The 72,089-nt window shown below is 43.1% G+C and overlaps 1 protein-coding gene across 1 annotated transcript; it reads right to left on the bottom strand.

Moving 5' to 3' along the window:
• Nucleotides 1–17,288: 17,288 nt before the first annotated feature.
• Nucleotides 17,289–67,355, bottom strand: LOC141107922 (zinc finger FYVE domain-containing protein 1-like). The gene is made up of 11 exons (XM_073598986.1): nucleotides 67,135–67,355; nucleotides 57,657–58,161; nucleotides 53,796–54,013; nucleotides 50,797–50,903; nucleotides 42,428–42,536; nucleotides 42,007–42,104; nucleotides 40,737–40,854; nucleotides 36,439–36,609; nucleotides 29,073–29,250; nucleotides 23,989–24,096; nucleotides 17,289–21,129 (listed from the first exon to the last, which is right to left on the bottom strand). The coding sequence occupies exons 1-11, from the start codon at nucleotides 67,237–67,239 to the stop codon at nucleotides 20,897–20,899; spliced, it is 1,950 nt and encodes a 649-aa protein (XP_073455087.1). The 5' UTR covers nucleotides 67,240–67,355; the 3' UTR covers nucleotides 17,289–20,896.
• Between the last annotated feature and the right edge of the window lie 4,734 nt (nucleotides 67,356–72,089).

Raw genomic sequence — 72,089 nt, 5'->3', positions numbered from 1 at the left:
CTAGCAGTTACCTATCATATAGAAACAAGAAGAAACAGAAGGCACCACCATCTAAGTGTATCAACTTAATAAAACATGAGATAAAATGAAGGGTTACTATGCACTCACAAAAGGAGGTGAATAACAGGCACATCAATAGTTCCTGGGTCTCTTGCAAGACTCTATGGCTTAACAAAGGCGCATTCTGTAGCTTCGAAACATGTTACCGCCTACTTCCTATTGATGACACGACACCCCTTCTGGTTCTGGCGCAGTGTTGCGCTCCAGCGTGATTACGGGGTCTGCTATCTGCTCCGTGGATTCCATTCCTGTTCCACTAGGCTTAACACCTTCCTCAGTCATACTCCACATTTCTATACAGCCGATCAAATGCATCAGCCCTTCAGCCTTTTGGCGGCCCTCCTTTACCGAGCCTTGCGAGCGACCAAGGAACTATTGATGTGCCTGTTATTCACCTCCTTTTGTGAGTGCATTTTAACTCTTCGTTTTATTTTTATACTTTATTAAATTGATACACTTTGATGGTGGCGCCTTCTGTTTCTTCAGTCCATGGTTTGACAATGGAGCATTCTGTAGTTCCGGAACATGTTATTGCCTACTTCCTATTGATGTCACGGCATCCAACATCACTTCCGGTTTTGGCTTAAGCTCCAGTATGGTTACTGCATCTGCTCCATGGATTCCAGTCCTGTTCCACCAAGATTTACACCTTCCTCAGCCACACTCTGCATTTCTAGTCAACCGTTCATAGGCGCCAGCCCTCCAACCTTCTGGCGGCTCTCCTCCATTGAGCCTTGCAAGTGACCAAAGAACTATTGATGCCCGTTATTCACCTCCATTTGTGAGTGCATTTTAACCCTTCATTACATCTCATATTTCATCAAAATGGTGGCGCCTTCTGTTTCTTCTTGTTTACTCAGTGCACAGAGACCATCCAATACTATGCTGGAAGTACTGCAGCCTCTGAACAAGTGATCTTTCTACATCCTGGATTTCCTTTTTTGAGACCTTTGCTATTTTTCCCGGTTTGCGCCATTGAGCCTTTTTTTTACCTTTCATATGTTCAATATCTTGGGGGAAAGAAAGTGGGTTTTTTACTTTTTTTTTGGTGGGGTGGCATTACTCTGTCTCTCTCCCATTTGCTGCCCTGCATCGTCACCTGGTCACATTGCTACTAGTGGAGACTGCTCTTCACTCAGGTGTGTTTCACCATGAAGAAACTGTCCATAGTAATTACATTCAGATATCACAGAAGTGCTTGTATGTAGACAGGAACTGGTTAAAATAGACTGGAGGAGATCAGAAGCACCAAGATCCAAAAATGGTTAGAAAAAAAATGTAATACAATTAGGATTTAGATATATTTAAGACTCCAGTCTTTTTTCCTGTCTGTGACTCATTGGGGAGATTTTACGTTCACTTCCTGTCCCAGGGACACTGCAAGAGGAGATCTCTCCCAAGAAAGGGAGGGCTTTTGATAGTTTAAATCCTGGTAGGGTGTTGTTAATGGTAGTGATGAGCTTACGTTCAACTGAACCCTGACATATGCTGTCATGTCAAAGGTGCATCACTGACATAATATGGATGGCCTTATGGCATAAGCATTGCTGCCCCTTTATGTATGTGCAGCTACATGGTGAAGAATGTGATGTCCACTGTGGATTGGACCAGAAATGACAGATTATTTCCGAGTTCAGTCAAATTCAAGAGAGCTATGGTGGCTGCCACTGCTGACTCTTCTGAAAAATGCCACTACCTAGAAAGAAACTCTTAGTGCTGGCTTTTTTATATCAGGTTTTCTGTGTTTGAGAGAGAGAAAGGAGGCTGTTCCAGGATGACCTCTGTGCATCTTAAAGTAGTTCCTAAGGTTTTTTTTTTTACCTTAATGCATTCTACCGGAGGGCCGGCAGGGATGAGCGCACTGCACTCAGTGGGACATAAGCCCAAACTTGCTGATAGCAAATTGTAGGCGGCAAAGGCATTTCCCAACCTGCAGCCGGCACGTGAATGGGGCAAGCTGCGGGGCGGGAATGCCTTTGCCTATGTTTCCAGATTTGAGAGCTCAGGCAACAAGAAACCTGAGCTTATCCCTTTTCTGCACTGTTATGCAGGGGGAGGAGCACTTGTGGGAGTTGACTTGCGGTCGATAGGTAGATCGCGATGGATGAGTTGCAAACCCCTGCTCTATAGTATTCCCTTCATTCCTCTCCCGACTGTTACATAAAATGTTTTGTAGTGAGGTGAGGGGCTGAGGAACTGGGCCAGTCCAAACAGTAATTAGACAATCTCAGAAGAGGGGAGGGCTACAATGTACGAGGAGGGAGGGGCTGAACTAAGAAACTGACACTTTCTGAAATCAAGTTCAACAGCACTTTGCAAGTCAATGAACAACCTTTTACTTAAATGAAAATGCCACAAGTGAGCATTTAAAATACTTAATTTGTTGTGCTTTTACTGGAATTTTTTAAAAGTTGGTTACAGGGTCTCTTTAATGTTTGAGTTCTGACAATATTATTGTCAAAAGGTTGACCAATACCTTAAAAAAAAATGTATTTTAGGCTTTTTGTATGTATTTCACTCTTACCTAATCTGATGGTCTGTTCCTCAAATTGCTTATGTGAGAAAAAATTGGATGCTACGCCTATCACAAGTATTTGAAAGATGGGATATATCCAGCAGAAGGAGCCTGCTCATTGTATAGAGTGACAGTCTGTTTATTGCTATGCTATATATACACAAGGGAACATCTGGAGAAGACCACAATAATGTAACCCCCAGAGGTGAATTAAGAGAAATGTGTTGTCTTACTCACTCAATTATCTCACTGGCTTTACCTTCATCCATTGTGTGCATGCTGTCAAGATTAATACTGCTACATAGTATGCTGCAACATTTTCTTTATGCCAAGTGCCCTAAAATCAGACAGAGAAAACACATGAGGTAAAGTACATCATGTGCTAATAAAACTATGCAATCCTTACTCCACAGCTGGACGCCAAGGAACTACCTGTACCTAGATTAACCTCAAAATAGGAAAATTAGCAAAACATTAACCATTAAAAAATTATATTTCCATCTTAGGCGATCCCTGAAAACTTTCCTCTTCAGAGAAGCCTATCTTGCCTCCATCTAACAACTGCACTTATTTCTCCATTAGCTCATCCCCCACAGCTATTACCCTTTTGTATAACTTGACCCTCCCTCCTAGATTGTAAGCTCTAACGAGCAGGGCTCTCTGTTTCCTCCTGTATTGAACTATATTGTAATTGTACTGTTTGCCCTAATGTTGTAAAGCGCGGCGTAAACTGTCGGCGCTATTTAAATCCTGTATTATAATAATAATAATCTTAGGTAAATGTCGGTGGGCTGCATCCTCTATTAGCTCCCTGTGGAGCTCAGCTGTAAAATGTCTGCACCCGGGTTCCAGCTCCATCCACCTGCTACAGTCCTATTTCTGTTGATTTTTTTTTATAAAGTGCATGTCAACCCAAGGATAGGTTTTTGTACTTACCGTAAAATCTCTTTTCTTGGAATCCAATGAGGAACACAAGACATCTGAAACCTTCAGGGTTATATTACTGCCTGCAAGTGGATTGGACCCCAGAAAACAAAAAAACTGTAGGCCAGACCAGGGTATAACCCTCTCTCTCTACTAGTATGAATAAACTCCCTCTATATAAAATGCATATAAAAAAAAGAATCCAAAAAGAAAAAAAAAAAGGACAGTGCATATAGTGCTTTTCGTCATTAGTCGACTTCCTCAGGAGAGGTCACTGCATAGCAATGTTCAATAGACTAAAATAGCCACACTTATCCTACCCATAGTGGACATCAATTAACTAGAGTGCCAAAAGGTAAGGAGTTAGTTCTAATCATACCATCTACATAAACAACACCTGGGAGAACGTAGGAAAAGACGTAGCAGTCTTTGTAAGGTAGCACCCTTACAAATCCGGGAAACAGTTCCCTAATGCTGAAAAACTCAAGAGAAGCTCACAGACCCTGTAGAGTTAGCCTTAACAGGAAAGAGAACAGCTTGATTCTCCAGACCATGAGCATGGATGATGGTCTGTTTGAGCTACCTAGTGAGAGTGAAACAAGAAGTTGCAGTGCCCTTGTGGGTGCCAAACCACAGCCAGGCAAAAGAGATAACTTTTATTTTGATGAACCTGAGCAGGCAAAGGGAAAATCAATGTCCTGGTTAATGTGAATGGCAGAGACAACCTTGGGCAAGAAGTCCTTGGACTCAAAAAACACCTTGATGATGCTGGTAGCCAAAACGCTGGTTCAGACCCTAACTGCAGGAAGGAGAGAGGAGAAACCTTTGAGGTGAAAGCCCCTAGACTAATGCCAAACTAAGTAAACCTCCCACATCCAACGATAGGCCTTGTGAGAAGTTGGCTTCCTAGTTTTAAGCATCATATGAAATCATACTCAGAGATGCCCCTGTCCCTGAGGACCCAGGCTTCAACAGCCATGATTAAAAGTGGTATTAAACCCAAAACAAAAAATGTAATGTGTTGCAGCTTACCAATCATTAGATGGCGGTTGCATTCGTTTTCGTTTTTTAGGCTTTTTTCTCCAGTAACACATCACTAGTATTAGGAGTGCCCCCACTCTGGATGAAAGAGCACAGGGACACCTTTGGACAGCAGCATTGTCAGTCTAGGGGGAGGGAAGTGTTAGATGTACTTACAGATTTAGATACAAATTGAAGCCAAATTCCAGCTCACACTGCAGTTACACAAGCTGTTACAGCAACAGTTTTTTTCTTTTAGGATAAAGGTTTTAGATGAATAAATAAAAACTAATCATTGTAAGCACCCCTGACAGTGGTAAATGGTTAGTCTCAACAGTCTGATACATTTGCAGTAGAGCTTGTCCTGTTGAAAAACAACAGATTTACTGGTTGTATCACCAGATGAAAATAAAGGAAAGGAAGCCTAAAAAAGAAAACTAATGCAGCTAACCACATCTAACTGGTAAGCTGCAGTACAATAAGTGCTTGCTTTTTGATTTAATACCAGTCACTGACAAGCAGGATCGCAAATCAGCTTTAAGTCAGCAGATCTAGAGAGTCTGGCAAGACCCACAGTGGGTCTGCTAGAAGTCTTACCAGATTGATGTACCAAACCTACAATGGTAAATACAGAACAATGAGGATTACCAGAATGCCCTCCATCTTGATCTGGTGGAGCAGGTGAGGAACAAGCTTTGGGAGACAAAAGGCATAGAAAAGAGTGTATTGCTCGCACAGACCCATCAGCACTACCCACCTGTGAAGTTCTGAGTGAGCATTATCCTCTGTCCAGATGCAGCCAGGTGAGGAAATATACCTGACAATAGTCTATGCCAGAACTGTCCATGTCTGACAATGTTGGAAAGTGCAGTTCTGCTCAGGAACAGGATTTGCTCTTATCGCAGTGAAATCAGTCCAGAGAAATGACTGATTTGTTTCAGAAAGACAGAATATTGTTTCTGCAGTAAAACTGGGCAAAGGGAATTGCCTTAAAGGAGGCTACCGTCAACCCCAAGATTGTCATGTTAAAGCAGAGCGTTGGACAGATTCTGTATGAAAGAGTTCAAACCGAAGTCGGAAGGTTCTCCTGAGGAAGGAACACTTGCCTGAGACATGTCCAGGACTAAACCTAGGCACTCCAAGCAATGAGCTTGTTCCAAGGACAATTTCAGGATGCACCTGAACCTTTGTCTGGACAGTAACAGAAATACTGTCCGATAGAGCCCTTGCCAACTGTTTACTCAACAGGTGGTCATTTGAGTATGCCACCATGGAGATGCCAGGAGAGCGCAACAGGGTCAACACTGGAGCCAACACCTGAGGTGCCCATGACAGGCCAAAAGGCGGAGAAACTAACTGGTAGTCCAGAGACTCTACAGCAAACCTCAGGAAAAGCTGGTGCACTGGCAAGATAGGTATATGCAAGTAACCATCTTTCATGTCCACAGAAGCCAGAAAATCTCTCATGAAGTGAGGTAATGACAAATATAGTCAATTCAATTTGAAATTGGTGGACCTGAATATAGACATTTAGGGCTTTAAGGTCCATATTAGGGTGAATGCCCCTCTTTGGATTTTGGGATAGTGAACAGGTTGGAGTAAAACCCCTGGAACTGATCCACAAAAGGGGGTTAGGATAAATTTGTCCAGAAGGCAAAGGAGAGCCTGATGGAGAGCTGCCAGTCTGTGAGGAGACAAAGATAGGTTTGAAGTGAGGAGGGGGCACATAACATCTCACACCCAAGCATCTGGAATGCAAGATGTCCAAGTATCCATAAATGTCAACGTAAACTCTCCCCACTCTAGAAAGTGAGGGCACACCTTCATGCTGAGGAAGGCTTGTCTAAGGAAATTAAAAAGGTTAATCTTGAAAACAGCAGGGCTGAAGAGAAGACGACATCCATCCTTCTAGAACACAATAACTAAAGCAGGCCATGCACGGTGCAAATTTAATTTGCGCAATTCCACCCTCAACAAAGTCAGCGGGGAATTAGCAATTCAGTGATTATTGCTAGTTTCTATAGCAGCCGCTAGCGATAATCACAAGAGGACATGGCAGGCTGGTTGTACCCAAGTTGATCGATCAACTTGGTGCATTCAGCCTGCCTATTAATGGTTCGGATCTCGGCCGGTTCCTGATGAACTGGCCAAGATTAGAACTGTGTATGGCCAGCCTAAGGCTTGCTGGTAGTGGGAGGGGTTATTTCCTGGACTGGCCTACAGTTTTTTTGTTTGCCATTGTCTAATACTTCTGTAAGCAGCAACAATACCCAAAGGTTAAGACTTCCTATGTTCCTCAATAGATGAAAACAAAAAAGTGAAATATCACATTGGCATAAATATTCAGACCCTTTGTAACAACACTTGAATTTTAGCTCAGGTGCCTCCCAATTTTCATGATCATTGCTGAGATGTTTCTACACCTTGATTGGAGTCCACCTTTGGTAAATTAAATTGTTTGGACAAGATTTGGAAAGGCACACACCTCTCTATAAAAGGCGTCACAGCTGACAATGCATACTGTATCAGAGAAAAGCCATGAGGTCAAAGGAACTACCTGCACAGCTCAGAGACAGGATTATTGCAAGGCACAGATCTGGGGAGGCTACAAAAAAATTCTGCTGCACTGAAGGTTCCCAAGAGCACAGTGGCCTCCATAATTGTCAAATGTAAATTGTTTGGCACAGCCAGGAACCAAGAGCTGGTCGCCAAGCAGAACTGAACAATTGGGGAGAAGGGTCTTAGTATGACATGTGATCAAGAACCCGATGGTCACTCTGACCGGGCTCCAGAGATCCTGTGTGGAGATGGGTAAAAAGGGGTCAATTCACTAATGCCCTGTACACATGGGTGGACTTTTCGTCCGGACTGGTCCGACGGACCGAATCCGGTGGACAATCCGACCATGTGTGGGTTCCATCGGACCTGCAGCGGACTTTTTCGGTCAAAAATCTGACGGACTTTAGATTTGAAACATGTTTCAAATCTTTCCAACGGACTCGAGTCCGGTCGAAAAATCCGCTCGTCTGTATGCTAGTCCGATGGACGAAAACCCACGCTAGGGCAGCTATTGGCTATCAACTTCCTTATTTTAGTCCGGTCGTACGTCATCACGTACAAATCCGTCGGACTTTGGTGTGATCGTGTGTAGGCAAGTCCGTTCGTTTAAAAGTCTGTCGGAAGTCTGTCAAAAGTCTGTCGGACCAGTCCGGTCGAAAAGTCCGCCCGTGTGTACGCGGCATAAGAGTTAAATAACGGCTAATCTTATGTGGTAAAATACCGCATGCGGTAACAATTGTTCAATTCACTAAGAATTTGCAGTTAAATACCGCATGCGGTATTTGTTCAAATTAGCACCTCCCAAAATCCATGCCAGACCCTTTTTCCGGGCAGGTCAGGAAAGGGGGGGTGAGCTGGCCCCCCCACCCCAAAGCACCTGGTCCCCATGTTGATGGGCACAAGGACCTCTTCCCGACAACCCTGGGGGGTGTTGTGGGGGTCTGCAGGCAGGGGGCTTATCGGAATCTAGAAGCCCCCTTTAACAAGGGGACCCCCAGATCCTAGGCCCCCCCATGACGTCACGTGACATCACAAGGGGCGGATCTCTGGGTTATGTCACCGGATGGGCACGCCCCATGGCTATATAGAAGTCACGATTTTTAATAAAGGACTTGTCAAAAACCGTCTCTTGTGTTCTTTAACACTACACTTCTATTTTTTTCTTTGATGAATGGGTAGGGAAACAATATACCCCATACCCATTCACATTGGGGGGGAGGGGGCCGGGATCTGGGGGTCCCTTTGTTAAAGGGGGCTTCCAGGTTCTACAATAAGCCCCTGGACGAAGACCCCCACAACCAACGCCCAGGGTTGTCAGGAAGAGGCCCTTGTCCCCATAAACATGGAGACAAGGTGCTTTGGGGTGGGGGGAGGGCAGAGCCCCACCCTGTCCCAAAGCACCCACCCCCATGTTGAGGGCATGTGGCCTGTTATGATTCGGGGGGGCCCTTGCTCGCCCCCCCCCCTTTTCCTGACCTGCTGGGCTGCATACTTGGATAAGGGTCTGGCATGGATTTTTGGGGGGACCCCACGCTGTTTTTTTTTCATAATTTTTAATTGCCAGCTTTTTTTTTTACAATCAGCTGTCAGCGGGAATCCTGCCAACAGCTGATGAGTTATCAGTTGTTAAGGATGTGGCAGTTGGCTTCCCAGCCCGCTGCTTAGCAACCAGCTATTTGTCAAAAAACAGCCTGGGGGTCCCTCGACCGCATTCACCGCGTTTGTGAATTAGACTTAAAAGAGAAGTATGGGTTTGGGGGTTTTCCCCCTATCATATCTACCTAGGTGGATGCAGCATTGGTCCGATGCTGCATCTGTTCCCCGGAGCCTCTACACTGAGAACTGATGGCTCAGTTCTCACAGCTTCCTGAGCTTAGAGCTGCTGACTGTCAATCAGCATCTCTCCGCTCTGCTCCTCCACGCTCCCTGGAGCGTTGAGCTGTAGAGGGGCGGGGAGCTGCCATCTCAGGCTCTCAGGCTCTCAGCCTCTCGATTGTCATGATGACACAGTGCCTGGACTGATTCCTGCGACGTCAGCAGAGAGTGGACTTCAGTCCGCTCTCTGCTGAAAATGGGTCACATGAGTGCAAAATGAAATTGCACTTCTGTGATCCAGAGGAGAAGCCCAGCCAAATGAGCTTAGACTGGACTTCTCCTTTAAGAGCTTTTTTTGCGGTATTTACCATCACATTTTTTTCCCCGGCTAAATACTGCATAATCGTTATTTTTTTTGGTGAATTGGACTTAGTTTACCGCATGCGATAATTTATGTAAATGAGTAACATGATTCCCTCATCACATGTGGTAAATGTTAGTGAATTGACCCCAAAATTCCAGGACAACCATTACTGCAGCCCTTCACCTACTGTATCTTGGCTTTATGGAAGAGTGGCTAGACGGAAATAGAGCAAAGTACAGAGATATCCTCAATGAAAACCTGTTCCACAGCACGCGGGACTTCAGACTGGGCTGAAGGTTCACCTTCCAACATGACGATTCTAAGCACACAGCCAAGAAAACACAGGAGTGGCTTAGGGACAGCTCTCTGAATATCCTAGAGGGGCCTAGCCAGAGCCCTGACTTGAGCCCCATTGAACATCTCTGGAGAGACCTGAAAATGGCTGTCCACCGACAGTCCCCATCCAAACTGACTGCGCTCGAGAGGATTTTCAATGAAGAATCTCAGAAAATTCCCAAATCCAGGTGTGCAAAGCTTGTCGCCTCATACCCAAAAAAACTCCATGCTGTAATGACTGCCAAAGGCGCTTCGAGTAAAGGGTTGGAATACTTAAGTACATGTGATATTTCATTTTTTCTTTTTAATAAATTCACAGACATTTCTAAAATTCTGTTTTCGCTTTGTCATTATGGGGTACTGAGTTTAGATTAATGAGAAAAAAAAAATGTATTCAAGCAACTGTAGTGTCAGGCTGCAACATAACAAAATTGAAAAACGTGAAGGAGGTATGAATGTACTGTATTCGGTAGCTGCCGAGTTCTTAATGTTCCCTGATTTTGGACAAAGAAAATTCAAAATTCACATTTTATTGCCAAGTTAAATCTGTAGCTGAAAAGAATGTCATCAGAACAGTTCAATGCAGCTAGCTGGTATATAACACATTGTATTCTATAAAACCTTACGAAAAAGGCAACCAGTCAGATTTTCTTTACATTTTCAAACCTTTGCTAGAAAAAAAAAAATAGTAGAGTTTAGTTGGTTGCGATTATCAAAACCTCCACTTGTGCTTGATACAAAGTAGAGACTTTAATCTCAAACAAGATATTTTAAGTGTCAGCGGTAACCTACTTTGTTTTAATCAGCTTTAATTAAAGACGAGTTCCACCTAAAAGTGGAGCTTCCGCTCATCTGATTCTTCCCCCCCTCCGGTGCCACATTTGGCACCTTTCGGGGGGGGAGGGGATACCTGTCTTTGACAGGTATCCTGTCCCACTTCCGGGAGACCAGGCCGCAGCGATCTACGTCAGCAGCTCGGTCTCCCTCCTCCTCTTCTGCCGGCCAGTGAAAGAGCGCCGTGCGCTTTGCGCATGCGCAGTAGGGGCCCAGCCGTGAAGCCGAAAGGCTACACTGCCGGGTTCTCTTATTAGCAATGGCTGCGGCAGGACCTGACCAGCTGATCCGAAGATCGCCTGGGGTGCCCTCGTCGCTGGACTCCAGGACAGCTACAGTATGTGTAGCTGCTGACTTTTAACTTTTAAAAGGGGTGGGCAGACCCCCTCTTTAATTTATCCAAAATTGATACTAACAGTAAGTCTGCACTGTGTAAGGCCTGGCAGTAGCTTAAGAAGCATTTGTCAAACTTTGGGTGATCTATTGTTCCCGATACTAGTGCTAAAGTGTCAGCTCAGATCAAATAAGTACACCTAAAAAAAGATTATGTCAATCTTGTATAATTAAGCCTGTACATTACAAAAGTTAAAAAGAGGAACTGCAGTCTGCTCACATAATTTGTAATAAAAACATCTTTGCCATTCTGAAGCTTCCCTCCAACCACTTTGCATATTATTCTATATATACTGTGATTCTGTACTTGTCAAATATGCTGCAGAAATCTCCCTAGACTGAGTCTGGCTGCAACCATTTTAACTATGGGCAGCTGAAGCTGCTGCCTGTTCACTTCCTGGATTTACACAGACACACAGAGGTACACCTCCAGCTCTGCAGCTCTCACTGGCCCTCTTATGACTCATCCCCCTCCTTTCCTGGCAAACTCTCACAAGAGTGGAAGAGAGAGCTGTGCATGATGTCATAAGCCTAGGCTTTCTACCAGACAAGAAATAGGAAGTGAAAGGTATTAACTGGCAAAAAAAAATGTTTTACTGTCCAAAGTTAAAACAACAAGGGCAGAAGATTTAATAGATGGAAAGGTGAAAAATGACGGAAGTTCCGCTTTAAAGACTTAATATTTGGAATTTTGCATAAACCTAGCCATGACTTGTTTACTTTAGGTTGTAGCAAGCTGAGGATGTGTGATATGTGTATGTCTGGGATAGTACTATTGGGTATGTCTCCACAGAATAGAGCTGCAAAATATTCTGTATGAAAAGGGCAGCTCTAACACAAGACAAGATAGTCTATTATTATTATTATACAGGATTTATATAGCGCCAACATCCTATACTATATTGATGTTCTTTAGAAATGTACATTATGCCCTGCTTCAAAAGTTAAAGAACAGAAACAAAAAAAAAGCAGAGAGGAGAGTCAAAGTCCCGTGACCAGCCTCATCTCCAATTACAGAGTTTTGTCTCGATGTAAGCAGCGAAAACTATGTGACTTACTACAAGCTCCACACTGCAGCCTGCATTTTATGAATGGGTCATAAAAATAGGATTTTTTTTATAACAGCTTACCTGTAAAATCCTTTTCTTTCGATGGACATCACGGGACACAGAGCCTCAGTAATAACTGATGGGTTATATAGGTATCACTAGGTGATTGGACACTGGCACACCCTAACCAGGAAGTTCAACCCCCTATATAATCCCTCCCCGTACAGGGATACCTCAGTTTTGTAGCAAAGCAATATAAGTGTATTAGAAAAGGGACGGGACCTCTGTGTCCCGTGATGTCCATCGAAAGAAAAGGATTTTACAGGTAAGCAGTTATAAAAAATCCTATTTTCTTTCTCGAACATCATGGGACACAGAGCCTCAGTAATAACTGATGGGATGTCCCAGAGCAATTCTATCTGAGGGGAGGGGAATCATTACCAAGTAGGGTGCAATCAGACCTGAGGACCCTGTACCGCTGCCTGCAGCACACTACGCCCAAAGGCGATATCCTCATGCCTTTTCACATCCACCTGATAAAATCTGGTGAATGTATGGACTGAAGACCAGGTTGCGGCCTTGCAGATCTGAGCCATAGAGGCCTGGTGATGCACTGCCCAAGAAGCACCAATAGCCCTTGTGGAATGTGCCTTGATCTGAAATGGAGGAATCCTCGGTTTCAAACCGTAAGCTTGAATAATCAATTGTCGAATCCATTTAGAAATGGTAGGTTTTGACGCTGCCTATCCTCTATTGGGACCCTCTGGCAGCACGAATAAAACATCTGTTTTGCGAATTTGCGCAGTTGCTTCCAGATAGGCCTTGACTGCTCTTACTACATCCAAAGAATGTATTGACCTCTCTTCCGAAGAACAGGGATCTGAAAAAAAGGAAGGCAGAACAATGTTTTGGTTTAGATGAAAATCTGAAACCACCTTCGGTAAAAAACTAGGATGAGGGCGCAATACCACTCTATCCTTGTGTACAATCAAATAAGGCTCTTTACAGGAAAGAGCTGCCAATTCTGATACTCTTCTAGCAGAAGAAATGGCTACCAGAAAAATTAACTTTCTTGTTAACAAGACCAAGGGAATCTGACGTATTGGTTCAAAGGGCTGTTTCTGTAACACAGACAGAACAAAATTCAAGTCCCAGGGGTTTAGGGGCGCCTTAACCGGAGGATTAAAACGCATCACCCCCTGCATAAAGTTTCGGACCAAATGCAAAGCAAGTGGTCATTGAAACAATACTGATAAGGCCGAGACCTGGCCCTTGATAGTACTCAAGGCCAGCTTCATCTCTAATCCCAATTGTAGGAAATCAAGAATTCTACCTATCACATATTTTCTGGGATGCCAACCCCTGGCTTCACACCAGGATACATAAGCTTTCCAGACTCTATGATAAATCATTCTGGAAGCTGGCTTCCTTGCATTGATCAAGGTAGATATCACAGGACCTGAAAGCCCATGACTCTTCAGAACGTGGGTTTCAATAGCCAAACCGTCAAATTTAGCGATTGTAAGGCAGGATGGAACACTGGACCTTGAGATAACAGGTCTGGGCGTACCGGTAGGGTCCACGGGGAACCCACCGTCATCCTTACTATTTCTGCATACCAAGTCCTTCTGGGCCAAGCAGGGGCCACCAGAAGTACTGACTTCCTTTCCTGCCTGATCCTGCGAAGGAGTCGTGGCAGTAGTAGAATAGGAGGGAATGCATAAATCAGTGAGAACCGATGCCACGGAATCACCAACGCATCCGTCCCGCATGCAAGAGGATCCTTTGTCCTTGCCACAAATCTGTCTATCTTTTTGTTGAATCGGGATGCAAAGAGATCTACATCTGGAACCCCCCATCTTTGGCATATGGCCCAAAAGACGTCGGGATGCAGAGACCATTCCCCTGGGAGTAACTGCTGGCGACTTAAATAGTCCGCCTGCCAGTTCTCTATCCCTGGAATGAAAACTGCCGATATGCATGGCACCTGCCTCTCTGCCCAGACTAAGATCTGGTTCACCTCTCTTTGAGCAGCTCGGCTCCTGGTGCCTCCCTGATGATTGACATAAGCCACTGCTGTGGCATTGTCAGACTGGAGGGCTAGGGCTAGATATACCGCACGGATTTCCAGAATGTTGATGGGTAAGGTCCTCTCGGTTTTGGACCATACCCCTTGGACCGCAGACTGTTCCAGAACTGCTCCCCAACCCGACAGACTGGCACCTGTTGTTACCACCATCCAGGTAACCTGTAGAAAGACTTCCCCTTCTGCAGGTTTTCGGGTATTAGCCACCAATTGAGGCTCTGACGCACCGCATGAGACAGGTGCATCGGAAAGTCTAATGCCTGAAGCTTCTTGTTTCAGGCCGACAGGATACTGTGTTGCAGCAGTCTTGAATGAAACTGAGCATAGGGAACTGCTTCGAATGAAGACACCATCCTTCCTAGCAGCCTCATACAAAGGCAGACAGAAGGACCCTTTTTGGTCCTGACTGCCAGAATCAGCTCCCTTAAAGCAGTGATCTTTGCCTGAGGAAGAAATACTTTCTCCTAGCTTGTATCTATGATCAGACCCAAATACTCCAGTCTTCTTACTGGTTTTAGGAAAGATTTTTCTAGGTTGAGGATCCAACCTAGGTGCTCCAGATACTTGACTGTGGTCCTCAAGTTCCCGTTCAAGGAGGCTACCGACCGGTCTATCAAGAGCAGGTCGTCTAGGTATGCTATGGCAGTTGTACCCTGAGCCCTTAATCTGGCCAGAGGAGTAGCCAAGATCTTTGTGAACACTCGAGGTGCAGTGGCTATCCCATAAGGCAGAGCCACAAACTGGAAATGGCACCCTCCTACCTCGAAGCGCAGAAACTTCTGATGAGCAGGAAAAATGGGCACATGTAGATATGCATCTCTGATGTCTATCGATGCCAGAAATTCTCCTCCCTGCAGGATGGAGACTACTGTCCGAATTGATTCCATGCGGAAGGACTGAATCCTTAGGAATCGATTCAGATCCCTTAAATCCAGAATGGGTCTGACATCCCCATTTGGTTTTTGGACCGTAAAAAGGTTGGAATAGAAGCCCAATCCTTGATCCTTCGTGGGAACCACCATAATGACCTCCTGCGACAAAAGTCGCTCTAACGCTAGAAGGAGCGACTGCTTTTTCTCTGGATCTCTGGGGACACTTAATCTGAGGAAACGAGGAGAGGGAAATTATTGGAACTCCAGCTTGTACCCTAAGGTTACCGTGGAGATTACCCATTTTTCCTGGAAGTCCTCCTGCCAGAGCTTTAAGAACTGTAGCAGTCTTCCCCCCACTCGAGCGAGCGGGGGCGCCCCTTGATAAAGAGGCCTTAGTGTCTTGTCTAGTAGACTTCTTCCCCCATGACTTCTTTTGTCCCTGGGGTTGACTTGTTGCTTAACCCAGATGGAGGAGGCCGTCGCGACTACCTGGAGGCTGATGCCCCTGGCGCTGGGGAAAGAGTCCATTTGAAAGAGGGACGCTTACTCTTCTTCTTAACAGGTAAGAGAGTGCTTTTCCCACAAGAGATCCTTTTGATATAATTATCCAAACAACCTTGCACCATGAAATGGAAACCCACTCAGAATAAAGGAGCTTTTCAAGTAAATTATGAACAGGAAAAGCATGTGCTGTTTGAGGAGGTTTCAGTGACCCCAAAGAAGAAGAGGGTTCTTTAACTGATTCAGATATGGGCAACTTAAATGTGGAGCGGACCAATCCAGTAAGGATCTGTACTAAGACTTTCTCCTCTTGGGAAGCCGAAGAGGGTCCCTCTCCACCTGATTCCTCAGAAGAGGAATCATCCGTCCCATCCCGATCCTCTGAAAGGGATTCTTCTCCTTTATCCCAGAGCTCCTCTGCCTGAGGGTCTTGGGAAACAGAGGAAGGCCTAGTACGTTTTCTTCCACTGAGTGAAGATGTAATCACTGCCATTAATCTTTCCTCTAAACCATTAATGGTTGAGGAAAAAACCTCCTGTGTAATGTATACAGGGGCTGAAGTACCAGAAGCAGGTGTAGCCCCTGACCCCAACGGCTCTCCCTGGCTAGCCGTCCCTGGCCCCTCGGGGGGGAGGATGCTGCAGAAAGGGGGTCCTCAGAACCTGAAGGAGATCCCCTAGAGCCTCTGGTTCTTGGGGTATTTGAACCTCTTCTACCCATAGTGCAAAAAAAACGTGCACTTCCCGCACGAACCGACCCTCCGGGACAAGCATGGAGGGAAGGCTGGGGGTGGAGGAGGAAGGAGAGAGGCCGGTAGTGATGGGGCCTGCACGTGGCAATGGCGGTGGTGATAGTGCGGTGTACAACCGCCTCACAGACCACCTGCGGCCTCCCCCTAGTCTGGGGGGAATATCCCTGAGGAGAGCCCCCCATCCCATCCTACCTGGAGCCGGCTGGAGGAGCTTGTGCAGCGTGAAAACACTGAGACAGACATCAGCATGAGAAGGTATGTGCTCTTGGCAGCCCCCGGTGGCGACAATAGGCATAGCATGCATTTACTTTAAAGGAGAAACCTACTAGAATTAAAAAATTCTGTGGAATCTCCCTTACCTTATACAGCCGCAGGGTACTGTTATACAGACCCAATCTTCACCTCTCATGGTGGGCTCCGTTTGGAAAAACCTTCAGAGACTGGGGCCCCCTACGGATAGGGCCTGTAAAGCACCTGGCCAGAAATTAGGCTAGAAAAAACATTTTCTGAAATGCGGGGTCCAGCTCTCTAAAAAGAGGAAGCGTTACAGGTAAAACCTCGTTTCTTCGGACACGAGGCACGGGTACCATCCAATTCGGCCTAGAAAAGGACACTTTGAAATGGATCCGGTTCGCCTGGCTTGCCCCAGTATAGGATATAGGATATTCCCTTTGGAGGTCAGCAAAGGACATCTTTACACGTCCAACACCTAAGACACTGGCGTAAAAACTGAGGTATCCCTGTAAGGGGAGGGATTATGTAGGGGGTTGAACTTCCTGGTTAGGGTGTGCCAGGGTCCAATCACCTAGTGATACCTATATAACCCATCAGTTATTACTGAGGCTCTGTGTCCCGTGATGTTCGAGAAAGAAATGCAAGCTGCAATAACGTGGAGTAACTTGCTGTGCATACAGCAGCAGATAGTGGTATATGCTCTCCTCTGTAGATACCCCCATATTGTTTTTTCCAGCATATGGCAAACAAACCGGCAAAAATAATCCTTTTTATCAACAGAAAATACAAAAAACACTTTACAGTGAAAAGTGGCAGGTGCCAGATAAATCAGGTAGAAACCATGACAACTTCAATGAGGTGGGCAGCATTCTCAATATTCTCTGCCAAAAATCAACAGAGTGGAATGGTGGAGTATCCAGTACAAGGGTTAGATACATGACACTGCTAGGTTAAATAATGAGGTTTAGACAGGAGTGTAAAAAAGTTTTTATTCTAAGTACAATGCTAGAAATCGGATCATAAAGTGTATCCAAAGCCAAGTGTTTTTTTGGTTTTGAATATATTTGGGGATGATTAAAACCCCCATCAGGTTTTTACTGCTGTGTCTCTACTGGGAAGATACCCCTTCCTCTCTATTTTTCCTGGTGACCATTGTCAGCAGAACAGAAATTGATGGGAAATCTAAAATTGTAGTTGTTGACGGAACAGGAATAGAGGGGACACTTCAGATGGCAACACCTGTTTGGGCGACAACTGTCTAAAAGGGGAAAACCCCCTCAGCTTGGAGAAATTTGCTCTCAACTCTGGTTCCTGGGAAGGCAAGTGAAGGTAAATCTACCTAATAGGACACAGACAGCAAAAAAACTTAGGATTTCCGTATCCATGGTAAAATCCTTTTTTTGCGGTCCATTGCAGGATAGAGGAAGGCATTCACCTTCAGGTTATACTACCAACATACAGGAGGACTGGAGCTTTGTAGCAAACAGTAACGAGAGCATGATCATAAACACAGAAGGGTAGGACTTGTGTCCCTCAAAGAATTTTACGGCGAGTAAAGAAATCCTATTTTCTTTCTCGTTCATTCAGGAAAATGGGAAGCCTTTACTTTTGGGTTGTTAGAACGATAACAGGAGTTCTGTACCCATTGTAAATTCCGTTTCATGCAATCCATTGAGGGACACAAGTTCTACCATTCTGTGTTTATTATTGCGATCTCGTTACTGCTTGCTACAAAACTGAGGCATGCTGGTAGTAGGAGGAATTATCCTGGGTTGGCCTACCATTTTTTTCATGTTTTCCAGTCTCCAATCTTCCTGTAGGCGACAGTATAACCGGAAAGTGAAAGACTTCCTGTGTCCCTCATTGGATGAGAAATAAAAATCCTTATAGGGGTTTTAGCCATTCTATCCAAAACAAAATGAAAGTCTCAATATTAGATATACTTTATGTTACACATCAAGGTTACTATACACAGCAAAATAATTAAAAGGAATGTATCAGTATACCACCATGTACGTTATAGAAACCTATAATACAAATAATAAAATTGATATACATATTTCATTGTACCATTAACTTGTCAGTAATGAAGGTCTAGAAGGACATGCTATACTATTTTAGTCTATAAAAGAAACTTAAAAAAGAACTCTGGTCCAACCTGTTCAAAAATGTGTCCGTTTTTGAAGCAGCTATGTTTTTAATATTTAAATGATCTGATCTTTTAGGCTAGACCTCAAGAATAATTTCTTGTGTTCATCTGCCCTGCTGTTTAAGGATTGCCACGTCTTACTTATATTCAGGATTCTTCATGATGTGTATGATGACTGCTAGCGATCCCTAATAGTAAATCTTTTCATCACAGGGCTGTGGCTTTTCTGAAACTGCAACACAGGTTCGTTATCAGTAGCAGAGTTCTTTTTTAACTTCGAACATTGTTAATTGAAAAAAGTTTGAATTAGGATGTAGTTGGGTCACACAAAGACTAAATTATCTTCTCCCTAAATTCAAATTCAGAAATGAATATTTTCTACCTACTGTAAATGTGATTGTCAAAAATGTATTCCCATATTGCATCAACTTATATTGCAGGTTAAATGATCATTTCAAACCTCTATGGGCTTATTAACTAAAATATTTATTGCTTATTCATGCAAAAAGTGCTAGGTAAATTTAAGGCTGTTCAGTAAGTTTCGGCTGCTGAAAGAAATTCTCTTCATACCTTAAGAGTAAGGAGGATGAGCTCCCAGGTGCAGAGCCCACCAGGAAGTCTGCGCTATGCTAATCTCAGGCAGTGAGACATTTTCCGATCTCTGCAGCCGCACATCAGGACAATGTCTCACTGCCTGTGATTAGCATAGCGCAGACTTCCTGGCGGGCTCTGCATGTGGGGTGTGCGAACACGCCGGAGCTCATCCTTACTTAAGAGTACCTGTCTATGCCTCATAAAAGTTTGACTTTAAGACTTGCTTTAACAAACTCCTCACCATCAGCAGACTAAGTACAAGGGTCACGTGAGTCTTTTCTACATTGTAAAGTCAATGGTCCAGTTGAAGATGCATTCCTTACAGCCTCTGACTTTGCACTAATCCATTTCTATGTTCAGCTTTAGCACTGAATGACACTTTGGTTTGCTCTAGCACTAATGTATGAAGTGTCACAGATGTGCTCAAAGTACACTAAACATTTAAAGCTGTACTGAAGTGTAATTAACTGTACATTCTAAACGGCATTAAGATTACTTCCCTCATTCATCTCTGCAGTTAAGCAGCAAAGGCTTTGAAATCTCATCTCTTTTTCCCTTTTATGGAGAGCAGAACCTTGACAAACTGACAGCCTTTTAATGTAGAGACACAGAAGGTTTTTTTAAGCTGTTGGAACCTGACTGAAACCAGACCAGAGTCTTTGTGTGTAAATTTAGAGAATCCTTGAGGATGGATTACTTCACAGTAAATACAGCTAGAGAGGTCACTGATCACTCCTTGAGCAAGTTTTACTCATCTATTCATGCTCTGACCGCACTCTGTTGGAGTCCTCGCTCAGTTTCTCTAATGGAGGGTCTTCTAGGTATAGGGGGGAGCAAGTGACCTTCCCAATGTGACACTGCTCAGCCCTAAATGGACAATCGTCAGACCCAAATGCTTTCATGTGGGGGGCAGTCATACCATCCGACCTGGTAAGCACCATCACTATCCGACACCAGAACTTACCTGGGTTTGACTCCCACAGCGTGAATTGGTGGGTACACCTTGTTAGGGAGGGGTTTTATAGCAACAGTGTTTCCTTAAAGTGCATCTAAACTCCACCCCTTTAAAAAGTATAGATATATATATTATTTCTTTTTTGCAGCGTACCAGTCCTCAGGATGTGAAACTTGCCTTAGTTTTCTTTCTTCTGGCATTTTTCCATTATATTCCCCTGGTAAAGCTGAAGATAACATACTTCCTGTCCCTTTATGTCTACTCTTATTTCTCCATTGTATCTATGGAGTTAACCATGTTGTCACACAGGCTGGACTTTAAACAGGTTTGCCATTATCTCCATTATATGATGGGGCTTGTAGTTTACAAAATAGTGGTAGCATTTTATAACTTTTTAGCTTATCGGAAGTGACAAGGACACTGCCTTTCTGGCAAGATTAAGTTATAGTCTTAGTCTGAAAAAGGGAAACCATTTTAGCCATCACATCTAAGGATTTGTAAGCTGCAATATATACTTTTTTTCCTGAGGGGTGTGGGGGGGGGGTTAGGTAAACTTTAAGAAGCATATTGCTGATTCAACCAGCCAAATCTGAAATATCAGTTTTCAGTGGAGTTCATTTTAAATATATTTAGCAACACGGAGGTGGAAGCAACAGCAAATCTACAATTCCAGTCATTAGGATCATATACTGAGAATCTCTTTGCTTTAGGTCATGTGTGACTATTACAAAGTGTCATCATGCTTGCCAAGCCCAAGAGTGTGTTCCCCTATGTTAGTGCACAGCTCCAGTCATGATTTCCAAGCACCAGGCACAGTTTTTAAAATCTCTTCTGATCGACATCACCTCTTGTTCCCAGTATTCAGGACTAAGGTTAGTGTTCTCTTCACAACTCTCCCTTTTTAAGGCTGCAGGTCTGACAGACCCGCACCGGGTGATGCCAACCCCGCGAGGGGACCGGTCGCTGATATTCTGAGCAAAGCTGGCAGAAGCCCTGGCCACAAGACCTGCAGTGATGTTTGTACATTTTAGGGGTGAATGGTGTTTTACAATTGTGGCAGTTGGTGATCTCCTGGTCTGGCACCCAGTAGCTGGGACGTGCTGCTTCCTTTACAAAATCTGTAAATTAGTAAGAGATTTAATTAGAGAATGACATAAGGGCATATATATTATATTATATTATATATATATATATTTAATATATGCTATGTTTGTGCTCTATATATACAGTCTTGCATGGTAAAGTGACTCTGTGCTGGGCTATGGTCATTTAGGTATTTACATATTCTTAACAAGAAGAAAACAAGTTTTAAAGTGGTTGTAAACCGCAGACATGAAATATGAACAAAGCATATCCCTCTATAGCACATGTGCCAAACACAAGGCCCCACAGGCCGAATCTGGCCCACCGGGCCATTTCATGTGGCCCTCACACTTCTCCTGCAGCTGCGGTACCCTCTTCATTTCCGCTTCCACCTTGTCTCAACAGTTGGCAGCAAAGAGGAGTACTCCTACTACAGATCCAATGCACCTCTGTGCAGCCCCAGCACCCCATCATCTCCGCCTGGTCTGGTCCCAGCACTCAGCAGACTTCAGCAGCTGACTCCAGCCCTCTTCTGGTCCTCCTCCAGACCCTGAACTTTTGACACAAAGATAAAAAACAGGTGACAGGGGAGAGATCAGCACACAGCCTGTGATTTAAAGCCTCAGCCTGTGTGAAGGAGGAGGGTGGGTGTCCGTTCCCTCCAATCTCAGAGCTTTCCTCACTAAGCTCAGCAGTGTGTGATTTCAGCTCTCCGCCTCCTGTTTTCTGACAGCTCAGACAAGCTTTATAAATTCTGGACTTAGAGAAAGGAAGACTGCATATAACCAGGTACAATGTCCAGTTACATAGTTACATAGTTAGTAAGGTTGAATAAAGACACCAGTCCATCGAGTTCAACCTGAGTGAGTGTGGGTGCGTGTCTACAACCATCCCCATTTTTTTATTTATTTAAGGTACCCATATACCCAGTTGTGCTCATAAGTTTACATACCCTGGCAGAATTTATGATTTCTTGGGCTTTTTTCAGAGAATATGAATAACACAAAAACTTTTCTTTCACTCATGGTTAGTCTTTGGCTGAAGCCATTTATTATCAAACAACTGTGTTTACTCTTTTTAAATCATAATGGCAACAGAAACTACCCAAATGACCCTGATCAAAAGTTTACATATCCCGGTGATTTTGGCCTGATAACATGAACACAAGCTGTCACAAAGGGGTTTGAATGGCAATTAAAGGTAATCATCCTCACCTGTGATCTGTTTGCTTGTAATTAGTTTGTGTGTATAAAAGGTCAATGAGTTTCTGGACTCCTGACAGACCCTTGCATCTTTCATCCAGTGCTGCACTGACATTTCTGGATTCTGAGTCATGGGGAAAGCAAAAGAATTATCAAAGGATCTGCGGGAAAAGGTAGTTGAACTGTATAAAACAGGAAAGGGATATAAAAAGATATCCAAGGAACTGAGAATGCCAATCAGCAGTGTTCAAACTCTAATCAAGAAGTGGAAAATGAGGGTTTCTGTTAAAACCAAACCACGGTCAGGTCACCCAACTAAAATTTCAGCCACAACTGCCAGGAAAATTGTTCGGGATACAAAGAAAAACCCACAAATAACTTCAGGTAAAATACAGGACTCCCTAAAACATGTGGTGTGGCTGTTTCAAGATGCACAATAAGGAGTCACTTGAAGAAAGATGGGCTGCATGGTCGAGTCGAACGAAGAAAGCCATTACTACGCAAATGCCACAAAGTATCCCGCTTACAATACACCAAACAGCACAGAGACAAGTCTCAAACCTTCTGGTACAAAGTAATTTGGAGTGACAAGACCAAAATTGAGCTTTTTGGCCACAACCATAAACACTACATTTGGAGAGGAGTCAACAAGGCCTATGATGAAAGGTACACCATTCCTACTGTGAAACATGGAGGTGAATCACTGATGTTTTGGGGATGTGTGAGCTACAAAGGCACAGGAAATTTGGTCAAAATTGATGGCAGGATGAATGCAGTGTGTTATCAAAAAATACTGGAGGAATATTTGCATTCATCAGCCAGGAAGCTGTGCATGGGACATACTTGGACATTCCCACATGACAATGATCCAAAACACAAGGCCAAGTCGACCTGTCATTGGCTACAGCAGAATAAAGTGAAGGTTCTGGAGTGGCCATCTCAGTCTCCTGACCCCAATATCATTGAGCCACTCTGGGGAGATCTCAAACGTGCAGTTCATGCAAGACAGCCCAAGAATTTACAGGAACTGGAGGCTTTTTGCCAAGAGGAATGGGAAGCTTTACCATCTGAGAAGATAAAGAGCCTCATCCACAAATACCACAAAAGACTTCAAGCTGTCATTGATGTTAAAGGGGGCAATACACGGTATTAAGAACTGGGGTATGTAAACTTTTGATCAGGGTCATTTTGGTAGTTTCTGTTGCCATTATGATTTAAAAAAAGTAAACACAGTTGACTGATAATAAATGGCTTCAGCCAAACATTAATCATGAGTCAAAGAAAAGTTTTTGTGTTAACATTCATATTCTCTGAAAAATGGCCAAGAAATCATAAATTCTGCCAGGGTATGTAAACTTAACAACTGTATGTTGGAGGATTTATTTCATCTCTGTGTATCTCCTTACACTAGTCACTTCACTGGGTATATGTAAGGGTTTACAACAACTTTAAAACAAGCCCAAACATCCTAACAGCAGAAGCACTGTCAGGATTGTTCCTTTTTTTCGTCTCTCAACACATATGGTGAGTCCATGACTTAAAAGGTGAAGATCTCGCATTGAATCAAATCCTAAGAGGTATCTGCCAGTTTATTGTCAGTAGCACAGCCACTAAAGGCAGATTTTTATTTCAAGTGTACTGGCTCCAGAGCAAAATGATCTTTATATCATATCTCATAGGTTTAATCATTACCCAAAGGATACTTCATTGCAGAAGACATCATGTCCAATGAGGTCTGAGCAATCTCTGTGACTTTGCGAGGTAACAAACTTTTGCTATCATCCTGAGTAGTACTTTGACCTAAAAAAAAACAAAAAAAAAAAACAAAAAAAACATCAAGACATTAATGCTAGAAAACCATTGCATCAAAATCTACAAATTCTCCAAGTCATTTAAATGTTGATTTTGAAGAGTAAAAAATTAGAGAAGAAAAAAGGTAACAAACAATGTACAGGGCACACAGCACACCAGTACATAAAGAGCAATAGGTCAAGAAGACTTAATAAATGCAACAACACAATGACATCAGAAAAGGTTTACAACAGGGCTCGACAAAATCCAGGCGCCAGGTTGCAATGGCGACTGAAAGTTGCACCCTGGCGCCTGGGCTACACAGCAGCAGCTGGGGCGTGGCCCCATTGCGGTTGCGCAGACTTCGGCCTGGCTGGCCAAAATTGAAGCCACGGGTTTGCGGCCAGCTAGAATTGGATACCCGCTTTCTGCAAACCAGCGCCCTTTGGTGGACGGTGCTGTGATGAGCATGGCTCGCTCTCACTGCTCGCCCAGCTCCGACATCACCTTCCCAGTTTGACAGCTGGGGTTGAAGTTGTGGGCTTGATCAGTCGCTCGTTCCTTACCTCCGCTGTGGACGGGGAGTGCTGCCTGTCAGTGTTAGTGCCACCTCAGTGGTGCCTGTCAGCGCCATCTCAGTGCTGCCTGTCAGTGCCACCTGTCAGTGCCCATCAGTGTCACCTCAGTGCTGCCTATTTGTGCCCATCAGTACCACCTCAGTGCTGCCTATCAGTGCCCAGTAGTGCAGCCTATCAGCGCACATCAGTGATGGAGAAAATAACTTATTTGCAAAATATGCCCGATGCCCCAGACATGCAGTTCTGAGCGCTGGACAGATGATTTAAAAAATTGGCTCCTAACTTTTTCAGCTGGCTCCTAGATTCTGAGCAAATTTCTCAAGCCCTGGTTTACAAAGTAAATGTAGAAATAGTGTGTTGAACAATCCAACTGTATGAGCACCCTCAGTGGAGCCCAACCCGTAGAGACAGCTAACAGCAAACCAACTCACAAGGGTTAAGTTCAATTCTCTTCACAGAGCCCTGAGAAAATGTCCACAAAATAACAGTGAAAAAGGATAGCAAATGAAAGAAAGACAGAACAAGATAGTGTAAGGTCCTGTGCGCATCACTCCTGGGAACAGAGAACATTAGTTGGGTGGCTAGATAGGAATATATGGACCTCACGGGGGTCCTCCCGCAGGTGCCAAGGCTCCCACTCCACTTTGTGACTTTCCAGCTTATCGGAGAGGAGACTACACAAGTTCTACATCCTTAAAGTGGACCTTCAGTTATTTTTTTCAACATTTCATCTATTAAATCTTCTGTCCTTGTTGTTTTAACTTTGGATAGTGAAACTGTCAGTAAATACCTTCTACAGCCCACTTCCTGTTTCTTGTCTAGTAAAAAGCCTAGGCTTATGACATCATGTACAGCTCTCTCTCTCTCAATCTTATGAGAGTTTGTCAGGAAGGGAGGGAGGATGAGTCATAAAAGGGCCAAGAGAGGTGCAGGGTTAGAGGTGTGTGTCTGTGTAAATCCAGGAAGTGAACAGGCAGCAGCTTCAGCTGCCCACAGTTAAAATGGATGCAGCCAGACTCAGTGGAGGGAGATTTCTGCAGCATATTTGGCAAGTACAGAATCACAGTATATATAGAATATGCAAAGTGGTTGGAGGAAAGCTTAAAAAAATGGCAAAGATGTTTTTATTACAAGTTATGTGTGCAGACTGTAGTTCCTCTTTAATCTTAGCATACAACTCGATAGAGTTGACGTTTCCAGTGGAGGGCCACTAAGCATCTAGCAGCCTTGAGAATGTGGCACGCTAACTTCTTAGTAAGTTTGGGCAACCTGGGTGGGATTAAACCTAAAAGAATGATTTCGGGATAAAGGGGGAAGTCTACTTCAAACAACAATTGGAGGAGATCTTGGACTAGCCACCAATACGGTTGTAGGTTTGGGTACTGCCAATAAATTTGCAGCAAAGTGCCTCAACTTCTATGGCATCACCACCAGCGATCCAAGGTGGAGGGGATATATGGTTTGAAGGCGGGAAGGGGTCAAGTACCAAAAAAAAAAAATATATATTTTATACAGATTGATTTTTTTTTATCCGTTTGAGACCATGTAACCTGCCATGTCTCTATAGGTAGTTTTTCCCCAATTGCTTGTCCCCATCTGAGCATGTACCCATGCTTGCTCTAAGTGGCTATAGAATGCTCATTCTAGTTTATAAATATCAGAAATTAGGCCTTTTTGTGATGGGCCAGCAAGGACTATACGTTCAAAAGGGGCCAATTTAGAGAATTAGAGGGTGGGAAAGTAGAGCGCATAGTGGCCTAAAATAAACTCTATGGGGTAAATTGGTGTTTTTTTCAAAGTACCTCAAATGGTAGCAATGTTCACATTACAGGATCCACTAAATGGCCAAAGTGAAATAGATTTTTCGACAACCAAGGGGGAAATCATTTGAGAGGTGAGCCTATCCAGCATTTTAGGGTTAAAGAGAAAAGCCATCAATAGAGAGGTCTCAGACAGGAAAGGGGATTTGTGCTTCAGCTGTCTCCATAGGTTACGCAGTAATGCCATAGTATGCAGAAGAGAGGTAGAGGGCACGTCTGCATCAGCATTCCACAACAAGTTATTTGGATGAACTGGGGCCAACCACAACTTATTAATCTCAGTCCAGCGATTGTACACCGGCAGGGTAACCCATGAAGCAATGGCTTTCAATTGAGACATGTAGTAATAATGCAACAGGTTGGGAAAAGCCAGTCCCCTATCATTTTTAGCAAATTTTAAATTTTAATTTTAAAAAGTGTATCTAAAGCCAAAAACAATTAAAGTGTATCTAAGCCCCATGGCTGCTTTTTTTTTTCTTTTTCAGTCTTTTCCAAAATGTTTACTATGTCTTAGATAATAAATTAGTACAAACATGCTTTCTCAGGATCTCTGGCAGGATTAACTTGGGACGCCTGCCTTTACACGCACATGAACTTTAATGGCACCCCAGTCTTAGTCCGTAGGGTTCAATATTGAGACCCTTTGCAGCTATAACAGCTTCAACACTTCTGGGAAGGCTGTCCACAAGGTTTAGGAGTGTGTATGGAAATGTTTGACCATTCTTCCAGAAGTGCATTTGTGAGGTTAGGCACTTAACCACGTCAGCCCTGGAAGAATTTACCCCCTTCCTAACCAGAGCACTTTTTGCGATTCGGCACTGCATCGCTTTAACTGACAATTTCGCGGTCATGCGACATTCTACCCAAACCGAATTGACGTCTTTTTTTCCCCACAAATAGAGCTTTCTTTTGGTGGTATTTGATTGCCTCTGCGGTTTTTATTTTTTGCGCTATAAACAAAAAAAGAGCGTCAATTTTGAAAAAAATGCATTATTTTTTACATTTGCTGTAATAAATATCCCCCAAAAATATTCAAATAAACAATTTTTTTTCCTCAGTTTAGGCCGATTTGTATTCTACATATTTTTGGTAAAAAAAAAAAAAAAATCGCAATAAGCGTATATTGATTGGTTTGCGCAAAAGTTATAGTGTCTACAAAATAGGGGATAGATTTATAGCATTTTTATTATTTATTTTTTTTACTAGTAATGGCGGCGATCTGAGATTTTTATCGTGACTGCGACATTATGGCGGATACATCGGACAATTTTGACACATTTTTGGAACCATTGGCATTATTACAGCGATTAAAAATGCATTGATTACTGTAAAAATGTCACTGGAAGTGAAGGGGTTAACACTAGGGGGCAGTGAAGGGGTTAACTGTTTCCTGGGAGGTGATTCTAACTGAAGAGGGAGGGGACTAACTACAGGAAGTGACAGATCGTGGTTCCTAGCTAATAGGAACACACGATCTGTCACTCCTGTCAGAACAGAACAGGGAAGTGTGTGTATATACACACACTTGTCCCTGTTCTGTGTCTCCTTGTCACGATCGCTCGTGGCCGGCGGTCTTTGCGACCGTCAGCCACGAGCACCGGCACCCCCGCTGTGCAGCAGCCTGCCATCAGGACCCAGCGAGATCACGTACAGTTAACGTGATTTCGTGCAGGGGAGCCAGCCTGTCGCAGTAAAACTGCGGCGGCTGGTCCGGAAGCGGTTAAGGCGTCAGCATACCAAGACATTTTGGACAACTTTGTGGGAACAGTTTGGGGATGGCCCCTTCCTGTTCCAACATGACTGCACACCAGTGCACAAAGTACCACTGTATGGTACTGTGCCAAAAGTCTTGAAGATTACCACACTGGATAGATTTCAGCACAGTAAAGGAAGTGAGGGGAAATCTCCCACATGGGGCTCATGATGGCAATGAATACCTAAAAGAAGCACCAATCTGTCTTCTATCCAAAACTAAGATTAAAGTTTTTGCTAGAGATGAATTTTAAAAACTTAAAATCCCCATTCGATTATGTTATATGAAAGTTTTTCTTTTAAGGAAAAAAGCCATTTGGTCCTCCAGTAAGATTTTTTTTTTAGAACATCAGACTTCTTTATCTATGGTAGTATTTTATATAGAGCATTTATACTTTGTGAACATTAGTCTTTAAATCTCTACATGTCAATGGTATCAGGGCGCTCTGGTAAAATAACAAATTGCACAACTCGCATTTCAGATGCCATTCATTTTAGTGGCACTAAAAATGATAACTCACTCTGCAATGGCGGCACACCGCTTCACGTGAAGCTTGTCCCTAAAAAGAAGCTCCTGAAATTCTTTTGGGCAAAAAGCTTCACGGGATGCAGTTTGCAGCGACTGCAGTGCGATTTATCCTGCAACAATGGCGGCAGAGCCACACCACATTTTTAGGTGCCATTAAAATGAATGGCATCTAAAATTCGTGTTGTGTGATCTATCATTTTAGCAGAACGTTTTGAAATCACGGGCAGAATTGCGGCGATTCTGTCTGGAATTCAAAACGCCCAGGTGTGAAAACAGCCTAAAGGTTTTTTTTTTCATGTCACTCACTTTTCACAGGCCCTTTATTGTGACACTGCTTGCAGACCCGTACAGGGGATGGGCCCCAGCCTCGCTCAGGAACCGGCATAGTCTGATTGGAGCAATTGTGACAGAAACCTTCTCCGCATGATCGGCAATGATGCTTCCTCTCAGTAGGCGTGAATTCTTTCTTGCAACCCTGACACACCTACAAGACAACAGAACATGTCATGAATTATTGAAAGAAACATATCAGGAAAAATGAAGAAACACAGGAAAGATGCAGAAAAAAATGTAAAAGTGTAGAACGTGTGATTGAGAGAATTAGGGGTTGTTCACACAATACAAGGTGTCATAACATGTTTTATAAAGCGCATTATAGGAAGGCATGATAATTGTGTGTTGCTATGATATGCTATTCATTGTTAATGAGGTTCTAAAGGCAAAAGATATTTTTTTTTACCCGAATTCATTGTATGCATTAAAGGAGAAGTCCAGCCAAAGCTTGTTTGGCTGTACTTCTATGGATCACAGGAGTGTAATTTGTTTTGCACGCCTGTGACTAATTTTTAGCAGAGAGCGGGCAGAAGTCCGCTTCCTGCTGACATCACAGAAGTCAGCCCAGGCACCGCGTTATCGCAACAATGGGAGTCGGGATCCGCCAGGTGCCTGGACTGACACCCCGCTCAGCCTCTCAGGGAGCCGCTGAGAGTCTGAGTCGGCTGCTCCGCCCCCTTCACAGCTCAGCGCTCCAGTGAACGTAGAGGAGCAGAGAGGAGAGCTGCTGATTGACAGTCAGCGGCTCTCTACTCGGGGAGCTGTGAGAACCGAGCCATCGGTTCTCACAGCTCGGTTCTCAGTGCAGAGGCGCCGGGGGACCGATGCTGCATCCACCTATGGCATGCATTAAAAAGGGGATTCATTCCAGAGAAAAAATAATAATTCTCCCACTCTACAAGACTCTGGTCCGGCCGCACCTAGAGTATGCTGTCCAGTTCTGGGCACCAGTCCTCAGGAGGGATGTACTGGAAATAGAGTGAGTACAAAGAAGGGCAACAAAGCTAATAAAGGGTCTGGAGGATATTAGTTATGAGGAAAGGTTGGGAGCACTGAACTTATTCTCTCTGGAGAAGAGACGCTTGAGGGGGGATATGATTTCAATATACAAATACCGTACTGGTGATCCCACAATAAGGATAAAAAATTTTTGCGGAAGGGAGTTTAACAAGACTTGTGGCCACTCATTAAAATTAGAAGAAAAGAGGTTTAACCTTAAACTACGTAGAGGGTTCTTTACTTTAAGAGCGGCAAGGATGTGGAATTCCCTTCCACAGGTGGTGGTCTCATCGGGGGGATCGATAGTTTCAAGAAACTATTAGATAAGCACCTCAACGACAACAACATGCAGGGATTTACAATGTAATACTGACATATAATCACACACTTGCATGGACTTGATGCACTTGTGTCTTTTTTCAATCTCACCTACTATGTAACCTAGGTAAGTATAAATCAGAAAAAAAAAAAAAAAAAACCCATACTTCCCTTTTAAGGTAAAAAACCTTCTGTGTTCAGCTCCCCCCACCACCCCCTTAAAACTTACCTGAGCCAGACCTCAATCCTGTGCTGTGCCCTCTACTCTCTCTCCCCCCTCACTGGACATGGCAAGCAGGCCAAACAGTGAAGACTACTGAAACCATGCAGTTTTAAGTAATGTTATAATAATAATAATAATGTCAGCACAGAAAAGGGGCCCATGCAAGAAAAGTGCAATAAATACACACTTATCCTATAAATATACAATAATACATAAGCGATCTAGAGACTCACCCAGAGCAGCTGAATTTTTCTCCTGTAAGTGCACTAATCTCAGCAAAAGTGAAAATGCTGCTCAGCCAGTATATATACAGCATTGGAGGAGCACACAAGATGGGACAATTCACTTCCAGTGCATGAAATTTCTCCCAAGTGCTTCCATGCAAGCCATCAAGGGTAGATCTCATTAAAACAAGTTTCTAGTATAACCTGGTATCCAAGGTCACATATAGTAGCAGACATGGTCTAATGGTGCTGTGAAGATTATCAGTAATATATATAAAATGTGTGAATATTTTTGAAAGGTGAATACATGTAGAGCGTTTTTCCTAGTTCTGCCGCACAGCAGGTGCCTTGATTTTTTTTTTTGTTATCCCTGAACAGCATGAATTTAATGTATATTATAATCTGTTTAGAGTGTAGACCAGCCTTTCTCAACCCGTGTTCCGCAGCACACTGCGGTTCAGCCAGAGGTCCTCAGGTGTGCCGCGGGATCATGGGAGAGAAGGGCTGTCAGATGAATGATCTCATGATCCCCTGCCGAACTCTACATCAGCACTGTGAAGGAGGAAAGGTACTGTGCTAGAATGTGAGCTTTATACATGTGTCTGTATACGTGTGTGTATGTATGAATGAATGTATGTATGTGTGTGTGTACATGTATGTACGCGTGTGTGTGTACATGTATGTACGCGTGTGTGTGTGTGTGTATATGTATGTGTGTATATGTATGTGTGTACATATATGTGTGTGTGTATATATGTGTGTACGTATGTGTATATGTGTGTGTGCGTGCGCATGTGTATGTTTGTGTGTCTACAAGTGCGTGTGTACATGTGTCTGTATTTGTGTACGTGTGCGCGTACATGTGTCTGAATGTGTGTATGCGTGTCCATACGTGTGTGTGTGTGTACACGTGTCTGTTAGTGTGTGTGGTGCACGTGTCTGTATGTATGTTACTTTTAATCTGCCCCCCCCCCCATTCCTGTACCGTCAGAACTGCTTTCGTAGGGCTTGTTTGTGATAGTAGCAAGGACTGCTGCTCCTCTGAAAAGCAATTCATGCTCATATCGCTTTTCAGAGGCATCTGGCATCCGGTAAAGAGGTAATATGTTGCCTCCTCACCACCTGTTTTAAGCCCGTAAATGCAGCATCACCACACCGCAACTGTGCAGCCCCATTCACCCTGGGTATACCTCCAATTGCAGCCACAGCATGTGTACACCCCCAGCTGCTGCCTCTGCAGCTAAAGGGGCAGAAGTTGGGAGGTGGTAAAAACAGCTCAACCATGTGATTTTACTGCCCCTCCAACCTGACATGTGAACAAGTTCTTGGTTCTGTGTGGATGTGTGCTGCGTGTAGGGCAGCCCATTCATTTCCCTACCCGCAGTAATGCAGGGAAAGAAGTATTTTTTTAAAACTGCGCAACACCAAAAGCACCCCATGTCTGCCAATGTGTGGTGTAGCATTAAGAATTAATGGCACTCCTAAAGAGCAGAGCATTTATCTGTGTGTCAGAAACAAGCGTGATTTTGCGCGTGTTCGGAGACACACAGTAATGTGAACCAAGCCTTGGACAGGGGTGCCTCAAGACTGAAAATACTTTTCAAGGGCGCCCCGACTGGAAGAAGGTTGAGAAACTCAGGTGTAGACACAGTGTCCCATAAATATTACAAAAACTGTACATCTGCATAAACCAATTCACTCTACTGATATTATCATATTACTGACATTTTCAAGTTTTGTGTCATTTAGTGTTCTTTAGAAACCAGTTGTCTATTGGTTGATGGCTGTCATCTGACCACCAACAAAGTTCTTATATCCAGTTACATTCATAAATTACTTAAAAGGTATCATGCATGCAATTTGAGCCATGAGAACATAACCCTTTCATCACTGCCAGACTTCGCTATTGACCAACTGTCCTCCAAAAAGAAGACAGACAAATTATCCAAGTTTCCAAAAGAAAAACTGTCTGTTTTGCCTGTAAGAAAAAAGTAGGGGTGCACCGAATGGAAATTTTGGTGCCGAAACTGAAAACGCAGGATGCACTATAGAATTGTACTATATTCGACTTTTTAATTAATATCATCAATTTAAATAATAATGAATTGATCGTCAGCCATTATTGGCACCTTTAGCACAAAAAAAGCTCAAGAAAAATGTATCCTTTTAAATTCTATGTATGTCTTCACACTGGTCTGTTGTGAATTCCATTGCAGTGTTAAAAATCCTGCTTGCTGCATTTTTGGTCAGTTGAAAAAAAATGCACAAAAAAAAATGCACAAAAAAAAAAAAAAAAAAACACCTCCCAGTTCAAATGCATTCAAAACGCAGCAAGAACGCATCATTAACGCACCCGTGTTATGTTTTTGATGCGGTTTTTGAGTCACATGACCTATGAAAAACCCCATAGGCACAGCATTGTAAACTCAGCCCAAAAATCGCTGTAAATTCATTGCGAATCTGCGGTAAAATCACAGTGCATTCGTGTCAAAATCGATGAAAATTTGCGGTGCATTTTCGGTGCCATTATTGGCACCATGGCCAAATGGCAATAACACCACTTTTGCCCGAAATTGACTAAATATTTCAGCGCATCTCTAAAAAAAATATTTAGAAAAAAGTTTAAGGCCTCGTTCACACTTTACGTTCACAAAAACTGATGGGAAAAAAAAAACGTGCAGGTTTCACTTGCAGAGAAATGAGTTTACATCAGAATTTATGCGTGTTTCAGTGAGTTTTTATGCAAGTTGACATCAGTTTCCATGCACTTTTCTTGCACAGATAGACATCACACCCTTTGTCATCACTTTCTATTCTGCCCTGTTCACACAACAATGCTGAGGTCACATTAATTTTTTTTTCTGCGCAGAAAACTGCATACATTTTGCAGATTCCTGCGCAGAAAAAAATCTGTGATTGATAATTGTTGTTTTGTGACCAGGGCACACAGTGAACAATTGTTTGTGCCCTTGCAGATCGCGTGCAGAAAAAAACTCACGTCTCTGCACATGATGTGAACAAGGCCTAAACCTGTTACGGTCCTAATGCAAAATTCTGATTGGCTGCTGTTGACACTGTAAAGGGAACATAGTAGGGATGCACCGAAATTTCAGCCGCCGAAACATAACGGCCGAAAATGGCCTTTTCGGCAATTTGCCGAAAGAGAAAAACGGACGTTAATGGAGCCGAAAATGGGGGCGGGGCCTGGGCAGGGGGCGCCTATCACGGGGGGCTTCCTATAGCGTAGAAGATAGGAGAGCCGCCGCCGCCTGATTGATTAGAGCGCCAGGAACATTACAGCTTTCATTTCAATAGCGGTGTTCCCTGCCACGCGCCGTCATATACAGCCCCTGCCCCTTGTCCGGGAAACTTAGATAGACAGATCACCCGGCCCAGGATTGGATGGGTGATCTGGCTATCAAAGTTCCCCGCACAAAGGGGAGGGGCTATATGTGACGGCGTGCTGCAGGGAACACACAGCTATTGAAATGAAAACTGTGATGTTCCCGGTGCTCTAATCAACCAGGCGGCGGTGGCTCTCCCATCTTCCCCTGCACAGGCTGGCTGCAATGGGGGATACTGGCTGCAGTGGGGGACACTGGCTGGCTGCAGTGGGGGACACTGGCTGGCTGCAGTGGGGGACACTGGCTGGCTGCAGTGGGGGACACTGGCTGCAATGGAGGGCACTGGCTGGCTGCAATGGGGAACCCTGGCTGGCTGCAATGGGGAACCCTGGCTGACTGCAATGGGGGACACTGGCTGAAATTGGGGACACTGGCTGAAATGGGGGACACTGGCTGGATGCAATGGGGAACCCTGGTTGGCTGCAATGGGGACCCTGGCTGGCTGCAATGGGGACCCTGGCTGCCTGCAATGGGGGACACTGGCTGCCTGCAATGGGGGACACTGGCTGCCTGCAATGGGGGACACTGGCTGCCTGCAATGGGGGACACTGGCTGCCTGCAATGGGGGACAATGGCTGGCTGCAATGGGGGACAATGGCTGGCTGCAATGGGGGACAATGGCTGGCTGCAATGGGGGACACTGGCTGGCTGCACCTGACGGCACTGGTGAGGCTGCATTGATCTCTTGTATCATGTCTGCAGTCTCTGACCATCTCCTGTACCATGTCCCCAGTCTCTGACCATCTCCTATACCATGTCCCCAGTCTCTGACCATCTCCTGTACCATGTCCCCAGTCTCTGACCATCTCCTGTACCATGTCCCCAGTCTCTGACCATCTCCTGTACCATGTCTCCAACCATCTCCTTACCATGTCTCCAGTCTCTGACTATCTCCTGTACCATGTCCCCAGTCTCTGACCATTTCCTGTACCATGTCCCCAGTCTCTGACCATCTCCTGTACCATGTCCCCAGTCTCTGACCATCTCCTGTACCATGTCTCCAACCATCTCCTGTACCATGTCCCCAGTCTCTGACCATCTCCTGTACCATGCTCCTAGTCTCTGACCATCTCCTGTACCATGTCCCCAGTCTCTGACCATCTCCTGTACCATGTCCCCAGTCTCTGGCCATCTCCTGTTCCATGTCCCCAGTCTCTGACCATCTCCTGTTCCATGTCCCCAGTCTCTGACCATCTCCTGTATAAAAATATTTTTAAAAACAGTCACTTTCGGTATCGGTGCTGTTTCAGTATCGGTTTCGGTTTTCGGGATCAAGGAAGATTTATTTTCGGTATCGGTTTCGGCACCAAAAACACAATTCAATGCATCCCTAGAACATAGGTTTTGCCCATTCAGGGCAAAGCAACAGATTTGTTTTGACACCCTCGGCTTCGGGTGGAGGCACCGGCATCTTCAGTAAGGGAATCAGGAAGTGAAGCCTTGTGGGGTGGGGGGGTGGGGGCCGGATCAGCGGAAGTTCCATTTCTGGGTGGAACTCCGCTTTAATTGAACAAGCTGAGGTTAGAAGCTGATTGGCCACCATATACAGATGCACTGGATTCTGAGTGCTCCAGTTTTGGTACATCTCCCCAATATTGTCCTTCACTCCACAAATGCTCTGTTCAACTAACAGAAGTGAGGAAAGTAGCCTTGCATAAGCTCCAGTGACTCTAGTCAGGGGTTACACAGCACTGGGGACTCTTAGCTCTCTTCTAACAGCACTGGGTCGATCACCAAGCACCATCACTGCCACATAAGGCGATTCACATGCTCATTTATTCCAGGAATAACAAGGTGTTTTAACAGTTCCGGTTGCCAACTGCCAGTAAATTTACAAACAGTATGTAAAATCTGTAATTTTTGCATCTGTCCATGAATGTCCATTATGGACGTGCACCCTGTATGTCCATAACAGACATTCACGGACAGATGCAAAAACTACAGATTTTACAAACTGTTTAAAAATGTACTGACATTTGGCAACCCTGGTTCCTGGCAGAAGAACAGAGAGGCTTTATACTGCACAGGCAATGTAAAGGCTTGCTTTAATAAATATGGGCTGATGTTTTCCCAACTTAGAGCAAGAAAACTTGCTTTTTCATTTAAAAACAGCCTACATAAACAGATTGGATAAAAGGTGGACACTCCAGGAAGGAAAAAAAAAAACTTACAGTAATCTCAGCATTTGGTCGCCAATAGGTAGGAGCCACATTATCTATTAGCCAAGACGTGACCATATTGGTGGGGCCGGCGCTGTACTCATTCACAGACTGGAAGACTAAGTTCACTCCATCGAGCACACGCTGGGCTGCATTGTGTTGGTCCAGTGAGTAAGAATCACTCTGTAACAGAAAACACATTTACAGGAGTAATAGAGCGTACACATCTGACTCAGCCACAGGTCTGATGCTGGTCTACTAAATACAGACCTTTCCTCCACTCTAATGTTCTCAAACCAAAAATCCTGATTTTACCACTATTATCCAGAAAAGGTCTCACCTGTGCCCCATCTGAGATGATGTTCACTATACTATGAAGGCCTTGACTGCTTGGCCCACCAGCTTATTGCTTACAGAGATTGGACAAGACTTCAAGCTATGGGTGGGACAGAGCCTTTGCCCCAAGTTGAGGCCTCCATTGCAAAGTAAATGTCATGTCAGACAGCCATATAGGAGGCTTTTCTGGACATGAGACGTTATAGCTGACACCTAGTAGTCTTAAGCTACGGCCAGTGTCCAGTTCAGGGGTATAGCCTATAGGGAATAAACAAGTTTTATTCTCAACGTTTAACTTCCTGAAAGTGGGACATATTTCTCATCAGTTGTGTTCCTGAGCTAGAATTTATAAAGTGCTTATCACCTATATAATTCTTTATGTACACAAAGGCTTCAGAAATAACAATTGTGTCCTTATAGTGTATGTATAGCCAAAACTTATTTTTTTAGTTTTTGATAGAATAGGGAATTAGTTTTTTTTTTTTTTTGTCTGTGCCTTGCTGGGAAGATTTCCCTTCCCTTCCTGTCCTGGAGATGCAACAGAGAGCAATAGCAAAACTTCACCAAAGTGATTGGAAGATTTTTCCTCACCTCTTGCTCTCATGACAATAGTAAGATTTAGCATTTCCTTCTACTTTCTTTCTTGGTGACAATAGTCACTAGGTCAAACAGATGGTAAAACTATGCAGTGGGACACAGACAGTAATAAAAAAAAAATGTAAATGTCTGCATACACAAACCCTTTAGTTCAAGTGGAACTTAAAGTGGAAGTTTAGGCAAAAACAAACTCTAATCCTACTCTCTGCCACATTCTTAGGGCTCTTTAACACGGGGGATCCGTATGTCCGTTTTTTATCCTTCCGTTTTCGGATGAAAAACGGACATACATGTATCCCTATGGAGCGTCGGATGTCAGCTGTGACATGTCCGCTGACATCCGACGCCGCTCCGATCCGAAAAGTGTAACGGAGGAAAAACCTACTTTTCCATCCGTTTTCGGATCGGATCGGGTGACGACGGACACTACGGTCCGTCATCATCCGATCCCCCCATAGGGGAGAGCGGCGCTCTGACAGGTCCGTAGCTGCACAGCGTGCAGCGATGGACCTGTCATCTTTCTGCTCAGCGGGGATCGGCGGAGCGATCCCCGCTGAGCCAGCGGGTGTTCACGGGGCGGATCATCACTGATCCGCCCCGTGTGAAAGAGCCCTAAGACTTATCTATCTAGCCATGTAAAGCAAAAATTGCTATACTTACCTGTTCTGCAATCTGGTTGCGGATGCTATGTCCAGGAAAGAACCGACAATGACTGGGAAGTGACCTCACCCATAGAGTTACTATGGGACTTCCGTTGTTCGCTCTTCTGCACACGCCTACATAGTGAAGCCACCGCTGACAGCTCAGCATGGGACCGGACTGGAGCAGCTGCAGAACAGGTAAGTACAGCGATTTCTGCTTTACAGGGCTAGATAGATTAGTCTCAGGCCCCATACACACTATTAGATTTTCTGCAGATTTTTGTCTTCAGATTTACCAAAACCATATACTTTGAGGTCAAACCATAAGAGTTTCAATTTGTATGCAATCAGGCAGGTCACCCTTGCACTACATGGCTTTGGTAAATCTGAAGACAAAAATCTGCAGAAAATCTAATAGTGTGTATGGGGTCTCAGAATGCGGCATAGAGTAGGATTAGAGTTAGTTATTTTGTTTTTGCATAAACTTCCACTTTAACCCATCAATTTACTGGTTTCCCAAAACAATTATATTTCATGAATGATAACTGTCACCATTGTTTACTTTCTTAACCGATCTGTTAAGCCATCAAATGGCTGGTGTTATAACTGATCAAAAGAGCAGTACCAAGGCAACTACAGATCAAGCAGAGGCTAAGATGGCAGCTTCCTGGATAGGAGAGTTTAGTTCTGTCTTAAAGCCAAACTCCAGGTCTGATTAAACTTTAGACAGTTAAGTCCAAACAAACTATTTCCTTCATCAACAGGTGTGCTTGCTGTCACTGCTGTATAGGCGGTGTTGGAAGGCAACATGGTTTAATACCATATATTTCTGGAGTTTTACTGCCTGTTTGATACAGCCATTTGGGCTCCTGGAAATTGCCTCTTGGAATGCCAGTACAGAAAGTTTACCCAGCAGGGTGTTTGTGACAAGGAGTCATAAATGGTAATTCATATCCTAACAGGATGTACTCGCACAGGCCTCCTGATGTGAGGTATGGGGGTAGAGGAACACTAGATAAGACCTCCTGAGGAAGTTACACCAATATCAAAGGCCAGCTGATGACCGGGGTCAAAAACCGTGATTCATGGACCAATGGTGCCCCTAGTGGAGACAACAGCATACTTCCTGGAAGATGGACACGAGAAGAATATACTTCCTGATGATTAGGAAGGACAACCTCTTATGGATTTTCATTTGTCAGAGTCCTAGACAGGCCGGCAGTGGGTGTTTGTGTGTGTGGTGTCTGAGTGAGCTTTAAAAGTAGTGGCCAGCTAGAGTTATCTCTCTTTTCCATTGTGCTCAGCTGAGACAGCATCTCGAAGACGACCTTACGTAACGTATTATATATGTTCTTTTGATTTATATGCTCTGTAATATTCTTTTAGTGTTTTGTTAGCATTTCTACTTTGTTGCTAAATAAATGAGATCCTTGCTTATTTAAGCAGTGTGTTTATTTTATAGCTAGCATTGTTGTTGTATCATCACCATTAACTTTATCAGAGCTTTGATAGAATAGTTAACTATAGGAATATACAAGTTAATACATAGTTATATAAATAGGGGAAATCCAAAACCACCCCATATTTATTTCAGGAGGTATGCGGCATCAGCTACATACAGTATACAGTACTGTGTTCCGGCAGCAGGACGGATACATCCCATCCCACTTCTGGAACAATTGACTCAAGCTGAGCACTGCTCAGCCATTCAGAGGATGCCCTATATTTTCGATGGGCTGGGTTCACACTGTTGTGTGGACGCGGCTCACAGCAGGGCTCCGTGCGTCCCTGTTCTCCGTTTCAGGGAAGAATCAGGCCCAAATTTTTGTCTGAATTCGGACCCGTAACAGACCAGAAGATGCACAGAACCCTTCTGCAAACCGCTCCGCAGCCGTCCTGGAGCTGTGTGAACTGGCTCCATTGAGAGCTGGTCACAGTCTCCTGACATGCAAATTGGGTGCGGGGAAACCCACATCCAATTCGCACCAGTGTGAACCCAGCTATAAGGGTTTAAGAACACATCTATATGACTGTCATCATTACTATGGTCAAAGACATGATCCAACTGCCAAACTATCAGGTAAATGGGGGTGGGGATGGGTGGGCATGACATATCTCAGGGACACAATTAAATTGAGCAAAAACAAACTTCAGCCTGGCCTTTATGTTAATATCTCCAAAACAATCGCTGGGGCTTCCGCTTCAAAACATAAATCTGATAATCACTACACCAAAGCCAGACTTTCTCAGATTAAACAATGGCCATCTTGTCTACAGGAACTTTTACCAGCAATTTATTTACTTCTTTGAGTTTTTGCTACTTTCTGAAAAACAAAAGTTGCCTTTGTATACTGTAGGAAGAGAATTATATAAATCATATGGTCAGGCAAAATATCTTCTATAAAAAAGGGAATTTATGTAATACAGCTAAAAGGAAAGAAGGCATATTTAGTGCATGTATAAGATTTACAAAAAGCCTCTTAGACAGTTTTATTCGAAGGGAAGATTAACAGTGTTTCACACAATCTTATATATTAAGAATGTTATCTTTAATGGCTGTGGTGTGTAGATGGAGAAGAGAACCAGGCTAATCCAGTGTTAGGTAAGCAGCCTAGCTGCTGCTGGACGTTTAGAAAGTAATAATGGTCAATGCGTACATACAGAACTGCTTACTTACCAAATATCATCACCGTACTCTAATATATAGCCGAACTGAATAGGACAACATCCATTTACCTCTGACCAGACGTGTCTAACTTCTTGTCGTACAACAGATCCATCTGGATCTCTATTTCCATACCAGTATTGCCGGCTACGATAGATAATCCCGCAAACACGGCACTCCAAGACATACCTGCAGTCGAGATATAGAGAAGTTCCGAATCTCATTATAGATGTCAAAATTTGAAATATAAATTTTCAGTTTTAACACTGTGGGCTTTACTTAAAGTGGTAGTAAAGTCCGCTGATTTTTACCTACAGGTAAGCCTATAATAAAGCTTACTCGTAGGGAACATTAATATCTCCGAAACGTGCACAGTTTATGAGATATGCGCTCTTTTTGCAGATGGTGACGTCCCCGGCGCATTCGTTCTGAAGGATTGGCATACCCACGTGCGCGGGAATGACATCATCACATGGCCATTTAAACTGCCGGAGCCCTCGAACCCGGAAGGAAGACTGGTTAAAGATGGAAGCCCTGCCAGTGATGACAGCGCACCGCTGGAGGGCTTCGTTCTAAGGTAAGTATTTCATAATGTGCTAGTATGCAATGAATACTAGCTCATTATGCCATTGCCTTGCAGTTTGTTTGTTTTTTTAAATGCATGAAATGAACAAATGTGGTGCAAAGACCCTTAATTTCTAATCACAAATCATTTTACACCAACCTACTAAATGCAGATGATTGAAGCTGAATTCCAAGTATGGATTTTTTTTGCATAGTTACATTGGTCCAATGTAAATACACATATTTCATACCTGATCGACCCCTATGGAAGCGGAGAATGCCTGCAGTACCCACTGCTACTATTTTGATGCTTATTGTCTTCCGGGTCCTCTGCTCCTGTGCTTGAACAGCTGCCCTGCTGCACAAAAACCACAGGGGGTCACTCCCTTGGCACAGATGCAATTGTTTTCGATGAATGCAAAGTGTTCTCTGACTGGACGAGGTGGACAGGTGGGAAGTAGCCTTGCAATCCCCACCTCGTCCAATCAGGGAACGCTTTGCATTTATTGAGGGGATTGCAAGGTGTTCTCTGAAAGGCACTCATGCCAAGCGAGTGACCCTCACTCTGTGCTTACTATGCAGCAGGGCAGCCGCTTGGCACAAGATCCACAGGATCAGCCAGGTATAAAATATGTATATTTACATTGGCCCATGCTGGATCAATGCAACTACGCTGGAAAAAAAAAATAAAAACATACCTGGAATCCACCTTTAACGTGTGACATCATTTGTACAACAGTACATTAAATGAATATAAAAAAAAAAAGGGCAACATACCCAGACCAAGCAAATTTCGCTAGGCCCATCAAAGGACTGTCTGTAGACGCCACACTTTTGGGGACTACAATCAACTCTCTTCCGCCCTCATAACATCGCTATTGAAAAAGAAAAAGAAGCAATAATTATTTTAGCCTTAGATGAAATGATCCAATTAAATACTTCAAGTTTTATTGATCCATATATTATTCCAATATTTATATTTCTTTTGCTATCCAAAATAAAGATTTTGTCTTTCATTAATCTGGCTTCAAGTACATAAGACAAAATTCTGCACCATTCAGCTATGCTAAATAGCAAAGGCGCCCTTAATGAAAGCAGTTTCTATAATTTAAACAAAAGCAGAGATTTTTGTTACACGTATTTCCATTACTTCCTTTCTTCCTGACAGGTGTCAGAAAGAGCAGAAAGCGGCACTTACCTTACAGATGAAAACTTTATTGTTATATTCATGGGCAAACTTGCACAAGCCATCTGCCTGGTGAGGGACTCCATCCTTCATATGATTCATCCTGTTCTTGCAGCGTGTCCTGTAGGTTATAAATAAATTGTTTAAAAAAAAACAAAAAAAAAAAAAAAACAGACTAATGTACTGATTATTAGGGAATACTGCTGCTCCAAATTCATTCTTCATAAAGGGGTAGCTGACATTTAGTGAAATCATAAAGCTTAATGTACACGGGACGTTTTTACAACCTCTCCTGAATGATTTAACTTGACAGATATTGACCCACGTTTAAAACGTCCGTTTTGCCACACTTGCGTTTAGAAGCATTTAAAAAAAAAACCCCAAAAACATATATTTTTATATATATATATATATATATATATATATATATATATATATATCCTGTAAACGAAATGCGTCTAAACACGGCGAGTTGCTGCGTTTAGCGCTTGAAATGCCTCTAAACTCAGCGTCTGAACTCATTTTTTTGCTTTCCAAAAAAGGCCTCTAAACTCAACTGCCTAGAAACGACTATAAACGACCCTGTGTACATGTACTGATAAGAGAACATAGAGGAGAGTTCAGGAGCAGTTAAAAAAAAATGCCCAACTGCTCCTAGACATCCGTTTACCAGCCGCAGTGTACATGAGGCCTAATTGCACAAGATTTCCTTTGCTAAAGCACTGTGTAGCAACTGGCATGTTTTTTTTATTTTTCATTTAAAACGAATGTCACTATTTTTTTTCAATGCCAAGATGATTGCTTGCTGTCTACATTCACTCACTCCAGCATTACTTGCATATCATAGCTCAGGACCAGCTTCTTGATAGTGACAATGGTTAACCATGCTTGCCTAAGCCCCATACATACTACTAGCTGGGTTGAACAAAAAACTGACAGCTCAGGTCAGAGCCACTGTACTAACAATCCGATGTTAGTACAGCGATCTTCCCTGCTGTGCTCTTGTGTTCTGAAAGGGGGGGGGACGCGCCCCCCCCCCCCCCCCCCGCCAGAACAGTCCGGTCAGAGCTCTCTGCCATTGGCTGAGAGCGCTGATTAGAAGCTGGTTGGCAGACCTTTTTCGGTCATGACCCTTCAACAGAAGCCAGCCGAATGGCCAGCTTCTGTCGGACCAGTTGCCGTACACCCGGGCCGAATGTTGGCTGGTTTCTATTGAACCGGCTGATGCCGCCTGACTTTTAGCCCGTGTCTATCAGGCTTTAGGTGTATCAGCCCAGCCACAAATAGGATCCATCAGGAACAAGTGACAGGGTGGAAACAGAGGAGCAAAGCTGTGAGAAAAGGAAGTGTCTGAACAAGTTGTGGCAGGATCACCAAGTATTACTTTAATGAAAGCTGCAAGACAACTTCTTAAATGACATTACCATGTAATTTATTAGAGATTAGAGATTTATTACACACTACTTAATTTTATTGGCTGGGTTTAGACCTACTATAACTAGTGTTAAACAATTTTTCCAATGGCCATTAGTCACTGGCAGACAGGACATACTGCAAGCAAAAATGAACATACTAAGGAAAAGAGCTGTACATAAGCATCCAATGTAAGAAGAAGAAAGGATGAGGAATTTTGTGGGATGAACACTCAAAAGTTCACAAATGGAAAGTACAAATGGGAAGAGGGTGATGAGGTTTTACTGAGGTGGAGGGTTCCTATCTGGGGATTCCCATAGGAGAATGGCAAACACTCTATACTGACATACTAGGGAAGGTTATTTGGTTGAATCCTGTGATTTGGAATTGCAGAAAGGGTCATCATTATGAAGGACGATGCTTATGTAATTACAGAGGTGGTGAAGCCAACAGTGCTGTTTCCAGGGATTCCCTGCAGAACTAAAACCAAAATCATGTGCTAAAAAATGAGAGTTAGAGGTTTGCTGAGCGGCTTTCCTATGGGTTAAGTAGACTTTCTTTCATCATCTTGTTGAGAGTATAGAGTATGAATCTAGGTATAGCAATGATGTAGTGTTAATTACTGTCCTTCTCTTTCATCAAACTAGATAACCAAATGTCACTCTATGCGAATACAGTATCTCACAAAAGTGAGTACACCCCTCACATTTTTGTAAATATTTTATTCTATCTTTTCATGTGACAACACTGAAGAAATGACACTTTGCTACAATGTAAAGTGGTGAGTGTACAGCTTGTAAAATTGCTGTCCCCTCAAAATAACACGCAGCCATTGTATAAACCGCTGGCAACAAAAGTGAGTACACCCCTAAGTGAAAATGTCCAAATTGGGTCCAAAGTGTCAATATTTTGTGTGACCACCATTATTTTCCAGCACTGCCTTAACTTACTTGGGCATGGAGTTCACCAGAGCATCACAGGTTGCCACTGGAGTCCTTTTCCACTCCTCCATGACGACATCACAGAGCTGGTGGATGTTAGAGACCTTGTGCTCCTCCACCTTCCATTTGAGGATGCCCCGCAGATGCTCAATAGGGTTTAGGTCTGGAGACATGCTTGGCCAGTCCATCACCTTTACCCTCAGCTTCTTTAGGTAGTGGTCGTCTTGAAGGTGTGTTTGGGGTCGTTATGTTGGAATACTGCCCTGTGGCCCAGTCTCGGAAGGGAGGGGATCATGCTCTGCTTCAGTATGTCACAGTACATGTTGGCATTCATGGTTCCCTCAATGAACTGTAGCTTCCCAGTGCCGGCAACATTGATGCAGCCCCAGACCATGACACTCCCACCACCATGCTTGACTGTAGGCATGACACACTTGTCTTTGTATGCCTCACCTGGTTGCCGCCACACACACTTGACACCATCTGAACCAAATAAGTTTATCTTGGTCTCATCAGACCACAGGACATGGTTCCAATAATCAATGTCCTTAGTTTGCTTGTCTGCAGCAAACTGTTTGCAGGCTTTCTTGTGCATCATCTTTAGAAGAGGTTTCCTTCTGGGAAGACAGCCATGCAGACCAATTTGATGCAGTGTGCGGCGTATGGTCTGAGCACTGACAGGCTGACCCCCCACCACTTCAACCTCTGCAGCAATGCTGGTAGTACTCATACGTCTATTTCCCAAAGACAACCTCTGGATATGACGCTGAGCACGTGCACTTAACTTTTTTGGTCGACCATGGTGAGGCCTGTTCTGAGTGTAATCTGTACTGTTAAACCTCTGTATGGTCTTGGCCACCGTGCTGCAGCTCAGTTTCAGGGTCTTTGCAATCTTCTTATAGCCTAGGCAATCTTTATGTAGAGCAACAATTCTTTTTTTCAGATACTCAGAGAGTTCTTTGCCATGAGGTGCCATGTTGAACTTCCAGTGACCAGTATGAGAGAGTGAGAGCGATAACACCAAATTTAACACACCTGCTCCCCATTCACACCTGAGACCTTGTAACACTAACGAGTCACATGACACCTGGGAGGAAAAATGGCTAATTGGGCCCAATTTGGATATTTTCACTTATGGGTGTACACATTTTTGTTGCCAGCGGTTTAGACATTAATGGCTGTGAGTTGAGTTATTTTCAGGGGACAGCAAATTTACAGTTATACAAGCTGTACACTCACTGCTTTACATTGTAGCAAAGTGTCATTTCTTCAGTGTTGTCACATGAAAAGATAGAATAAAATATTTACAAAAATGTGAGGGGTGTACTCACTTTTGTGAGATACTGTATATTGTTGGGACATGATTAGTATGATCCCCAAGTGGGCTGCTTTTAATAAAGGGATCCTTACAAGATTATGCACACATTTGGGGTTGATTTACTGCAGAGTGCAAAATCTGGTGAAGCAGTGCAAGGTAACTTCAGCTTGTTTAATTAATCACAATTAACATACCCGGTTTCCCCAAAAATAAGATCTAGCGTGATTGTCGGTGATGGCTGCGATATAAGCCCTACCCCCCAAATAAACCCTAGTTAAAGTCCTTGTAGGTCTTATTTTCAGGGTAGGGCTTATTTTTGGGGAAACAGGGTAGGGCTTATTTGGGGGGTAGGGCTTATATTGCAGCCATCACCGACAATCACGCTAGGTCTTATTTTTTGGGAAACAGGGTAGCAGAGTGACTCTCCTGCATGCCTAGTATGTGATCCGGCACTTCCAGGTAGGGGGACGTATGCGCCGAATGTGCTGTAATTAGACACAGCTGCTGATTGGCGAGGAGGATGAAAAAACAGAACTCTGTGAGTGTAAACAATACAGGGCTCTGTCCTGTCAGTGGGGATGTGGCGGTTTTTGTTTTCCTGCAAAGCAGGGTATAAAAACCGTTACCTCCCTTAGTAAAAAGCAGCACACAGTACACACAAACACTGGTTAGGCACCCATTTAACCCTTTGATTGCCCTAGATGTTAACCCCTTCCCAGCCAGGGTCATTAGTACAGCGACCGTGCATATATTTAGCACTTATCACTGTATTAGTGTCACTGGTTTCTACAAAGTGTCAGACTGCCCACCATCAGTCACTGATCACCGCCATTATTAGTATAAGAAAAATAAAAAATTCCAGTATATATATACACCATAGTTTGTAGAAGCTATAACATTTGCGTAAACCAAAGGATATACATTTATACATACACACATAATATATATATATATATATATATATATATATATATATATATATATATATATATATATATATATATATATATATATATATATATATATATATATATATATATATATATATATATATCTATCTATCTATCTATATATATATATATATAGATAGATAGATAGATAGATATATATATACATATACACACACATATATACACACACACACACACAATTATATAAAATCTATCAAGCTTGCTATGGGGCACTCAGGAAGGGGGAGGGCCCAGAGTTCCGGCGGGAGACCTGAGAAGAGGAGGATCGGCGCTGCTCTGTGCAAAACCACTGCACAGACCAGGTAAGTATGGCATGTTTATTTAAAAAAAAAAAAAAAAAAAAATTATATATATATATATATATATATATATATATATATATATATATATATATATATATATATATATATATATCCCCAACGCACATAAAAAGATATCCCATGGTTTTATACTAGGATTTTTTTAAAGTACGAAGTATGGCTAAAATGCTTTTTATAATAAATTTGAGTGTGGTGCCTTAAAAGTCTTTTCCTTGCTGAGTGATTTCAGGATGTGGAGCCTTCCACCATCCCATGTATTATACACAAATGGAAGGTATGCTTCATGCAACAGTCATGCACTCTCCACCCAATGCAGCCTCAGTGTGAAAGTGGTTACAAGAAAAACAAATAATAATTAAATAATTTTATAATAAGAAATTTTTGTATAAAAGTGTGTACTCAAAAAATTCAACTGACAAAAGGCTATAAACACAGTGCATGGACATGCACAGAACACGGGTATAGCTAACGCGTTTCGGGGGCGCACCCCCTTCCTCAGAGCTGGCCTAGCTTTGAGGAAGGGGGTGCGCCCCAGAAACGCGTTAGCTGTACCCCATATTCTGTGCATGTCCATGCACTGTGTTTATAGCCTTTTGTCAGTTGCATTTTGTGAGTACTCACTCTTTTTACAAAAATTTCTTGTTATTAAAATTATCTCTGGTAATGCACTAGGTGTGCGCGCCTTCCATGTCTGTTTTTCTTGTAGTTCCTTTCGGATTACCCCATCTGAGAAAGGCAGTATCCACCTAGTTCTGAGATACCATATATACCTTTCACACCACCATTTTATCTGACATCTGTTACTCCTCACCTTGAAAGACCTATTAGCGCTGGAAGTGACTGTGTTCAGTGTGAAAGTGATGTACAAACTCATCCCGATTATGTGCGATTCATTTGTTCCCCAGTTAGACAAGCACAGCTTTATGAATGGATTCATATTATCTATGGTTTAATACTGCTAAATTGCTTTCACGCAGCCATCTCAAGCCTTTCTTGACCTTGCTTTCACTTGTCTAGCCAATAGTTTCCACCACTTAATTTTAATCTGCATCGCACAAGAGCAACCTGCCAAGCAATCTGAAAAGTTGCACCAAGGGAGCGTTCAAATTGTTGTAACGCAAGATTCCCGCACTACTTTTCTGTGATCTCATTGCGACTTGCATTGACTTCTGTTAAATGATGTTGCAAGCCGCAATCGGAGAGCCAAATCGCACTGATCTGTGGCTTTAAAGTAGCGTGATTTCAAAGCCGCCCTAGTGTGAATCAGGGCTAACTGAACAAGCTGAAGATAGAAGCTGATTGATTGCCATGCACAGTTGCTCTAGATTCTGTCTGCTCTAGTTTTCACTTTAAAAGAGACAATATAATGGTTCTGTATATGTTTTCTTTTGTTATTATGGTCATTACTAAATCATGACCATAATGCTTTTTTGGTCACTAAATAAAAAAATGCTGCAAGTGATAATTTTGTACTCTTATTTTCAGCCACGCCTTTTCCAAGCTATCCTTATCTGTTTTAATGACAACTTCCTGTAGTTACTAAACTCAATATCTCAAGCTGAAATGTACACACACAGCTGAAGGAGTCAGAGGAACAACTCGTCATCCTCTTCCTCTCCCCAAAATAAACAGCTGTGCATATTTACACTTTTTTTTTTTTTCATAAAAAACAAAAAAGCACTATATACAAAATAGCGCAGAGGCCTATACAGCACACAAGAGTCATTTGTTTATGTGTCCGGAGCAGTGTTAAGCTGTGTGCAGCTGCCTATTTTAGTCAATGGAGATGCAATTGTTGCACAAATTTAAAAAAAAAAAAAAAAAAAAAAGAAGAAGGGAGAAGAAAATCTGCGCTGGTGATTTAAACAAGCAATAGCTGCTGAAAACGTATACGTATACCAGGTGCATCAGATAGAATAAAACAAAAGTGCAGTGCAAATATTATGCTATAATCATAAAAAACTGATAATTATTAAGCAAAATACTAAACAGTGAAAAAATTAGTATAAAAAAAATGTCCAAAGAAATACACCATGAAATGTATTAATCTGTGCACCTCCAAGGTGAGTATAAGAAAAAAAGAAAGAGTCCCAAACAATGACTTCTTGTTTGCTTGGAATAGAATCCAGGAATAGCCAGGGTGACACCCAAAGAAAGATCCAAACCAGAGGCTTACCGGAATTCCAGTGACCCCCTTATTCAGGGTATAAGAGCCATTTGTTCATGCATTTGGAGCAGTGTGGAGCTGTGCGCAGGCAGCCTGTATTCATCAATAGAGAACGAGCGGCTGTACAGACTCAACTGCACACCTGCACCAACACAGACAGTGTGCGTTCAGGGCTGTACACCCCGTCCCTGCATGCATATCAAACTCAGATGTACGGGTGAATCTGTATGGCGAAAATATTCATATAAAAAAATGTCCAAAAATGGCTTATCGGAATTTCAGTGACCTCCTTATTCAGGGTGGTCAAAGCTCGCTCTCTCAGACAACAAGGATGAATCTCATGGAAGGAACAAATATCAACACAGGAACCTCTTGGTAACAATGGGGATGTATCCAGCAATCAAATGAGTTCCAACTCGCTCTCAGCAGACCATGGCATGTTTAAAGTTAATGCTCAACATAGTGTAATATTGTAAAACACCCTAATTTATTGTAAAGTATTGCACTTACATGGTTAAAAAATGGCAGAAACAAGGACAAGTCCTCCTCCAGTAACCAAAATGGCCAACGTTCAGCCGCGCATGCGCAGTAGCATGCGTACAAGCCGCCTGTCCTCATTTCTGGCATTTTTACATGTTTTCTTGCTGATCTCATTTGATTGCTGGATACATCCCTATTGTTACCAAGAGGTTCTTGTGTTGATGTTTGTTCCTTCCATGAGATTCATCCTCATTGTCTGATAAAGCGAGCTTTGACCACCCTGAATAAGGGGGTCATTGGAATTCCGGTAAGCCTCTGGTGTGGATCTTTCTTTGGGTGTCACCGTGGCTATTTCTGCATTCCTTTACAAGCACACAAGAAGTCATTGTTTGAGATTCTTTTCAACTTGGAGGTGCACAGATTAATACATTTCACTGTGTATTTTTTGGACTTTTTTTTTATATGAATAGTTTCGCCGTACAGATTCACCCGTACATCTGAGTTTGATATGCATGCAGGGATGGGTGTACTGCCCTGAACGCACACGGTCTGTGTTTGGGGCTGTGCACCTGTTCCCGCACGCATATCAAATGCAGGTGTGTGCGGTTGAGTCTGTACAGCCGCTCGTTTTCCATTGACTAATACAGGCTGCCTGCCCACAGCTCCACACTGCTCCAAATGCATGAATAAACAGCTCTTATACACTGTGTGGGCCCCTGCACCCATGTGAATGCACCCTCAAAGTTTTTTTTTTTTAAATGTAGGACTTACCTGCAACTAAGGCACTGCAGGGAACAAGTAAAGTATTCATCGGGAAAGAAAGAGGTGATGTGAACCTGATCATCTGGAATATCCCCAGAGAACCGCTCACTTAGACTCTGCAGGGAAAATACAACAAAAAAAATTCAATCCAACTGTGGGTATAGGATTGAGTACATGAAGGTTTTCTATTTGTGTGTGTTTTTTCTATTGGTTAAGCTAGATGGAGGGCCTCCCCGCCAGGAGAACACAGTGATTACTGCAAGAGGCTATACCAGCCACTAGTGATAATCGTATGTAGACTATTCAGCAGACATGTGCTTGATATAAGCATTATGTTATTTTTTTCTATTGTTTTCTTTGCCTTTTTGGAATTGTATTTGCCCTTTTTTTCCTCAAACTTTAATAAAAATTTGATAATAAAAAAAAAAAAAAAAAAATCTGGCAGGCTGGTTGTACCCAAGTTGATCAATTAATCAACTTCGGTACATTCAGTCTGCCAATACATGGTTCCAATCTTGGGTGGTTCCTGCTTAATCGGCTGAGATTTGAACTGCCTATCTAACTTTAGCCACTGTTATTCTTTTCCAGTAAAGGCCTACTCAATATTGGATGAGAACAAGTGGCCACTTACAGGAGAAAGAAAAAGATTCTACTGCCAGTATCTTCAGGTGCAGAGGATCCCAGCGCAGGATAGATATGTATGCATATAACAGGTCATGTTCCACAAATGTTATATACTGTATCCTACCAATCATTAGGTAAGGTAGGGCGTAATGAGCACAGGGGGGCACCTTTGGACAGCAGCATTGTCAGTCTGGGGGGAATCTGTGCTAGCAGATTTATATACACTAACAAACCGAAGCCAACCTTCAGCTAACATTTTATAAGCAGTTACAGGTTTTTTTTCCCATTTTGATATAAAGGTTTTACATAAATAAAAGCTGATCATTGTAAGCACCCCTGCTGGTGTTAAATGGTTTGTCTCATCTTTGTAACTGATACATTTTGACGGACAGCTTGTTCTTTTAAAAAACAACAGACTTACTGGCTGGATTGCCAGATCTAAATATAAATATATATATATATATATATATATATATATATATATATATATATATATATATATATATATATATAAGCAGCCATCACATGTAAGAAATGGTAAATAAATGTTTCCTTTTGGGTTGAATACCACTTTAGGGTATCATTAGTGTTAGGGGGAGAGTTACAGCCAGGACCGTCTTTAAGGCAGGGCAAAAGGGGCAGCTGCCCTGGGCCCTGTCATTGTTGTGGGGCCCAAAGCAGCTACCTCATACTTGCCAACTTTCCCAGTTTAAATTCCCTCGTCCCTTGAGGCTGTGTCCTTCATATGTGGTATTCATATGTATATCATCCCCCCGAGGTCATATCCACCATCACCTATACTGAATGCTACTCACTGGGGAGATAAAGGGGCATGCTTGAAAGTCCTGCCTACAACTGTGGTCATTAAGCCTACCATCAGCCAGTTCTGCAAAGGTAAGCACATTAGTGGGGGGAGGGTAATGTGTGGTGTGCAGAGGTAGGCAGAGAAGGAATTACAGTTTGGCGTGCACAGGTGAGCAAGGTCCAGTCCATGGTGTGCAGCCAGTGAGGAGATGATGTGCTGTAACCTCTAGCAACCAATCAGTAAGCAGTAATGATATGCAGTAACCAATCAGTGAGCAGTATTGATGTACAATAATCTCTAGCAACCAATCAACAAGCAGAAATAATGTGCTGTAACCTCTAGCAACTAATCAGTGAGCCAAAATGTTTGCTGTAACCTCTAGCAACCAGTCAGTGAGCGGTAATGATACACTGTAACCTCCGGCAACCAATCTCAATCACTGTCTGATCTGATTCAGTAAACTGATTTTGAGTCTAGCTGCTATTTATTGTATGTCTCAGAGCAGGTGGACAGTAAAACTGCATGGGGGGGCCCAAAGAAAATTTTTGCCCAGGGTCCAATAAATATTAAAGACGGCCCTGGTTACAGCTAGGGTTATAGTTAATATGAAAGGTGCCTTCAAGTTTGGCCATCCATCTCTTATGCTGTGTACACACGAGCGGACTTTTCAGCATCAAAGATCCGACGGTCTTTCGACGGACTTTCAGACGACCGGACTTGCCCACACACAACGGACTAAGGCCCCATTCACACTAGCGCGTTTTTTGATGCATTTTGCAGAAATGCACGGGAATTTTTTAACATGGGTTCCTATGGAACATGTTCACATCAATGCTTTTTTGTATCTCTGCGTTTTTGGAAAGGGTCGGGGACTTTTTTTCATGCAAAAAGCAGCGTTTTGCATGTAATGGATTTCAATGGACAAGCATCAAAAACGCAAGTGCACCGTTTTTGCAGCGTTTTTGCAGCGTTTTTGGTGCGTTTTTGGTGCGTTTTTGCCGTTTTTTTTTTTTTTTTTTTTTTTTTTAATTTTTTTTTTTTGTAATTTTTTTTTAAGACTGTAAAAAAAAATGAAAAAAAAAAAAAAAAAAAAAAAAACGCAAATCGCGCCAAAAACGCGGCAAAAACGCGGCTCAAAAACGTGGCAAGCATGAAAAAAAAACCTCCAAAAACGCTCAAAAGCAACATGCATAGGTGTGAATCGAGCCTCAAGTCCGTTGGTTTGAACGTGATGACGTACGAAGGGACTAGAATAAGGACGTTCATAGCCAGTAGCCAAGATTGCACCCTTTTTTGTCCGTCGGACTAGCATACAGGCGAACAGATTTTTTGACCGGACTCAAGTCCGTCGGAAAGATTTGAAACATGTTCCAAATCTAAAGTCTGTCTGATTTTTGACAGAAAAAGTCTGCTGCAGGTCCGATGGAGCCCACACACAGTTGGATTGTTCGACGGATTCGTTCCGTCAGACCAGTCCAGTCGAAAAGTCCGGTAGTGTGTACAAAGCATTATGGTGATAAAAGTAACAGTGGTAATCACCTGGTGTTGAGAGGTAACACACTTTATTTCCAAGTCATACCTGTAAGGCTGTGAAAACGTGGGACAGTGGTCTAGATGAGCGAGTGGATGTATCCATGATTTGCTTCTTCACCCTATCCATTAACTGAGAGAAGTCAGTGGGTGGGACCACGGTCTTGGTTCCCACATAGTTGATTGAGCTAAAGGCTTCAGGAGGAGTCCCCAACTCATGGAACCGTTTTAGTAGGTCTGTCTCTGCTTGGCCACGGACCTTGCTTCCTGTAGGAAATGAGACAACATGGATAAGATAATGTAAGGGTGTCATATACCAAAACAAGATTAAAGGCTACACCGGCTAAAAACTGATATTTCATGAATATATGGACATCTGAGGGTGGAATCAATCACTTGCCAGTGACGAGGGAGAGGGGGGCAGGGCATTGCACAGAGCAGGTAAGTATAGAGATGTTTGTTATTTTTTTTTTTTTCCCTTCACGTTTACTTTAAGGCCCTTTTCACACGGCCTGTTTGTTGCAGCTTCTGGATTCCTGCGGCAAGAATCTGCGGATTCCTGCTGCAGAATTTGCATCACCCGCTCAGCCCATTCAAACTAATGGCGGGCTAAAAGCGGCCACTGCTGATTGCACGTAACCGCACACGGATCGCTTAGCTGTGGTTTCCGGGGCAGATTTCCGAGCCTGGATGCAGGCAAAATAGTTTTACTTGCCTGCTTTGTGCAATAGTATTGCAGAGAGCGGCCCCCAACCTCCTCTTCTGGGGTCTCCTGTTGGCTTCTCCTCTTCTCAGTTACTTCCTATGAAGGTGCACCTGCCAAGTTCACTCCTGAGCTGGGCTGTGTTCATCTATTAATGCACACAGCATGGCTCGGCCCAGCTACCTCCACACACCATTTGATAGAAAGCAGTAGAAGCAAATGGAAACTACTGGGAGGTTTTTACCTTAATGTAGGTAATGCATTAAGGTAAAAAAAACCTAGTTTTAGAAGCACTTTATGGAACGGATCTGAACAATGCTTTGTGCTGGCACTGACCAATCAGAATCTCTGCGATTCGTCCCAGAAGTGCTACAGAAAGAAGATGGAGAGTAGCGATAATTTCAAATCCCCAGACTGCTACATCTGCTGTGTGGGTACCGACAGTCCAGCATCCACGGAGGTAAGTATAGTGGGGACCTGGTGGGGTTACAGTGTTAGTTCACCGCTTCATTTTTTCTGAAAAAGTAAACACTTTAAAAGTACAATGCTGGGCAACAAAACAAGTAAGTTACTACCATCCAACAAACTGCAACTATGCTATAGTCCAAAATCCCACTCAGTTCACCTTAACTGGATCTCTTTGTAATCCACTGTATCCAAATTTCAGAGCCCTTCACATGTTGGATGGATTTGGCTGCTTCCCGATACCTGTCTTGTGCAACTTCATCCCTGTCTGCTTAAGGTGGTTCTAAAGCCTTAAGGTTTTTCACCCTAATGCATTCTATAGATTAAGGTGAAAAACCTTCTGTTCTGCATCCCCCCCTTTTTATTACCTGAGCCCAATCTGATCCAGTGATGTGCACGAGCGCAGCGGCTCCTGCTGCTGTCTCTCTCCTCATTACGACAGACTGATAGCAGCGAAAGCCATTGGCTCTCGCTGCTGTCAATCAAATCCTGTGTCAATGAACGCAGCAGTGGGGCCCAGGAGTGAGCCCGCACGGGTGCCCCCAGGGAAAGCAGCTTTCCCTGGGGGCACCGGATGAAGCGGAGGGGCCTGGAGCGCCGGGTTTTCAGTATGTATAAGAAAAGAATGAGCCAGTGGGTGTGTTCAGGAATATCTCTTCTGCAAAAATGGGTTCTCAGATCAGCAGATAAAGGGAGTGTGGTGGGCAGGGGCACTACAGCTCTGCCTGGATAAAAATGGCAAGAGCTGGTACGCAAGTCCCTGTATATAGCTCTGGGTTTCATTTTTTTTTTTTTTGCATGCCTAAAGTGATTGTAACTGTATTGGTACACTTGCAACAAAACAATTGAATACTGTCTTTGATACTTTTTTATTTGTAACAAAAGTTACATTTTCAGGACAAGCTTTTGGGTGTTCTTAGTGCAAGAAGGAAACACCCCAAAAGCTTGTCCTGAAAATTCAACTGTTAGTGCAAATAAAAAAGTATCACGCACAGTACACAATTATTTTTGTAAGTGTATCTTTAAAATGTACATTTTAGAAACCAGGGGTGTGGAAATAAAAAAAAATAAAATACTTTTCCAAGGGACTAAATCGGGGTCCCAATCTACTTGTCCTGATAAAACATTTTTTTTTTTTACCAAAACCATTTTTAAATAAGGTGAAGGGTTGATATTTTTTATTAGGCAGGGGTGCTTTTAGGAATGTCTGGGGCTTTTAAAAAACGAAAGGGGCTTAATGCTGATTTTACCTTTTAATGTTTTTAACATTGTGCTGTTTATCTCTTACTCACCTCCCTGTCCAGCACCGCACCCAGGACTAGCAGGGAGGGGAGAGACCTTGCAGTGTGACGAACACCAATTGGGTGCTTGTCAGGAAAGGGGAGTGTCAGGCTCAGTAGAAACGTATCTGCTGAGTAAATGAGGTTGCGGCCCCAACAAGAAAAAAAACCCACTTTATTCCTTCAGGTTACCCTCGCACATGGAAGCACTTGTGTACTTAGTACAAGGGCACGCTGAGCAGCCAAATCAAGCTCCAGTGTCTGTTCCGTTAACCACTTTAAGACCAGGTCTTTTTCTGACACTTTTTGTTTACAAGTGAAAATCAATATTTTTTTGCTATAAAAGTACTTATAATCCCCAAACCTTTTATATAGTTTTTAGCAGAGACCCTAGAGAATAAAATGGTCGTTGCAATTTTTTATGTCACATGGTATTTGCGCAGCAGTTTTTCAAATTTTTTGGGAACAATACACTTTCGTGAATTTTAATGCAAAAAAAAAAAAAAACACAACAATATATAACCCAATTTTTTGGTAAAATATAAAAGATGATGTTACACCAAGTAAATAGATACCTAAGATGTCACGCTTTAAAATTGCGCATGCTCGGGGAATGTCGACAAATTACGATACTTAAAAATCTCCATAGGCAACGCTTTAACATTTTTTTACAGGTTACCAGTTTAGAGTTACAGAGGAGGTCTAGTGCTAGAATTATTGCTCTTGCTATGTTTGCGGCGATACCCCACATGTGTGGTACGAACACGGTTTACATATGTGCGTGTGACCTACGTATGCGTCTGAGCACAAGCACGGGGGCGCTTTACTTTTTTTTTTTATTATTACTTTATTTAAAAATATATATTTTTACACTGTCCCTTTAATTTATTTAATTTATCACTTTCAAAAATGTAAATTTACCTTGTGATAACAATAAAACTTTACAGGTCCTCTTTACGGAGACATCTGGGGTCTACATGTCCCCAAATCTCTCCTCTACCCTTAAAAGCATCAAATAATAAAAATTTAAAAAAAACATTGATCTGATGCTTTCCAAAAAAAAAAAAATAGTTTACATCCGTCCTAAACCAGAAGGGACATCATGGCGTCGCTCCCGGCCTCCCAGATCATAGAGGTGAGGAGAGACAATCTGGTCTCTCCTCACCTCTATGGCCAGCCACGCAAACCGCAGGATTGTTTCCTGAGCTTGACAGTGAGTACGGTAAGCCTGAGAAACACCAGGGAGCGAATCAGCCACTTGGATCGCTTTTAGTGAAAAGAGAATCGCCAGCTAAAAATAAAGAAAACCCGGCAGCTTGCTTGCAAGCAGGGCTAAATGTAAAAAAAAAAAAAAAAAAAAAAAAAAAAAAAAAAGATTTGCGCATCCCTGAGAAACAAGTAGAACTTATCAGAGTACTTGTTTAAACAACCTTGTGATTACAGTTTGACCCTGTCTTCTTACCATAACCCAGCAGATCAGTTCGAGAAGTCTCTTGGAAAATTGTGAGAGATGGTCCAAGACTGGACAGTGTTACCTCCAGCCCACAGCGACTAGATAAGGCTTTTAGCTCAGGAGTGAAGAACTTCAAATAAGCCTTTGAGGCATTCCCCAAAAATTGGAACATGTCATTGTGTAACCTCTCTGCCCTTGTTCTATAAATCACTAGATCTGACACAGCCAGAACCTTCAGGAGGAGACGTAGGCGCTGGTTCTGTTTATCTGTGGCCCCCAGGAGACCTTCTGTATCCAGCAGCACCAAGGACAATTCTGGGTAGTATGCAGTCCATACCCCCACTGTGCAGGAATCCTGGGAGGGAGAGGTCCTGAAGATCTCCAGACCTCCAAAAAACATGTGGTTGAGCGTGTGCGATTTGCCATCTCCGGTATTACCGAAAATACTGAGAACTTTGACAGGTTCCTGTGGACTACATCCAAGTCTCTTGATAAAGTCAGCCACATCTTTTACCTGCAAAAAAGAAAATGGAATTATCAAATCACATTATTGAAAGTCATCCAAAGCAGGCAGTTCATATTGCATTTGATATGACCTTATAATTGGTAAAAAAAAAACAAAAAAAAAAACACACACACACAACATGACATGTTGTGCTTGTGTTATATTACTATATTATTCCTCTCATCCAAAAGGTAAACCACTGTTGTTCATGTTGGGGCAAAAAAAAGCACACCATTGTCCTGAGATTCCAAAAAGGATGTATTTGCAATACAGAATAACATATAAATACATTCAATAAAACACTAAGAACCTAAAAGTCTACATTATGGGTGGGGGCAATTTATAAAAAATGTTTAGGGTGACATCTAATCAGCGATAGCCATTGTCTTCCCAGTTCTGCTCAGATTCTGTGTGAGCGGCTTTGTCTTTGCACAGTCTCGGTCTCGCCTCTTTATCTGTATTTTTTATTTAGTTATTTGATACATTTTTTTTTTTTTTTGTTCATACTCTTCTCTAACTAGGATAAAAAAATAACAATGTATTTTTTCTCCATTCAGAGGACAAAGACCATACAGGGGTGGGTTTTACTATAGTGATTTCTATGATAGCCAATCTTAGGCCATTACAGCCATCACGTGATTGAGAGCCAGTCCTCTCAGCTCAATCTTATTAGTATAAGGCCAGGAGCTGCCAATGAGCTTGGTGTGCATGCTGGGAGGCACTTTCAGCACAAACGCAGAGCACATATAAGGTAATACAGGGTGCCGTGAAGGCATGCGTTTGCCCTGTTTTTAACTAATACAGTTAGACAAGTTCATATGGTTGGTAAACAGACTGGTTGGCGAGTTGAGCTGGGAGGTTTCTGGTTTTGTCTTGCATGCGCTGCCCTTCCATAGTTACATAGTTGGTAAGGTTGAATAAAGACAAAAGTCCATCCAGTTCATTAAGGTTAAACCACTTCTCTTCCAGTCTCATGGTGTTGCCCCGTGTCCTCTTACCCTCCCTGGGACTGAAACGTTTCATACTTACGCTGGGATCACTGTTGAGATATTTGTATAACGCTATCATATCTCCTCTCAAATGTCTCTTCTCCAGGGAGAATAAATGTAGCGCTTGTAGTCGTTCCTCATAATTGAGGTCCTCCAGTCCCCATATTCATTTAGTTGCCCTTCTCTGGATTCTCTCCAGCACATCATTTCTGGTGATTGGTGACCAGAACTGGACCGAATACTCCAGATGCGGCCGAACCAGAGTATTACAAAGTGGCAGAATTATCATTTTATATCTCTGGAGTATATACCCTTTTTAATGCATGTTAATATTCTGCTGGCTTTGGTTGCCGCAGCTTGACACTGCATGCTATTGCTCAGTCTGTCTTCTACTACAGTAGTCATCAACCCCGTCCTCAGGACCCACTAACAGGCCAGGTTTGCAAGATAACTTAAACACATCACAGGTGATATCATTTGCTGCTCAGTGATTGCAGTATTCTAGTCTGCATCTCCCCAAGGTAATACGTAAAACCTGGCCTGTTAGTGGGTCCTGAGGACAGGGTTGATGACCACTGTTCTACTAGGATCCATCCTGGAAGCCCCTAGGGGTTCTTCCCCTAATGAGTAGCTTGCATTTATATTTTTACCCCCCAAGTGCATTACCTTGTCATGTGCTCCAGTTTTAGATGGGGACAGGGGCCACTTTGTTTGTTACTGGTGTAAATATTGGTAAAGGGACACACTGGACACGTTTGCTGTCTTCGTGGTACATGCTCTGTGTCCAGTGTGCTCCTGTTCCTTTAAGGAGGATTGGGCTACCTCCAGGCCCACCTGCCCTCTATCTATCCATTAGAATGCATGGGCTTCCACTGTCAGAGACTCATAAATTTACAAGGGTTAGAACTGCAGGTAATACAGGGTGCCATGTAGGGGCCTTGCAGCTCACACAGGCTTTTGCAAATGTGTGCGGACTAAACCCCTGATTTTAACACATACTGTTGGAGAGGTTAATTTGGTTGGTAAGCAGACTGGTTGATGAATTGAGCTGGGATTTTTCTCTGGTTTTGGCTTATATATATGCAGCATCTCAGAAAAAGGCCCACTTCTATGACTCCACATACACTCACCGGCCACTTTATTAGGTACACCCTGCTAGTACTGGGTGGACCCCCTTTTGCCTTCAGAACTGCCTTAATTCTTCATGGCATAGATTCAACAAAGTGTTGGAAACATTCCATATTAACAATATAACATCACGCAGTTGCAGCAGATTTGTCGGCTGCACATCCATGATGTGAATCTCCCGTTCCACCACATCCCAAAGATGCTCTATTGGATTGAGATCTGGTGACTGTGGAGGCCATTGGAGTACAATGAACTCATTCTCATGTTCAAGAAATCAGTTTGGAAATGATTTGAGCTTTGTGACATGGTGCATTATCCTGCTGGAAGGAGCCATCAGAAGATGGGTACACTGTAGTCATAAAGGGATGGACATGGTCAGCAACAATACTCAGGTAGGCCGTGGCATTTAATTGATGCTCAATTGGTACTAAGGGGCCCAAAGTGTGCCAAGAAAATATCTCCCACACCATTACACCACCAGCCTGAACCATTAATACAAGGCAGGATGAATCCATGTTTTCATGTTGTTTACACCAAATTCTGACCCTACCATCTGAATGTCTCAGCTAAAAACGAGACTGAGACCAGGCAACGTTTTTCCAATCTTCTATCATCCAAGTGTGGTGATCCTGTGCGAATTGCAGCCTCAGTTTCCTGTTTTTAGCTGACAGGAGTGGCACCGGTTGGGTCTTCTGCTGCTGTAGCCCATCTGTTTCAAGGTTCCATGTGTTGTGCGTTAAGAATGGTATTCTGCATACCTTGGATGTAACAAGTGGTTATTTGAGTTACTGTTGCCTTTCTACCACCTCGAACCAGTCTTTCCAATCTCCTCTGACCTCTGACATCTACAAAGTCATTTCCTCCACACAAATGCCGGTCACTGGATATTTTCTCTTTTTCGGACCATTCTCTGTAAACCCGAGAGATGGTTGTGATGTGTGTGAACACCACTCCAGGTCAATCTCCCATCTCCACCTCAAATAAAACACAGACCAGGTGCTGGGCCCGCCCATCACAGATTCCAATGAGCAAAAAAGAATTCTGGTTGGGCGCACATCCAGAAAAAAATCACCTTTGTTTAAGCAAATCCATAAAAACCATGTCCAAAAACACAAATAGAGGGGAACAGCATCACCAGCTAATGCGTGTCACGCTTCCTTAGCGCTTAGTCACTACCTAGAGATGGTTGTGCGGGAAAATCCCAGTAGATCAGTTTTTGAAATATTCAGACCAGCTCGTCTGGCACCAAAAACCATACCACGTTCATAGTAGCCCATCTCTACTAGAGAGTTTGTTTTTTTTCTTGGGAATAAGCATGTGATCAGCACAGGGCCAATCAGCACTGACCAGACAGAGGGTCAGGGCTCCTGCAGCCTCATAGGACAGTCAGAGTAGAATGAAAACTCCTTCCACAAGCTTTAACCAGACACTGGTCACAAGACTGATATATACTGCTGATGAGAAAAGGTATTTAGCAGTTTATATTTACTAAAATACTTGCATTTCCATGTTCTGTGTACTGTGGGAGACCAGATATAGTGAATGCAGGTCCTGGGTTTAGTAACATTTGAAATGCTTGTTTACATCTAGGAGGCCAGGACAAGCAGGATTACTTACCTGATCTTCTGCTGCTGCTAGACCAGTCCCCACAGCCTCTTCTCCCATATGCTGACAGGGAAATACCTCTGACATCATTAAGACTGATGCAGAGACTACTGCCATATATTAAAGTAGAAATCCACCCTAACACTAAAATATCTACATCTACAGACATTGATGATCTAACACTAACCAATCTAGCCCTGTAAAGAAGAAATCAGTATACATACCTTTTTCTGCAGCCGATCTGACCCGATCTCCAGAGGCGGAAGCTCTGCAGAGGACACGGCCGACAACGGCTGAGAAATGAATGGGGAGTGACGTCACCACTTACTATAGGGCTTCTGTCGTCAGCCGTGTCCTCTACATCCGCCTCCACAGCGAAGCCGCCGCTGACAGCTCAACGTGGGATCAGGTCGGTTCGGCTTCAGAAAAGGTATATACAGTGGATATAAAAAGTCTACACACCCCTGTTAAAATGTCAGGTTTCTGTGATGTAAAAAGAATGAAACAAAGATAAATCATTTCAGAACTTTTTTCACCTTCAATGTGACCTATAAACTGTACAACCCAATTGAAAAAGAAACTGAAATCTTTTTTTTTTGGGGGGGGGGGGTAAAAATAAAAAATTAAAATAATGTGGTTGCATAAATGTGCACACCCTCCTATAACTGGGGATGTAGCTGTGTTAAGAATTAAGCATTCACATTCAAAACTGATGTTAAATAGGAGTCAGTACACACATGCCATCATTTAATGTGCCTCTGATTAACACCAAATAAAAGTTCAGCTGTTCTAGGAGGTCTTTCCTGACATACTACAGCAAAAGCCATGGTCCACAGAGAGCTTCCATAGCATCAGAGGGAGAGGGAGCACAACAGTGACATTACCAAGAACTGGATGTCCCTCCAACATTTCTGAAAATACGAGAAGAAAACTGGTCAGGGAGGCTGCCAAGAGGCCTACAACAACATTAACCACTTAAGGACCGGAAGGATTTGCCCCATTAATGACCAGCACATTTTTTGCGGTACGGCACTGCATTGTTTTAACTGACAATTGCACAGTCGTGCGATGCTGTACCCAAACAAAATTGCCGTCCTTTTTTTCCCACAAATAGAGCTTTCTTTTGGTGGTATTTGATCATTTCGATTTTTAATTTTTGCGCTATAAACAAAAAAAGAGCAACAATTTTGAAGAAAAAAACTATATTTTTTACATTTTGCTATAATAAATATCCAAAAAAATGTAAAAAAAAAAAATACGAATTTTTTCATTAGTTTAGGCCAATATGTATTCTTTTACATATTTTTGGTAAAAAAAAAAAAAAAAAAAAAAAAAAAAATCGCAATAAGCTTATATTGATTGGTTTGCGCAAAGTTTTAGCGTCTACAAAATAGAGGATAGATTTATGGCATTTTTATTATTTTTTTTTATTAGTAATGGCGGCGATCTGTGATTTTTAGCGGGACTGCGACATTGTGGTGGACAGATCAGACACTTTTGACACATTTTTGGGACCATTGAAAGTGCACTGGATTACTGTATAAATGTCACTGGCAAAGAAGGGGTTAACACTAGGGGGCGATCAAGGGGTTAAGTGTGTTCTAGGGGAGGTGTTTATAACTGTGGGCGGGATGGAACAGACTGGAGGAGGAGAAAGATCGCTGTTCCTAATCACTAGGAACAGCAGATCTCTCTCTCTTTCACTGTCTATCTGTTTTACAGTGACAAAAAAAATAAGACACTAGTAAAGTTAGCCCAATATTTTTTTATATTGTGAAAGATAATGTTACGCCGAGTAAATTGATACCCAACATGTCACGCTTCATAATTGCACTAGCTCGTGAAATGGTGACAAACTTTTACCCTTAAAAATCTCCATAGGCAACATTTAAAACATTCTACAGGTTGCATGTTTTAAGTTATAGAGGAGGTCTAGGGCTAGAATTATTGCTCTCGCTCTACCGATCACGATGATACCTCACATGTGTGGTTTGAACACCGTTTTCATATGCCGGCGCTACTCAAATATGCGTTCACTTCTGCACGCAAGCTCGTTGGGACAGGGCACATTTAAAAAAAAAAAATTTTCTTATTTATTTTACTTTTAATTTTACACAGATTTTTAAAATAAAAAATAAAAATTGGGTCACTTTTATTCCTATTACAAGGAATGTAAACATCCCTTTTAATAGAAAAAAGCATGACAGGACCTCTTAAATATGAGATCTGGGGTAAAAAAGAGCTCAGATCTCATATTTACACTAAAATGCAATAAAAAGAAAATGTCATTTAAAAAAATTATTTTAAAAAATGGCCCTTTAAGAGCTGTGGGCGAAAGTGATGTTTTGACGTCGCTTCCGCACAGCAATTGTATGGAGACGGGTGGGGGCCATCTTCCCCTCACTCGTCTCCATACCCAGCCAGTGACAGGACGCGATCGCCTCTGCTGGTGGCTCCGGTAAGTGGAGGAGGGCACAGGATCATGGCGGGAGGGGGGCCCCTCTCCCACCGCCGTTTAACGTGATCTCACATTGAATCCACTGCAGAGACCACTTTTATCTCTTAGCGGACCACCCGCTCAAGAAGGGGATACCGGGGTTATGGCAGCTAGCTGCTGCCATAACAACGATATCCTCCTTCAAACAGCCGATGTAAAACTGCGTCGGGCGGTCCGTAAGTGGTTAAAATACTGCAGTGTTGCTACAGAAGCAGCTAAACCTCTCCAATATTGGTCATAGATGTCAGAAACATGTCATGATAGACGTGTGTGACTAAACTATATTGTAACAATCAATTAAGCTCGACATGTTTCACAAAAATCGCTTCTTCAGGAGCTTTATATAAATTCTAAGGAGAGAAAGAAACAATCAGTAATTGTAACAAAATCGAACCATAGAAGTAGTAGTAAAGAGACTACTTACTTATCTATTATATTATATATAGTTCTATTTTGTTACAATACTGATCGTTTCTTTCTCTCCTTAGAATTTATATAAAGTTCCTGAAGAAGCGATTTTCGCGAAACATGTAGAGCTTAATTGATTGTTATAATATAGTTTAGTCACACACGTTTATCATGACATGTTTCTGACATCTATGACCAATATTGGAGAGGTTTAGCTGCTACTGTAGCAACACTGCAGTATTTTAATATGGTTTTTATCTCTATGTATTAATTGTTAATAAAAATGTATTGTTTATTTCTTATGATTGGTGCCTGGAAAGTCCATTTTTTCACTTTCTTTATTTGACCAATTGACGTTTAAGACGTGGCACTGTGCTACTTTAAGCTCCCACAGTTCCATCATGTGTTGGTTCAATCTCCTGTATTCTTCATATGTCTGGGCTATGGGGTAGAGTGGCAAGACGGAAGCCTTTTCTTATGAAGAAAAACATCCAGGCCCGGATAAATTTTGCAAAAATACATCTGAAGTCTCTGAAAGGCATGTGAGAAAATGTATTCTGGTCTGATGAAACCAAGGTTGAACTTTTTGGCCATAATTCCAAAAGAAATGTTTGGCACAAAAACAACACTGCACTTCACCAAAAGAACACCATACCCACCGTGAAACATGGTGGTGGCAGCATCATGCTTTGGGGTTGTTTTTCTTCAGCTGGAACAGGGGTCTTAGTCAAGGTAGAGGGAATTATGAACAGTTCCAAATACCAGTCAATATTGGCACAAAACCTTCAGACTTCTGCTAGAAACCTGAACATGAAGAGAAACTTCATCTTTCAGCATGACAACAACCCAAAGCATACATCCAAATCAACAAAGGAATGGCTTCACCAGAAGAATATTAAAGTTTTGGAATGGCCCAGCCAGAGCCCAGAGCTAAAGTCAATTGAAAATCTGTGGGTTGATCTGAAGAGGGCAGTGGACAGAAGATGCCCTCACAATCTGAAAGATTTGGAGTGTTTTTGCAAAGAAGAGTGGGCAAATATCACCAAGTCATGATGTGCCATGCTGATAGACTCGTACCCAAAAAGACTGAGTGCTCCAATAAAAAAAATGGTTCTTCACCAAAGTATCCGTTTAAGGGTGTGCACACTTCTGCAACCATAGTATTTTACTTTTTTGTTTTTACTTCCCTCCACAAAAGATTTCAGTTTATTGTTCAACTGAGTCGTACAGTTTATATGTCACATTAAAAGGTGGAAAAAGTTCTGAAATGATTTATCTTTGTCATATTTTTTTTTTTTACATCACAGAAACCTGACATTTTAACAGGGGTGTGTAGCCTTTTTATATCCACTGTATACTGATTTCTTCTACAGGGTTAGTGTTAGATTGAGGATATCTGTAGATACAAGGCTTTTAGTGTTAGGGTGGACTACTACTTTAAAGCAGAGTTCCACCCAAAAATGCAACTTCCGCTTTAAGGGAAGGTGACCCCCTGACATTTTTTTTGTGGGGGGGGATACCCTCTTTTTAGAGGGTCCCAGCTCCCACTTTCTCCTGGCGCACCGCGGCGCCGGAAGTCAGATCACCTCTCCCCCCTCCCTCTTGGAAATTATCTGGGACATGTCACAGGTCCCAGATGACTGCATGGCCAGTCACGGCTTGTGCATGTGCAGTGCGTGCCCGGCTGTCAAGCCACAGCCGGGCGCCCACAGTGACAATGACGGCACCGCATAGAGGAGGGAGAGACGAGCGTGGCTTTGTTCCCCTGCATCGCTGGACCCGGGACAGGTAAGTGTCTGATTATTAAAAGACAGCAGCTCCAGTATTTGTAGCTGCTGACTTTTAATTTTTTTTCTTTTAAGCGGAACTCTGCTTTAAGAGGGACAGTCTACTGCCTGAGCATGAGGGGAGCCCAAGACTGGGTAAGTAAGGGTTTGCATAGAGTTGCAGTTGGGGGGGGGGACGGTAAAACCAGGCGGCTGCAAACATGGCTGGACAGGGGGGTGTACACATCACCCACAACAAAGCAGGATTCTCCTTTTCCTGGAGTCCATCCTTCTATCCTCTGATCTTTTATTTCCAGGAAAACAAATCAGTTTGGTTAGTGCAGGAAGTTAGTGCAGGTCTCCGCCATGCATTGTATTGTTATGATTCCAGGGAAGTCACGTGTTGGATGAGATGACACAATGATGGAGATCATCCTCTATCCATCCTCCATTGTAGTCACACACTGACATCATCACCCCTACAGTGTCAGCACAGCACACTTCTCACTCCATAATAAACACAATTAGTACACCCGATGTACTAACCCAACAATGATTTGTGTATACAGATCACACACCGCCCACCTACCTGCAGGTTCTCCTCCTCATCCACCAGCAGGAAGCTGAACTCCTCCTCCTCCCCGGTCGGGGCCTTCTTTGGGGTGAGGGGGTCCCCCAGCAGTACAGCGGACATGGTATCGGAGGGATCACAGTCCGGGGACTCGATGGACACACATTGGACTCTGTACTTTCACTTTCTATGTTTACATTACGGACCGGGCGGATGCACTGCCATCTAGTGGTGACTTCGCTTATTACAACAATGACGCCTGGGGTCTTCCTGTCCGGGCCTCAGTCCCATCACATGACACCAACTTCCAATAACATTCTATACAAATACCAGTTCATTACCAGAGGACACATATAGGAAATCGAAATAAAGCTAAAATATATGACATTTCTCTTCTTGGTTTCCTGTATATTTTTAGTAAACGTTCACTAAAAATATGCCGATAACCGAGAAGAAAAATGTCATATGTTTAAGCTTTATTGTAAAACCTCTGCGCTCAGTGTGAAACGTAAAAATGGAAATAAAAAACAAAATCCCAGTTTATTTATGTAGTGAAAGATTTTATGGTTTTTGCACCAGTTAACTTGTGTTAATTCGTTTATAGACTTAGTGCATCTGTTTAACCACGTCAGCCTAGTCCCTTTAATCCAGGATAAATTAATATGTGTCCTGGATTAAAGGGATGATGTGGCAACCCTACTTCAGCCCCGGAAGATTTTACCCCCTTCCTGACCAGAGTACGTTTTACAATTTGGCACTACGTCGCTTTAACTGACAATTGTGCCGTCGTTTGACGCTGTACCCAAACTAAATTTGCATCCTTTTTTCCCACAAATAGAGCTTTATTTTGGTGTTATTTGATCACCTCTGCGTTTTTTATTTTTTTGCGCTATAAACAAAAAAGAGCGACAATTTTGAAAAGAAAAAAACCATATTTTTTACTTTTTGCTATAATAAATATCCCCAAATTTAAATAACGAATCTCTTCATCAGTTTAGGACGATATGTATTCTTCTACATATTTTTGGTAAAAAAAAATCGCAATACGCGTATAATGATTGGTTTGCGCAAACATTATAGCATCTACAAACTATGGGAAAGATTTATGGCATTTTTGTGGCATTTTTATTATTATTTTTTTTCTTTACTAGTAATGTCGGTGATCTGCGATTGTTAGCGGTACTGCGACGGACAGATCGGACACTTTTGACACATTTTTGGGACCAGTGACATTTATACAGCGATCAGTGCTATAAATATGCACTGATTACTGTATAAATGTCACTGGCAGGGAAGGGGTTAACTCTAGGGGGCGATCAAGGGGTTAAATGTGTGTTCCCTAGATGTGTTCTAACTGTGGGGGGATAGGACTGACTAGGGGAGGAGACATATCGTTGTTCCTACTTAGTAGGAACAAACAACATGTCTCCTCTGCCCTGACAGAATCACGTGTGGCCAGCCTCTGGCGGCTCTTAAAGGGAACCCCGTACCCGTATGGTATGGGGTTTCATGCAGGGATGCCATTCTGCCCCCGTAAAAAGACGTGAGCCGGTCGGGAACCGGTTAAAGAGGAGCTCCAGCCCCCCCCCCCGACCAAAAATTAGAAGTCAGCAGCTACAAATACTGTAGCTGCTGACTTTGAATATTAGGACACTTACCTGTCCAGGGTTCCCGCGATGTCGCTATCCCAGCCAATTTTCCAATCGGCTCTCGAGTGCTGCCACCGCCATTCATGGTAAGGGAAAACCAGCAGTTACCTACAGTTACCTACTGCGGATGCGCGAAGTGGAGGAAGGAGGAGGGGGCCAAACTTCCGGGGGACCTCGCCGCAGCCAGGTCTCCCGAAAAAGGGGATGGGTACCTGTCAAAAACAAGTACCTGTTCCCCCCTTCCCCCCCAAAGATGCCAAATGTGGCACTGGAGGGGGGGAGGAAGCAAACAAGCGGAACTTCTCCTTTTGGGTGGAGCTCTGCTTTAATGAATCTTCTAAATATATGTAGCGCCCACCACCTTTAGGTGGGTGCTAAATAGTTTAGTTGAGGCAAGTGTTAGGTAAATTTAACCAGGGCCTTGCACTTTAAGGCCTGGTTGTCTGTCTGTTTGGGAGAGGAGGGGTGATAGAATAGGGGAGGGTGTGGTCACCTACATTCTACTCTGAAAGATCTCCCTTACCTTCTATTGAAATGTTCTGGAAGGAAGGTGGGCTGGGGACTGGGGTGCAGGCAGTTTGTATGGAGAGCCCTGGACCAATCATTAACTTGTATTGGCAGGGGCAGGACTCACATATAAACTGGGGTCACATGCTCCTGAGGGTTTTTTTGGGAGGAGGGGAGGAATTTGATTCAGTGAAGCAGCAGAAATGTAACCAGCATGGAGCAGGCTTGAAGGCCTGGAGGTTTAAAAGCCTCCAGTGCTGGATAGCAGGAACAAAACCTGAAGGCCTGAGGGTTCAGAGACCTCAGTGCTGGATGGTTGAAGACTAAGCCCTCAGGTAACTCCGGGAGAAGTGGACCGGGCATCTCAAGCTGGGATGCACCTGACCATGCGGAGCGGGAAGTAGCTGCTAAAAGGATGGAGTAGACTGGGATCGGCTTTCTGTGGCAATCATGGACTGTCGGTGGGGGGAGAGAGCAAGGGTGGGCAACCCAGCAGTACTCATTCATCCAGAACTTTCCTGAACTGACGCGGGAGGACTGCATGAGTCAAGATAGGCAGGTGAGGCCTGTGGCTTCCAGCATCCACATACCACAATGTCTTTCAGAGGGGCGTTGGTCAGTTCACTATAGGAAAGGACATTGAATACACTAAGGAACCAGAAACTTAGAGGCAGATCATATTTCCCTAAGCAATCCTGTAACATACTGTAAGCAAGCAAATAAAGTTCTCTTTAAAAGTTATTGAACTGTCTGATGATGTAATTCGTGCAGGGGTAAAAGAACGGAGCAGGGACGCGACTTTGATTACCAAATAATTAGGGGGAACCCCACGCCAATTTAAAAATTAAAAAAAAAAAAAAAAACGACATGGGTTCCCCCTTCATGAGCATACTGAGCCCTTCGATCTGGTATGGATTTAAAAGGGGAACCCCCACACCGAAAAAATGGCATGGGGTCCCCCCAAAATTCATACCAGACCCTTATCCGAGCACCAGCCTGGCCAGTCAGGAAAGGGGGTGGGGACCAGCGAGCGCCCCCCCTCCTGAGCCGTACCAGGCCGCATGCCCTCAATATGGGGGGTGGGTGCTTTGGGGCAGGGGGCCCTGCACCCCCCCTGCCCCAAAGCACCTTGTCCCTATGTTGACTTCCCGACAACCCTGGCCGTTGGTTGTCGGGGTCTGCGGGCTGGGGGCTTATCGGAATCTGGGAGCCCCCTTTAATAAGGGGGCCCCCAGATCCTGGTCCCCCACCCTATGTGAATGAGTATGGGGTACATCGTACCCCTACCCATTCACCTGGGGGCGAAAAAGTGTCAATAAAAAAACACACTAGACAGGTTTTTTAACCACTTCAGCCCTGGAAGGTTTTACCCCCTTCCTGACCAGAGCACTTTTTACAATTCGGCACTGCGTCCCTTTAACTGCTAATTGCGCGGTCATGCAATGTTGTACCCAAACGAAATTTGCGTCCTTTTCTTCCCACAAATAGAGCTTTCTTTTGATGGTATTTGATCACCTCTGCCGTTTTTATTTTTTGCGCTATAAACGGAAAAAGACCGAAAATTTTGAAAAAAAATGATATTTTCTACTTTTTGTTATAAAAAAAATCCAATAAACTCAATTTTAGTCATACATTTAGGCCAAAATGTATTCGGCCACATGTCTTTGGTAAAAAAAATGTCAATAAGCGTATATTTATTGGTTTGCGCAAAAGTTATAGCGTCTACAAACTAGGGTACATTTTCTGGAATTTGCACAGCTTTTAGTTTATGACTGCCTATGTCATTTCTTGAGGTGCTAAAATGGCAGGGCAGTACAAAACCCCCCCAAATGACCCCATTTTGGAAAGTAGACACCCCAAGGAAATTGCTGAGAGGCATGTTGAGCCCATTGAATATTTATTTTTTTTGTCCCAAGTGATTGAATAATGACAAAAAAAAAAAAAAAAAAATTTACAAAAAGTTGTCACTAAATGATATATTGCTCACACAGGCCATGGGCATATGTGGAATTGCACCCCAAAATACATTCAGCTGCTTCTCCTGAGTATGGGGATACCACATGTGTGGGACTTTTTGGGAGCCTAGCCGCGTACGGGGCTCCAAAAACCAAGCACCGCCTTCAGGATTTCTAAGGGCATAAATTATTGATTTCACTCCTCGCTGCCTATCACAGTTTTGAAGGCCATAAAATGCCATGATGGCACAAACCCCCCCCAAATGACCCCATTTTGGAAAGTAGACACCCCAAGCTATTTGCTGAGAGGCATGTGAGTATTTTGCAGCTCTCATTTGTTTTTGAAAATGAAGAAAGACCAGAAAAAATTTTTTTTTTTTCTTTTTTCAATTTTCAAAACTTTGTGACAAAAAGTGAGGTCTGCAAAATACTCACTATACCTCTCAGCAAATAGCTTGGGGTGTCTACTTTCCAAAATGGGGTCATTTGGGGGGGTTTTGTGCCACCTGGGCATTCCATGGCCTCCGAAACTGTGATAGGCAGTGAAGAGTGAATTCAAAAATTTACGCCCTTAGAAAGCCTGAAGGCGGTGCTTGGATTTCGGGGTCCCGTGCGCGGCTAGGCTCCCAAAAAGTCCCACACATGTGGTATCCCCATACTCAGGAGAAGCAACAGAATTTATTTTGGGGTGTAATTTCACATATCCCCATGGCATGTTTGAGCAATATATCATTTAGTGACAACTTTGTGCAAAAAAAAAAAAACAATTTGTCTCTTTCCTGCAACTTGTGTCACAATATAAAATATTCCATGGACTCGACATGCCTCTCAGCAAATAGCTTGGGGTGTCTACTTTCCAAAA

The sequence above is a fragment of the Aquarana catesbeiana genome, linkage group LG09 (genome assembly GCF_042186555.1).
Source record: "Aquarana catesbeiana isolate 2022-GZ linkage group LG09, ASM4218655v1, whole genome shotgun sequence".
In the NCBI taxonomy this organism is placed as follows: domain Eukaryota; kingdom Metazoa; phylum Chordata; class Amphibia; order Anura; family Ranidae; genus Aquarana; species Aquarana catesbeiana.
Note: the sequence above shows the minus strand (reverse complement) of the source record. Positions and strands in the feature narration are given on the sequence as shown.

What these genes read in the sequence shown, in the direction of transcription:
- LOC141107922 (XM_073598986.1), bottom strand. Translation starts at nt 67,239, where the DNA reads ATGTCCGCTGTACTGCTGGGGGACCCCCTCACCCCAAAGAAGGCCCCG. An exon ending in ATGAGGAGGAGAACCTGCAG is followed by an intron (nt 58,162 to 67,134) that starts GTAGGTGGGCGG and finishes TCTTTTTTGCAG; the next exon opens with GTAAAAGATGTGGCTGACTT. An exon ending in GCGAAATTTGCTTGGTCTGG is followed by an intron (nt 40,855 to 42,006) that starts GTATGTTGCCCT and finishes TCTCGACTGCAG; the next exon opens with GTATGTCTTGGAGTGCCGTG.